Source organism: Lycium barbarum, chromosome 5 (genome assembly GCF_019175385.1).
Source record: "Lycium barbarum isolate Lr01 chromosome 5, ASM1917538v2, whole genome shotgun sequence".
In the NCBI taxonomy this organism is placed as follows: domain Eukaryota; kingdom Viridiplantae; phylum Streptophyta; class Magnoliopsida; order Solanales; family Solanaceae; genus Lycium; species Lycium barbarum.
Window position 1 is genome coordinate 133,911,820 of NC_083341.1, and position 72,089 is coordinate 133,983,908.

The 72,089-nt window shown below is 35.5% G+C and overlaps 4 protein-coding genes across 5 annotated transcripts; 3 read left to right on the plus strand and 1 right to left on the minus strand.

Moving 5' to 3' along the window:
- The first annotated feature begins 7,871 nt into the window (after nucleotides 1-7,871).
- LOC132639848 (uncharacterized) lies at nucleotides 7,872-10,643 on the plus strand. Its single transcript, XM_060356245.1, has 4 exons — nucleotides 7,872-8,742; nucleotides 8,828-10,182; nucleotides 10,338-10,541; nucleotides 10,629-10,643. The coding sequence occupies exons 1-4, from the start codon at nucleotides 7,872-7,874 to the stop codon at nucleotides 10,641-10,643; spliced, it is 2,445 nt and encodes an 814-aa protein (XP_060212228.1).
- Nucleotides 10,644-25,701: 15,058 nt separating this feature from the next.
- Nucleotides 25,702-31,540, plus strand: LOC132641664 (uncharacterized). Of its 2 annotated transcripts, XM_060358721.1 has the most exons (5): nucleotides 25,873-25,895; nucleotides 26,003-26,096; nucleotides 26,269-27,547; nucleotides 28,426-28,635; nucleotides 30,665-31,540. In XM_060358721.1, the coding sequence occupies exons 3-5, from the start codon at nucleotides 27,541-27,543 to the stop codon at nucleotides 31,360-31,362; spliced, it is 915 nt and encodes a 304-aa protein (XP_060214704.1). In that variant the 5' UTR covers nucleotides 25,873-25,895; nucleotides 26,003-26,096; nucleotides 26,269-27,540; the 3' UTR covers nucleotides 31,363-31,540. The 2 variants fall into 2 exon arrangements, with proteins under 2 accessions (XP_060214703.1, XP_060214704.1); XM_060358720.1 differs by lacking the exon at nucleotides 26,269-27,547 and having other exon boundaries at nucleotides 25,702-25,895.
- A 321-nt stretch (nucleotides 31,541-31,861) lies between these two features.
- LOC132641665 (sec-independent protein translocase protein TATC, chloroplastic) lies at nucleotides 31,862-38,464 on the minus strand. Its single transcript, XM_060358722.1, has 4 exons — nucleotides 38,103-38,464; nucleotides 34,474-34,781; nucleotides 33,175-33,465; nucleotides 31,862-32,301 (listed from the first exon to the last, which is right to left on the minus strand). Exons 1-4 carry the CDS (start codon nucleotides 38,347-38,349, stop codon nucleotides 32,092-32,094), a joined length of 1,056 nt encoding a protein of 351 aa, XP_060214705.1. The 5' UTR covers nucleotides 38,350-38,464; the 3' UTR covers nucleotides 31,862-32,091.
- A 1,157-nt stretch (nucleotides 38,465-39,621) lies between these two features.
- LOC132641666 (origin of replication complex subunit 4) lies at nucleotides 39,622-48,640 on the plus strand. Its single transcript, XM_060358723.1, has 16 exons — nucleotides 39,622-39,798; nucleotides 40,671-40,761; nucleotides 40,927-40,983; nucleotides 41,078-41,125; nucleotides 44,600-44,650; nucleotides 44,734-44,777; nucleotides 44,955-45,018; nucleotides 45,096-45,182; nucleotides 45,488-45,579; nucleotides 45,660-45,741; nucleotides 46,322-46,407; nucleotides 46,515-46,624; nucleotides 47,080-47,172; nucleotides 47,251-47,315; nucleotides 47,402-47,545; nucleotides 48,444-48,640. The coding sequence occupies exons 1-16, from the start codon at nucleotides 39,689-39,691 to the stop codon at nucleotides 48,477-48,479; spliced, it is 1,260 nt and encodes a 419-aa protein (XP_060214706.1). The 5' UTR covers nucleotides 39,622-39,688; the 3' UTR covers nucleotides 48,480-48,640.
- The last annotated feature ends 23,449 nt before the right edge of the window (nucleotides 48,641-72,089 follow it).

Here is a 72,089-nt window from a genome sequence, read left to right on the forward strand (position 1 = left end):
ACAAATTTCGTTTGGCATGGAAGTATTAATGGAAAATTGGGATTAAAGTAATCATAATTAGATTATTAAGTGGGATTGGGAGGACCAAAAAAAAAATCAGTCCATTAAATGGACAAAGCTAGCCGTGTAGATTGAGTGCCATGGTCAAAGGTTCTTGACCCAAGTTAGTGGGATACACATGTCCAAAGTATGGGGGAAACATATATACAAAAAAAAATCTGTTTTACTCCACTTTAACAACTCATTTCAACACTTACAAGTTGAAGATACATAGTGAGAGAAAGAGAAGCTCTCGGCTAGAGCTAGCCGAGAGTGGTGAGTGAGATTCAATCCAAAAAAAACATTTTTCTTCCTCAAATCAACTCCTCATCAAGTGCATAGGAACGTGTAGTAGTTGTTGGAAAGAAACAAGGAGGTGTAGCATTTCACTAGGGGTGAAGATTCGGCTAAAGTGAAGAACAAGATTGTAAGGTAAGAATGCTTATTGTTCTTGTGTTGCATGATTAGAATGTATAGTTCATGCATGTTGTTGTTGGATTGTTGTTGTGGTTGAAGTAGAGAGAGTGAGCCGTGAGTGTTGGTGAAGTCATGATTGATTTCATTTTGCATGTATTGTTGATGAATTGAATATGTATCAACATAGGTAAATGAACAAAGATTGTAGAAGTTTGTTTGTGATGTTGCATGTTGGATATTGGACTGTTTCCAAAAAAAATTAAAATGAGCCGTGTGTTGAAGACTCTAATGGACTCATGTTTAATCTTCTTGTACATGTATTGGAAATGGATTGAATGTGTTGTAATTTGGATAAACGGATGAAAATCATGAAGTTGTTGGAATAGTGTTGAAGCCGTGAAAAGGGACTGTTTGAAGGGAGATTATGGACTGTTTTGTGTCACATTTTGATTGTTGTTGTTATGGACATTGTGGTGTATTGTATGCATGTTGAATATGTGAATTGAGGTGTTAAAGAAATGAATTATGTTGAAGCATGCAAGCAGTCCAAAACAGTGGACTGTTTTAGCGCTAGAAGTGAATTTGTATGTGTTGAGTGTTGATTCTTGTTGTGAACGTTTAGTGAAAGTGAAGTGCAATGATTCAGGTCGAAATTGGAATGATTTGTGGGCTGTTGTAAGAATGGAAATGATGCTAAAACAGTTCCAAGAATCATGAAAGTAATGTCATTAAACGTGTTGTTGTTATTGTAAGTTAAAACTGGAAAATTGCTAAGTGAGAATGGAAATGTTATGTGTGTTGTTTAGCCGTGTGTATGGGACAGTTTTGAATGATGTATGGACTTCCCAAGTTCCCTAAGTCATGTTTAAACAAGTTTGGATTAATATATGAAAGAACGATTAGCAATGTTAGCTTGTAGCGCTAGTTGGTTTGAATGCGAACGAAACGTCGTTTAAATGTTAGAAAGGGATTGTGAGCGTCAAAATACGTATTAAATTCCTTTGTAGACTAATTGTAGCTCTTGATATCTTGATATAGAATAAGTGTTTTTGGGCTGCAAGTACAAGTTATAATACGACTAAACGCTAAAGGTATGTAAAGCCTATTCTTTCTTTCTTTTTGCATATCCTAGACGTAAGTATGAAACGATATGAACCTTGGGGTAAATTCTACTCTCTAGTTCCATGCATGACTTATGATTCTATATTTCCTTAATGCTATTGTCACAAGCCTACTATATGATTGACTAATGAATGATGTATAGAAGTTCCTACTCTTAAAGAATTGCACAAATAGAGGCATACTTGACTTTCGAAAGATACACCATGTTAAGTTGATACATGTACACGAAATCTGAAACGTTTCTTGTTATAGTTTGTTATGAGACTTAAAAGAACTGAATATGAATATTATTTCGACACTTTAGAGCTGGTTAGTGCTTGTCCATTGAGTCTCAAAAGATGAATTGCATATATGTGGTTGCTATTTATTCTGCTCGTGCTTACCGCTAGATCCTTCACTGAGTCCCGGGCCAGGACACGTTCTCGTGCGCATATTTACTATATTAATCACCGAGTCCCTTACTAAAGGGCCGGGACACGTTATATATATATATATATATACATGATATGATGATATGATGATGTGATGATATGATGACATGATGATATGGAGATGGAGGCCAGGAGGGCATATTCCCTATTACCGAGTCCCTTATTAAAGGGCCGGGACACGTCTATGTTTATGTTTATGATGCTATGATTTTAATTACCGAGTCCCTCATTAAAGGGTCGGGACACGTTATATATGTTATATACAGAATGATTATGCAGCTTTGATTACAATACTCTATAACGATTTTGATATGAGAATGATACAGATGAAATATGTCCAAAGGCAAGTTTTATGAATTTCTGATTGTTGCATTGGGTCCTACATACTTTGTCTCCTTATGAGTCTATTACTACATTTCATGCTTTACATGCTCAGTACATATTCCGTACTGACCCTCTTTCTTCGGGGGGCTGCGTTCATGCCCGCAGGTACAGGCGCTCGTTTTGGAGATCCACCAGCTTAGGGTACCTATTCATCTATTTTGGACTGCTCCTTTGTTCCGGAGCCTAGCCTGTGGTATAACTCCCTTTTATGGTATATATAAGTGTTTATTCGGGGTACGGCGGGGCCCTGTCCCGTCATATGATATTGTCGTCACTCTTAGAGGTCTGTGGGCATTTGTGTGGGTCTGTATGTAGTTGTTGATGCGTTGTATGACTATGACTTATGTTTGGGGTGTACCCATTCGTAATGGCAGCCTTGTCGGCTTGCATATATATGTATGTTTGGTATGTTGCATATCGTGGCAGCCTTGTCGGCTTGCGTAGAAATATATATGTTGTTGTTTAAAAATTGTAACTCCTCAGGAGACAGGTGCCTACGACATACAAAATTTTGACAGCTTTAAAATAACACCCTACCTTTTTACACAAATAAGTTCATGACATGCTAGTTATAAATGATTACAGTTAACAGGCAATATGAGTGTCCAATTCGGGCACTAGTCACAGCCTACGGGGTTGGGTCGTGACAAAAGTGGTATCAGAGCGGTCCTTCCTCGGAGTGTCTACAGACCGTGTCTAGTAGAGTCTTGTTTATCCATGTGTTGTGCACCACATCTATAAACAGGAAGCTACAGGACATTTAGGGTGTTTCCTTTCTTGAAATCTTAGATCGTGCGATAGAGCTGTGCTATTAGGATGATTCTGTTCTGATCCGTTGTTGTTTTTATTTCAGTGATGCCTCCGAAAAAGGCGACGGCCGCCCAGAATAAAAAGGGCATGGTAGGAGAGACTAGCAGGGCTCGGAAGGGTACTCGGACCCTTGCTCATATGATTCGTGATATTGCGCCCCGGCCAACAGACTCTACTACGTCTTCATCATCGGAGGAGTCTGGAGCACCAGCCGCTGCCACTATGGATCAGGGGGCGGCTTCACTATCAACTCCAGAGGCTCCAGCGGCCGCGCCTCCAGCTCCTTAGCCAGGGGCGGAGGATAGTACATTGAGAGAGGCTGTACAGTTATTGACTACTTTGATAGCGGGACAGGTTCGCAGACGCGGGCAGAGAGATGATGATGATGATGACAGGCGTGATAGCCTGAGGGTTCGTGATTTTCTGACATGCCATCCCCTAGAGTTTTTCGGGTCTAGGCACGAGGAGGACCCCCACGACTTCATTCGGGGAGTGCGGCAATCATTGGATTTGGTCAGGGCTTCAGAGACCGAGTCCGTCGAGTTGGCCTCGCACAGATTACGAGATGTTGCTGCCAATTGGTATGAGTCTTGGGAGCTGTCCAGGGGTGAGAGTGCTTCCCCAGCTACTTGGGATGAGTTTGTGACTGCTTTTCTCCGCCACTTTATGCCCCCGGAGTTACGGCGGGCACGGGTTGACAGATTTTTACAGTTGCGGCAGGGAGGTCGGAGTATTCATGAGTATAATTTGGAGTTCGATTCTTTGGCTCGATATGCGCCTGCTATAGTGGCTGACATGGCTGACCGAATGCACCGGTACGTGATAGGGCTGGACCGTTATTTAGTTGACGGCTGCATGGCGGTGGCATCGCAGACTGATATGGACATCGCCCGGTTACAGGCTTACGCGCAGGGTATGGAGGACCGGCACAGAGAGGATCAGTCGGGCAGAGATCGTGATAGGAGACCGCCCAAGCGGGCCAGGTCAGCGGGGTATTCTGGTGAGTTTCGGGGCGGGCAGCCCCAACAGCAGCATAATAGCTATCCTTCTCAGCCGGCACGGAGTGAACCTCCACGATTCACTGGTAGGAGGTTTGATAGCACAGGGTATTCAGAAGCTGGTCAAAGCTCCATGACTTCAGGTTTCCAGATGCACAGGGACTCAGGCCAGACGAGGCCATCTATACCACAGAGCCCTCGATGTGGCAGGAGCCATCCGGGGGAATGCCGCCGCATTACTGGTGCTTGTTTCTCTTGCGGCCGTCAAGGCCATACTATGAGGGAGTGTCGATTTGGGGGTGGTGCAAGCGGTGCAGCTCAGCCTACGGGATCAGTTGCTGGTTCTTCTTCTTCAGTTGCCATGCGTCCTATGGGACAAGGTATTCCGACACCAGCAGGCCATGGCAGAGGCCGTGGAGGGGCTTCCAGTTCTGGTGGTCCTTCAAACCGCTTATATGCTTTAGCTAGCAGACAGGATCAGGAAGCGTCGCCAAATGTGGTCACAGGTATACTATCGATTTTCTCCCGAGATGTATATGCATTGATAGACCCAGGCTCCACACTGTCATATATTTCTCCCTTTGTTGTTAGGAAAAAAACAATAGGGCTAAATTATGACGAGTTTATAGTAAAAGGAGTAGTAGTATGATTAAGATGAGAGTACAGAGGAAAATGAATTGTGACGGATGCAAATGTATTGGTAAGGCAGGCTGTGAGGTTGTGAAGGATAAGATTGACTAGGAAGGGTGAAAGGTTAAGTATGCTTATACAACACTAATGTAACATTCGAGGACGAATGTTCTAAAGGGGGGAAGGATGTTATATCCCATATTTTCATACATTGGGACGTTTTAAACTAAACGTGACAAGTTAAAGACAAGACTATTTTAAGGTACGAAGTAGAGACTTTAACTTCCGGTTTCGTTTCAAGTCACAATTTAACTACAAATTTCGTTTGGCATGGAAGTATTAATGGAAAATTGGGATTAAAGTAATCATAATTAGATTATTAAGTGGGATTGGGAGGATCAAAAAAAATCAGTCCATTAAATGGACAAAGCTAGCCGTGTAGATTGAGTGCCATGGTCAAAGGTTCTTGACCCAAGTTAGTGGGATACACATGTCCAAAGTATGGGGGAAACATATATACAAAAAAAAATCTGTTTTACTCCACTTTAACAACTCATTTCAACACTTACAAGTTGAAGATACATAGTGAGAGAAAGAGAAGCTCTCGGCTAGAGCTAGCCGAGAGTGGCGAGTGAGATTCAATCCAAAAAAATCAGTTTTCTTCCTCAAATCAACTCCTCATCAAGTGCATAGGAACGTGTAGTAGTTGTTGGAAAGAAACAAGGAGGTGTAGCATTTCACTAGGGGTGAAGATTCGGCTAAAGTGAAGAACAAGATTGTAAGGTAAGAATGCTTATTGTTGTTGTGTTGCATGATGATTTGAATGTATAGTTCATGCATGTTGTTGTTGGATTGTTGTTGTGGTTGAAGTAGAGAGAGTGAGCCGTGAGTCTTGGTGAAGTCATGATTGATTTCATTTTGTATGTATTGTTGATGAATTGAATATGTATCAACATAGGTAAATGAACAAAGATTGTAGAAGTTTGTTTATGATGTTGCATGTTGGATATTGGACTGTTTCCAAAAAAAATTAAAATGAGCCGTGTGTTGAAGACTCTAATGGACTCATGTTTAATCTTCTTGTACATGTATTGGAAATGGATTGAATGTGTTGTAATTTGGATAAACGGATGAAAATCATGAAGTTGTTGGAATAGTGTTGAAGCCGTGAAAAGGGACTGTTTTAAGGGAGATTATGGACTGTTTTGTGTCACATTTTGATTGTTGTTGTTATGGACATTGTGGTGTATTGTATGCATGTTGAATATGTGAATTGAGGTGTTAAAGAAATAAATTATGTTGAAGCATACAAGCAGTCCAAAACAGTGGACTGTTTTAGTGCTAGAAGTGAATTTGTATGTGTTGAGTGTTGATTCTTGTTGTGAACGTTTAGTGAAAGTGAAGTGCAATGATTCAGGTCAAAATTGGAATGATTTGTGGGCTGTTGTAAGAATGGAAATGATGCTAAAACAGTTCCAAGAATCATGAAAGTAATGTCATTAAACGTGTTGTTGTTGTTGTAAGTTAAAACTGGAAAATTGCTAAGTGAGAATGGAAATGTTATGTGTGTTATTTAGCCGTGTGTATGGGACAGTTTTGAATGATGTATGGACTGCCCAAGTTCCCTAAGTCATGTTTAAACAAGTTTGGATTAATATATGAAAGAACGATTAGGAATGTTAGCTTGTAGCGCTAGTTGGTTTGAATGCGAACGAAACGTCGTTTAAATGTTAGAAAGGGATTGTGAGCGTCAAAATACGTATTAAATTCCTTTGTAGACTAATTGTAGCTCTTGATGTCTTGATATAGGATAAGTGTTTTTGGGCAGCAAGTACAAGTTATAATACGACTAAACGCTAAAGGTATGTAAAGCCTATTCTTTCTTTCTTTCGGCATGTCCTAGACGTAAGTATGAAACGATATGAACCTTGGGGTAAATTCTACTCTCTAGTTCCATGCATGACTTATGATTCTATATTTCCTTAATGCTATTGTGACAAGCCTACTATATTATTGACTAATGAATGATGTATAGAAGTTCCTACTCTTAAAGAATTGCACAAATAGAGGCATACTTGACTTTCAAAAGATACACCATGTTCAGGGGCGGACCCACATGGTCTCAAGTGGATTCATATGAACCCACTTGTCAAAAAATTACAGTGTATATATATGTATATTTATTCAGTTTGTGAAAAAATAGAATATTTTTTTTAATATTTGACTCCACTTCAGCCAACTGCAGTGCTCAGCGCAGTGGCAAGTGGGTTCAAAAATTTCTCAATGGTCCCGAGTTCGAAACCCAACTACAACAAATCAGAGACCTTTTTATCTTTTAGTCATTTAAAATTAAAATTCCACCAGTCAAAACCTACTGTGCTAATTTAATCACACAAGTAATAATATTATGTCATCCACTGAGCACAGCAATCGTCCCTTACGGCTTACTCCTTTTCCTTTTATTTTTTTATTTTTTTTCAATTTCTAATATAATATAATAGAATTAAAATACAAAAAGGACCCAAATCTCAATCTAAAAGGATACTGCAAATTGAAACCCCCAAATCTCAAGTTCATCATCTCTCAAGTCTCATCCGAAGCAAATTTGATCATCAAGTTCGGCTCTTGCATCAACACAACACCAAGCATCAGATCAAGTTTGCCTCTTTGTCCTTTACTCTGTACTTCCATATAAATAAAATTATTGTGGCTGTTTTTTATTTCTTCCCTTGAGAAAAACCCTACCACTTAAAATTGAAGAAAATTGATTTTGTGATTTTGGGATTTTGGATGCTAAATATAAGCATGTAATGGAAGGAATAGGTAGAATGAAAACAAGGTTTTCATAATAAAATAGTTCTCAAGCATGATGCCATTTTTTCTACAGTTATAATAAAACTCTATAATAGAATAGAAGAGTTAATGATAATGAACATTTTTCCTATGTCTTAGCTTTTTGTTGTTGCCCTCTCTATTCTGTTATATTATTGTTCTAACTTCGAATTAGAATTTTAATTTTGTAATCCAGTTTCAAAGTCCAATGAAGAGATATTTCTCTACGGTATCGTCCAAGTTTCCACAACCAAGTTCATCCACTCAAAATGTTCCTCGTGTGGAAGAAAACTTGAACCAGTTAGAAGAAAATCATCATTCTGCTAAAAAACAAAAGCAAGGAGTAGATTTGGATTCTCTACCAGCAGATCCAAATAAAAGAATACCCATTTTGGACTATCATCCAGATGAACGTGATGAGATTAGACGAGCATATATCCAAAGGGGTCCTCATCAACCTCGACTTCCTAGGTTTCCTCAAACAGATTTTTACGGATATAAACGTCGTTTTAATCGTAAATGGTATAAAAAATATCATGATTGGTTGGAGTATAGTGTGATAGAAGATGCTGCTTATTGTTTGTGTTGTTATTTATTTAAAGATGAAAGCATTCATCAAGGTGGAGGCGAAGCATTTTCAAGTATAGGGTTCAAGAGTTGGCACAAAAAGAAAAGATTAGATACGCATGTTGGTGAGTTGAACAGTGATCACAACCAAGCAAAGAAGAAGTGTGAAGATCTAATGCGACAAGAACAGTCAATTCAAGTTGTGTTTGTAAAGACGGATAATAAAGCTAAGCTTGAGAACAAAATTCGTTTAAAGGCTTCAATTGAGGTGGTGAGACTCCTCTTGAATCAAGGATTGGCATTTCGTGGACATCGTGAAGATGAATCATCATTAAACAAGGGTAACTTTCTTGAAATTCTTTCATGGTATGCGAAGCGATGTGATAAAATTAGTGATCTTGTGTTGAAGAAGGCTCCAAAAAACAATCAGTTGACTTCTCATAAAATTCAAAAAGATATTATCACCGCATGTAAGTTGGAAACAATTAAAGCTATTATGGAGGACCTAAATGGTGACTATTTCTCATTGCTAGTTGACGAATCTTGTGATGTGTCACGTAAGGAGCAAATGGCAATTGTTTTGCGATATGTTGATAGATGGGGGATCTGTGGTGGAACGATTTATTGGGATTGTTCATGTTCGTAATACTAGTGCTCTATGTTTAAAAGAAGCAATTGTTAACTACCTTGCTCAACATTCTTTGAGTTTATCTAATATACGTGGACAATGCTATGATGGAGCAAGCAATATGCAAGGGCGTCTAAGTGGCCTTAAAATTTTGATTCAACAGGAAAGTAGATCAGCTCATGCGATTCATTGTTTTGCTCATCAACTTCAATTGACTCTTGTCGGGGTATCTAAAAAATGTCTTCCAGTTGGAGAACTTGTATTGTTGGTTTCTAATGTCTTAAATGTAGTAGGAGGTTCTTTTAAACGCATGGATGAACTTCGAGAATCTCAAGCAGAAAAAGTTCAAGAGGCACTAGATATGGGCGAGGTTGAAACTGGTAAGGGCTTGAATCAAGAGCTTGGTCTTGCTAGAGCTGCTGATACTCGTTGGGGTTCACACTACAAATCATTTAAGAACTTCATTAGTATGTTTGGCTCTATTACTGATGTTCTTGATACTATTGTTGTTGATTCCGAATGTGTTGAAGATAGTTGTAAGGCAACAGGATATCTTAGAGTTTGTCAAACATTTGAAATTGCATTCATATTGCACTTAATAAGAGATATTTTGGTGATTACAAATGAGCTTAATGAATCCTTACAAAAGAAGGAACAAGATATTGCAAATGCCATGTTACTTGTTAAAGTGGCGAAGAAACGATTGCAAGATCTGAGAGAGGAAGGATGGGATCCACTTATCGAGAATGTGTCCGCATTTTGTGTCAAGTATGATATCTTGATACCTAATTTTGATGAGTTCTATATTAATTTTGGAAGATCTCGACGCAAAGTTGCGGAGCATACTTTCTCACATCACTATCATGTCGATATATTTTTTAAGATTATTGATTGGCAACTTCAAGAACTCAATGATCGTTTTAATGAGGAGAGAACAGATTTGCTTATTGGAGTTGCTAGCTTGAATCCAGTTGACTCATTTTCTAGTTATGACATCAATAAAATATTGAGAATGGCTGAATTATATCCTGATGATTTTGGTGAAGATATAATGGTTACTCTGAAAAATCAGCTTGAGACTTATATCGTTGATGTCCGTGATGTTGATGAAAGGTTCTCCAACTTGAAAGGTCTTGGTGATCTTTCTAAAGAGCTAGTTAAGGCAAAGAAACATTTAAATTATCCCTTTGTGTTTCGCCTTGTAAAATTTGCATTGCTCCTACCGGTCGCCACCGCTACAGTTGAAAGAGCTTTTTCGGCGATGAAGTTGATAAAGAGTGAATTGCGAAATCGAATGGATGACGACTTCATGAGCGGTTGTATGGTGCCTTATGTAGAAAAAAAATATATTTAAGACTGTTTCTGATGAGAGTATTATGAATAGGTTTCAAAAAATGAAAACTCGTAGAGTACAATTGTAATAATATATTTTAATTAATCAAACTTTATTTTGGTACTACTATCAATCTTATGGTCAAGAATTTGGAATTCTCTGTAACTTTCTATAGCTATCTGTTTGGAAGTGGAGAGCCTGCTAATAATTCTCAGGCTACTTGCAACCAGGAAAAGGCTTCAACTAATGATCGTGCCCCAAAGCCAGCTGCTTCAACTACAATGGAGGCATCCTATTTGATGGACAAACAAGGAAGGAAGAATCTGCTGCTCATAAGCTTTACTAGAATGGTATGTCATTTTTACTTTTTTAGTCCTTGATGGAGTTTGTTACGTGAAAATACAATACAACTTGGTGAACTGCACACATCTTTTTAGATTGATCTATCATGACTTATTCGCTTCCGTTGTTTTTTTTTTTTAGCATTGATTTGAATTGCTTGTCCTTGTGCCGAGGGTCTACCGCAAAATAATATCTCTACCTCCCATTTGAATGTTTTTGTCCACTCTATTTTTTTCATATATTGAACCCGCTTAGTAAAAATCCTGGGTCCGCCACTGACCATGTTAAGTTGATACATGTACACGAAATCTGAAACGTTTCTTGTTATAGTTTGTTATGAGACTTAAAAGAACTGAATATGAATATTATTTCGACACTTTAGAGCTGGTTAGTGCTTGTCCATTGAGTCTCAAAAGATGAATTGCATATATGTGGTTGCTATTTATTCTGCTCGTGCTTACTGCTAGATCCTTCACTGAGTCCCGGGCCAGGACACGTTCTCGTGCGCATATTTACTATATTAATCACCGAGTCCCTTACTGAAGGGCCGGGACACGTTATATATATATATATATACATGATATGATGATATGATGATGTGATGATATGATGACATGATGATATGGAGATGGAGGCCAGGAGGGCATATTCCCTATTACCGAGTCCCTTATTAAAGGGTCGGGACACGTCTATGTTTATGTTTATCATGCTATGATTTTAATTACCGAGTCCCTCATTAAAGAGCCGGGACACGTTATATATGTTATATACAGAATGATTATGCAGCTTTGATTACAAAACTCTATAACGATTTTGATATGAGAATGATATAGATGAAATATGTCCAAAGGCAAGTTTTATGAATTTCTGATTGTTGCATTGGGTCCTACATACTTTGTCTCCTTATGAGTCTATTACTACATTTCATGCTTTACATGCTCAGTACATATTCCGTACTGACCCCCTTTCTTCGGGGGGCTGCGTTCATGCCCGCAGGTACAGGCGCTCGTTTTGGAGATCCACTAGCTTAGGGTACCTATTCAGCTATTTTGGACTGCTCCTTTGTTCCGGAGCCTAGCCTGTGGTATAACTCCCTTTTATGGTATATATAAGTGTTTATTCGGGGTACGGCGGGGCCCTGTCCCGTCATATGATATTGTCGTCACTCTTAGAGGTCTGTGGACATTTGTGTGGGTCTGTATGTAGTTGTTGATGCGTTGTATGACTATGACTTATGTTTGGGGTGTACCCATTCGTAATGGCAGCCTTATCGGCTTGCATATATATGTATGTTTGGTATGTTGCATATCGTGGCAGCCTTATCGGCTTGCGTAGAAATATATATGTTGTTGTTTAAAAATTGTAACTCCTCAGGAGACAGGTGCCTACGACATACAAAATTTTGACAGCTTTAAAATAACACCCTACCTTTTTATACAAATAAGTTCATGACATGCTAGTTATAAATGATTACAGTTAACAGGCAATATGAGTGTCCAATTCGGGCACTAGTCACGGCCTACGGGGTTGGTCGTGACAATGCATGTGTAGGAAATCGGAGATTTGGGATGGAATCCTAGGATGATATTGTTGTGTGACTTGTTTGTTCGGGCTTGTGGCCTGTAGATTCCTTAGGTTGTTTGATGTGGTTTTTCTTGAATATCGGTGGATTTATGTGACTTGGGAGTAGCGGACGGAACTTATTTTTGTGCCTAATGATGAAAATTTCCCGTAATATGTGATCATTGTGTTATGCCATTAATAGTGAATCTAGTAGATAAATGAGAGGATAAAATGTACCAATGATTGTGATTGAGTCCAAAATGAGTTGTGACGAGGGATTTTGAGTATAGGATGATATTCGTGTTCTTAATTTAAGGAAGTGGCAAAAATGTATATCGATTGGTTGACCTGTGGTGTGTGGGACTAGCCACCCTATTGTGTTGTGTTTGACTATTCTATTATGTTGGCTTGATGCCATGTGTAGTCGGTAGATATCGAATTCTGTTTTGTCGTCCAGTTTGGGATAGATTTGACATACCCACTGTTAGTGTTGTGATATGATATATTGTTGGCATACCCACTGTTGGTATTGTGATATAGATACATTGTTGGCATACCCACCGTTGGTATTGTGATATTGATATATTGTCAATGTACCCGTTGCCGGTACTTGTGATATTGATATATTGTTGGCATACCATTGTTGGTATTGTGATGTGATGTGTTGTTGGCGTACCTCGTTGTGGTACTTATGATATTAAACCTGATTGTTGACATATGCATTGCACGCATCTCTCATATTTATCATGCATGGCCAATACCTGGTGATGATCCGGTATCGTTGATTGAGCACAACTGATATTTTGATAAACTCTTTTACTTGAGTGATTATGAAAAGGCCGATGTCCGAAGATTCATTCCGGAATCGTTGATATTATGAAACTGATATTTGATGAACTCTTTTACTTCAGTGATTGTGAGAAGGTCGATGTCCGAGGTTCAATTCCAGAATTATTGATTTGTGAAACTGATATTTGACAGACTATTTTTGAGTGACTGTCAGGAGGCCAATGTCCGATGGTTATATTCAGGCATCATTATTGCATGGCCGATTCTGAGGTTATCTCGGAATAGTTGTTAGTGCATGGACTCCGCGGGTCCCCCAGGGTGGTGCCGGTGAGACTTCCCCTGTGAGTAATTAGCCAGGGTCCCATCTGTCTGTTGGGCAACGATCCAGGACAGGTGGCACTTAGACTTCGAGAGTCACACTAGGTTGTGCTACCGAGACGTTGATATTTCCGTCCAGAGTACATGTGTACACCTCATTTGCATGGCATGTCATTGCATTCATACATCGTGCATTGCATTGCATTGATACATCTTGCATTGCATTGCATTATGGCTTGTTGAGATGATTTGGTATTTACTTGTGATGAATGGATTCGGATTGATTTATTTAGACTTGACACATTTGGGATTAGATGCTTTACTTAGGCAGTGACATGTACTTGGTTCTGGATTCATCGATTGAACTTGTTGAGGTATCCTATAGACCGTCCATAAGATTAGTTATATGTTTGGTCTCTATGTGATGTAGGGAACGGGTGTCTTACTGATGAGTTGACTACTAGACTGAAACGATCGATTTAATGATATGTGAGTTCCAACGCTGTTGTGAGATTGACTGGTGAATTATTAGAGTGAAATTAATGCTTAAAGATATTGATATACAGTGTGTGGTAGATAGACGTATGACTTGATTGGGTTGTTATCATGTTTATCTGTGAATTCTTTTACTGATATGTGTTACTACCCATTGTCGGCCTACGAGACTTCCTCAGTACGCATGGTTTGTACTGATATTGCACTTGCTACACCCTTTTTGGGATGTAGATGGTTTCAGGTGATTGATCGAAGCATATGTGGAAATACGCGGTGCCTACCTGGAAGGCCTTCTCCCATTTCATTCCGGAATGGAGGTTGAGTTTTAGAATATAGTGGTAACCTAAAGTCAGTAGTCGCTCTTGTACTAGTCTAGACCAGGTCATGGGAAGATGGATTGAGTCTGTAATCATGTATTTGTTCTAATCATATGAATACTTGAGTTTATTACATAAATATTATGATATTCCGCTGTTATTTCTAAATATCTATTGGTTTAAAATGAATCGTCCTTATTTAATTGATGTGTATTCAATGAGAGGGTTCGCCTACCGGAGGTGGTAAAGGTAGGTGCCCGCGCGACCCCAAATTGGGTCGTGACACACCTAGATGTCTATTTCCAAACATGGAATGAGCAAATTTTGTGACATGCATGTAGAGAATAAACAGGAATCTACACAATGAGAACAAAAAAAGAACAACGATACCCAAAAGGAATATCAAACTAACATAAAGTCGGAAAACTAAATTACCTACAATGAAAGCGCAACAAAAGAAGAAGGTTGCAGAAAATACTCACGAATAGAGCTCGTAGTTTGATATTGTGAGGATTTTTCAGTACTCCACAGCAACGATTAATATCAAATACCCATTACCAAATCAAACCATCACACTCAAATTTTAACCCAAAAAAAAAAAAGGACCTGCAAAAACAATTCGAAATATATATTTTCCAAAGATAAGCGTGGACAATAATTGACCATAGTTACATTGCATAAATAATCGTAGCAAATAATATTCTTCAAGGAATTGAACCTACTCTACTCCCATTGCCTGTGACTCCCAACCTAATTGCATTCTATAGTTATAATAAGGACTAGATGGCGTCGCTTTGGATTATATAGTGTATTTATGTGTATATAGTTATGTACAATTATAAAGATTTATATATTGGGTAGTAATATATATATATATATATATATATATATATATATATATATATATATATATATATATATATATATATATTATATTGCTAATAAACATACCTAAATTTGGAGTCCGGAACCAAAATGCCCCCAAAAAAACCACTTTGAACCAAAATACCCCAACAAAAAAAATGTTACAAAACTACCTTTAGCGCAATAATTTACTGCGCTAAAGCAGTTCACGGAGACGGAGCCGTTAACTGTTTTAGCGCAGTATTTTACTGCGTTATAGAAGTTGTTAAAAAAAAAAACTATAACGCAGTAAAATAATGCGTTATAGAAACAGTACAAAAAAAAAATGGCCAACTTTATTTTTTTGCAACACTTAGTGTTTTTTTCCATACTTTGACTAATGATTAGTCGTGTGTCAAGACTCCGAAACGTCAATATTTTATATAGAACCTGATATTTTTTTCTGCGTACAATAATGTAGGCTCAATACATCAAGGATACGTAAACGTTCGGATCGTCATTTTAGAGGTTGAAAAGGTGCCCGAAGGAAGTTTTATTTGTAAACTTTAGGTTTAAATGTTCTATATACATAGACGTCCATTTTTGTTTGAAGACTTGTTGTCATTAGCTTAAGGTTTTTTATTTTTAGGGTTTAGATTTAAGTGTGTTATTTTTTAAAGCGTAACTTTATTTCAAATATATGCGGTTTTTTGCGCTCGGACGTCCGATTTATGCGATTTTTTTTTTGCAACATATTCGAAAGAAAGTTACGCATTAAAAAATAACACATTTAAGGAACTTAGTGTTTTTTTCCATAAAAAGATCGCAACATCTTATTTTAATAAATCTTTTCTTTGCAGCGCTTAGTGTTTTTTCCATACTTTGACCAACGATTAGTCGTGTGTCAAGACTCCGAAACGTCAATATTTTATATAGAACCTGATATTTTTTTATGCGTACTATAATGTAGGCTCAATACATCAAGGATACGTAAACGTTCGGATCGTCGTTTTAGTGGTTGAAAAGGTACCCCAAGTAAGTTTTGTTTAAGGTTTAAGTGTTTTATTTTTTAAGGTTTTGATTTAAGTGTGTTATTTTTTAATCAAGACATAACTTTATTTTGAATATAAATATAATTCTAAAAAATATAGGGAGAAAAGCTAGTTATAAAGTGGTCAAACTTTAGATGGTCATAACTTTGCGCTCGGACGTCCGATTTACGTGTTTTTTTTTAACTTGCGTATTTTTTTGAGATCCATGCGGACAAACAGCGAAGGTGGTTTGGCCGAGCCGATTTTAAAAAAAAAACACCTTTTATCCCATTCAATTTCAATTTTCCCCCAAATTGGCGTGAAATTTTCAATTTTATTTACTTATAAGATGATGATACGCAATAGATTTCAACGTAAAAATCCTGGGGTAATGTAGCTGTGAATGTCAATTTCACTTCTGCGGTTTCAATTTTTGAAAATAAAGCTGACTAATTTTCTCGACATATAAAGTTGACTAAAATAACCTTACAGTCAAACACTAAGTTTTTAAAAAAAAAACTTACTTCAGACACCTTTTCAACCCCTAAAATGACGATCCGAACGTATACGTATTCTTGATGTATTGAACCTACATTATTGTACGCAGAAAAAAATATCAGGTTCTATATAAAATATTGACGTTTCGGAGTCTTGACACATGACTAATTGTTGGTCAAAGTATGAAAAAACACACTAAGTGTTCCAAAAAAAAAAATCCAATTTTATTTTTAAGTGCTCGCTATTTTACTACGCTATACAAACAAAAAAAAAAAAAAACTTTAGCGCAGTAAAATACTACGCTAAAGCAGTTAAAAACCTTTTGGCAACGGCTTTATTTTCAATAAATCTAAACCCTAAAAATAAAAAACCTTAAGCTAATGGCAACAAGTCTTCAAACAAAAATGGACGTCTATGTATATAGAACACTTAAACCTAAAGTTTACAAATAAAACTTACTTCGGGCACCTTTTCAACCTCTAAAATGACGATCCGAACGTTTACGTATCCTTGATGTATTGAGCCTACATTATTGTACGCAGAAAAAAATATTAGGTTCTATATAAAATATTGACGTTTCGGAGTCTTGACACACGACTAATCATTGGTCAAAGTATGAAAAAAAACACTAAGTGTTGCAAAAAAATAAAGTTGGCCATTTTTTTTTTGTACTGTTTCTATAACGCAGTATTTTACTGCGCTATAGATTTTTTTTTAACAGCTTCTATAACGTAATAAAATACTGCGCTAAAGCAGTTAACGGCTCCGTCTCCGTGAACTGCTTTAGTGCAGTAAATTACTGCGCTAAAGGTAGTTTTGTAACATTTTTTTTTGTTGGGTGTTTTGGTTCAAAGTGATTTTTTTAGGGGCATTTTGATTCCGGACTCCCTAAATTTGCACTGTCGATTCATATATATAGATGAACATTAATACATATACACAAATGCTATTTGTCGATTAAGTGGAATTATGTGAGGATGATAAAATAGTGAAAAGTAAAAGGAGTATAAAAGTGACACGTGGCCAAAAACATAATTAATACCTTCCACTTGAAATGACATCATCTGTTCTGATGCAATTTTTATGAGCGGGGGCAAAATAGGGAAAGTACGAATATATTTAATACTAAGCGACAGTAAGATTCTACTTTTGACTAACGAAATTATTCAATGACAAGTGCTTTGACCAAATTGCCCTTGGTCAACGATCCACTTCTTCAACTCATGCTTTTATATAGTTTAGTTTTAAAAAAAGGAATTTGTTTATTACAAATTAAAAACTAAAAAAATGGAAGAAATTGCACGAATTGTCCTTCAAATGGGATGGTATTTAATTTTTGCCTTTAGAAATTAATTTTAGGAATAATTTCAATAATATACAATTCAGCATAAAATATTATATCCATGTAGTTATATTTTTAATTTACATCTGTATAGCCAACTTTTTTTTACAATAGTGTTTATACACACGATATACAACATTATACACTTACTGTAAATAATGTGTCGATCTTATATAAAAGTGTATAATAATTTATAAAAGGGTTATTTTGGGTAATATTAAAAATATGAGTCATTTCAGGTAAATATTTTTTCCAAATAGATATAGGCTATTATTTTTCCTAAATTTTATGCCTAATGGCCATAAGTTTTTTATGGTGCGGAACATAACTTGTGAGATATTATGATGCAGAAATATAAATTTATACCTCACATTTTTTTTTTAGGGACAAAAATTAAACAGCAACACAAAATAAGGGCATAAGTGACAATGAGCCTAAAAAATGTGGAGAAAGTTTTGGTAGGACCCACAGCACACATGTGGATCCCTACCTTATTTTTTATTTTTAATTTTTTTAATTCTTTACATGAGTAGGAGGTGGACTCACCTTTTTTTTTTTACATGAGTTGGAGATGGACGATGAAACCACCTCCATCAAATTTTGTTTAGGGAAGGAAGGAGTTTTGTATTAAGCTGACATCAGAAGATGTAATACATGTTATCCATAAATTTCTAAAAATAAAACATGAAATATCCAATAAAACCGTTAGAAAAATAACGCAATAAGAGAAAGTGAATACTTTGATCTACCAACGAAGAGGGCCACTTTTTTGGACAGTCATTCAAAAATGTTGCAAATGCAGCGCGTGGTATAAAAATCCAACTGAATGAATCCACCATTATTGACTGAATGGAGATATTTTGAGAATTGCAAGGATATTGCTTGATTTTTTAATATGGGGTACATGATTTATTTATTTTTTGATATTGCTTATTTTTTAATATGGGGTCTACTTTTTTTTTTTTTTTTGCATGAGTTGGAGGTAAAAAAAATAGTACCACATTTTTTTTAAACTGTCTAAAAAAGAATGATACATTTTTATGTTTAGAAATCATTTAACTTGATTTAAATGAAATGATTTAAATTCACACAAATATCTATGACTTGTTTTAGACCACAAGTTTCAAAGATCTTTCTTTTCTTTTTTAAACTTCGTGTCTAGTCAAATTATGTCACATATATTAGGACAGAAAGAGTACCTTTTAGTAATATAATTATGAAATTTTTATTACAGAAAGTATTATAATTTAATTAATTGAAAATATCAATAAATTATTTTACTTAGTCGGCTTCTCCCATATATGACTTTCCTGGCTTGGTTCTCCAATTGAAAGATTTGAAATACGCCTTCTGCTACCGAGTTTCATCCCATTATCTCTTTCTACTTAACTACACTGAAAAATGCTTTTATGTATCAGTATTTGTTGCAGTCTTAAATTTTTAAATATAGACCAACTTCATCATTTTAAGAAAATACGTGTATACATTTCTTGACCGTTTATATTTCGTCTTCTCGATGTTATTCTTCATTATTTGTGTAAGACGCATGTGTCTAAACTTATACCCAAAGGTATAAGTTTTAAATCTTTTGGTTTTTGTTTTCTTCTTCACGTGGACCCCACCTTTATTTATATATATATTTTTAATAATTATCTCCTAATTCTTCACGTGGATCCCACCTTAATTTTTTTTAATCTCTACTATTATGGCAGAGTGGGCCCTACCTTAAATTTGTTTTTTTTATTTGTACTATTATAGAAAAGTGGGCCCACCTTAATTTTTTTTTTTAAAATTACTATTATAGAAGACCGTTTATATTTCGTCTTCTTGATGGTATTCATATTTATTGGTGTGAGACGTATGTGTCTAAACTTACACCCAAAGGTATAAGTTTTAAATCTTTTGGTTTTATGACTTCTTTAGCAGTTTTTGTGTTCAATTTAAATCGTTATTTCTTTTTTCCTAAACTTCTCTTCTTTACATTTTCTCTATGCATATCTTTATCATTTTCTGAACTTATTATTATTATTTAAATATCCTATTTTTTTCTGCTGCAATTATCTCCTACTTCTTCACGTGGACCCCACCTTATTTTTTTTATTTTTTTTGTAATTGTCTCCTAATTCTCCACGCAGGCCCCACCTTAATTTTTTAACCTCTACTATTATAGAAGATTGGGCCCCACCTTAAATTTATTTTTTTATTCCTACTATTATAGAAAATTGGGCCCCACCTTAAATTTTTTTTATTAATATATTTTTTCTACTATTAAAGAAGATTGGGGCTCACCTCTTTTTTTTTTTTTTTTTTTTTTATAAGGGACTGACGGTCTATTTGGAAACTGATGTTTCTATATAGTAGTAGTAAAATAACCCTCTGATTGCTTTATCACCTCCAATATCATTCTTTGGCCGTGCTTTGGTCATTAATGATGCTAACAACCACTAATCTCTCTCTCTCTATATATATATATATAGGTCCGGTGATGTAGCACTCTCTAAGACCAAAATACATTCTTTTTCCTTAAATTTTCATCTTTTTTCTCTATTTAAAAATTAAAACAAAAACTTAAAAGTATGAAAACTCTTCGGAAAGGTTGTGTCCTAATTAGTGACAAATCTCTCCACTAACCGTTGGCTTGTTCTGATTAAAAGAACGTCAAACTCCAAGCACCAAATATGCATGGAAATCAGTCAACTCTAGCTCCTCAATATACCATCACCAAAAAATAATGATAATTTTAAACTTTTGCCATGCAAACGTACCAAAAAAACTAGATAAATTTTGAAAATTAAAATTCTTTTCCTTCTCTTACACATCGCCAAATCGCAAAGGAGTTGAGACTCGGACTATCGGGCATAACTAATAAATTGTCGTAATATTCCCAATCCACTAATTTTTCATCATTCCTTTAGAGGCGCTGCATCTTCTTTAACAAGGTAAATATTTATTTTCTCCCAACTTTTATATCTAAATGGTGCATATAACTAAATAATTAAGTAGTTGTACGAACCGGGACAAAACGGAAAGAAAAGGCAATAGAGTATTGAGGAGGAAGATTGAGAGGGAGTTTGAAAAACAGAAAAAGACGAGAAAAAGAGCATTAAAAGGAAAAAAATGAAAAAGAGTTTTTTTTTTTTTAGGAAAATAAATACATAACAGAAGTCAATGGACAACCTATGCAAATGTTGGTATTGCCACTTATTTCATTTTCTTTTTTGTTTTTTGAATTATTTACTTTTGGTTCCATGCTTTTGTTATTTGAATAAAAAAAGTTTTTTAAAAAAACATCTACTTTACTATCTTATGAAAGAATAAAAATAAATTTGAAGAAAAATTACTTATTTAAATAATGAAATTAATATGATTATGTGTTAAACCCCATCAGACACATATATAAAAGTGAAAATTTTCTCAAAATTATTTCTTATACAAATTTTGATAGTGAAAAATGTAGTTGAATGTATGCTTTAATACTAATGAAGATGGTTTATTTGTGATTTAATTAATATATTACAAAATTTTATACTCATTTGTATGAAAATTTTATCTATACCAAAAGTGTACAAAAATGTTAATTTTAAGTTTATTGGCATTTTTCACACAGCAAAAAGCGCGGGTAATATTATAGGTATGTATATATATATATATATAATCAGAACAAGAAAAAAAATGGAGTGGAACAACAAAAAGTACCTTAAAAATGAACCACTATATAAACGGTAAATCAGAAAAAGTATGAGTATGTTCTGAAATGTGAAGAGAGGAAGAGAGATTGAGAGAGAAGAATAAGGTTGATTTTACGGATAGGCAAAGCAATATATGTGTTCTACATCTACATTGTACCGGGGTCCATAAATGAGTGAATTTACCAATTTAATAATTAAAAAAAAGTAGCATTTACCATAATGCCCTTGGTCGTACCAAGGGACTTTCACTTATTAATAGTTTAAACTAAATTTAAATTAAATAGTTTGAATTTCTTTAGATGCGTAGAGATAGAATTTTTTTTCACTTGTTTCAAGAATTGGTAGTTGACATTTCGTCTGTCTTCCTCCACACTGAAATAATTTGCGTAGAGATAGTTTTTTTTTTTTTTTTACTTGTTTTAAGAATTGATAGTTGACATTTCGTCTGTTTTCCTCCACACTGAAACAACTAAAGATAAGATTTTCATAACTTTAAAAAGATTTAGATAAAAAAAAAAATGCATCACTATAGAAGACTTTAAAAGTAAAAAAAAAAAAAAAAAATGTCGTAACCTTTGCAAGGGCATAGTTGAAGTATTTCCTGGCTCTATCATACCGTCTGTGCTTCGAAACACATTATCCGATGCACCACAAATTTCCACCGTATGGTCAAAATTTAACGCGATGTCATAAAAAAAATTAATAATCTTATGCTCATTTTTCTTTAAGGGTAAAGGGGCAAATATACCCCTCGCCATTACAAATGGTGCATATTTACCTTCGCCATTACACAAATGGGTGTATTTACCTTTCCGTTTGACAACTCACATTTTTTGAATTCAAAACTATTTACCTGTTTTTTTTTTCAATTAAAAATTACCATTTTTATTTTTAAAAAATCAATCCACCCAATATCTTTTTACCCTCACGGCCTGACCCGGCCCGACGTAAGAAATACCCAATCCCTGAGAAAAATCACCGTAAATAGTAACCACTTTTAAATCGAGTTTAAATCGAAACATGAATTCATAATAAAAAGGTAAAAATGAGAATGAATGTATTTAGTGTCGCAACTGACATCTCTTCGTAATATTTATTTACATTGGGTTCTTTCAGGTTAATAAAATGTTAGCCTGTTGCAACTCAATACCTTGGTTGTTGTTGTCAAAAATCTTGTTCACAAATATAAAATTTAAATAATTTAATTCAACCTTCTAAAATAGTGGGCAAAGTTTTAGTGTCAAAAACTTAAAATTTTAACTTAAAAACTAAAAACTTGGAAAGGGGATTTAATTCTTACTATTGTCATGACAATACAAGGAAAGAATGAATCTGTCTAAATATAAATTGTAACTTTTGACACATGAAATAATTTTCTAGTGATTATGAGAAGGCCTTTGGTGGAGAACTAATTTAATTATAACTTGAGATATTGAAATTAAAACATGAAAATTTGGAGGGAAAAAAAAAACTTAATGCACTAGTATGTCACCATATAAGAAAATTATATATTTTATATTAAAAAGACCGAAAACGATGTTTAATGCATTCATACTTTTTTTTTATGATTGGGTATATCGGAAACAGTCTATCAACCCCGTAAAGGTAAAGTCTGCCACTCTGAGTATATCCTACCCTCTCACACTTCACTTATAAGATTACACTAGATATGTTATTGTTGTCGTCGTCTACTCTTCATAATGTTTTAAAATTCTGGAAAATAGAACTTTTGGAAAGTGATTTATTGTATTCCTAATACCGACATACAAGAAAATAATGAAATTCTTCATTAATTTAAAATGTCAAATAGTGAACATATCATCCAATTTTGAAATTTCAATCCTTTTTCATAATACATAAACATGCCATCAAACTTGACCTCAACTGGCAAGTATGATTCCAACTTTAAGCGTGCACAAGTAGGCATCTCAACTTGTATAAAATTGAACATGTAAACAATAATGCTGACGTGACACCTAAATTTTGGAGGTGTCTAGATGACCATTTTGTAAGTTGGAGTGTTCAACTGATAAAGTGGAGACACGTTCTGGTGCCTCCTTGCACACGCCCAAAAATGGAGGGCATACTTACTATCAGAGTCCAAGTTTCAGTTCTTTTTTTTTTTTTTTTTTTTTGCGTGGATTGCCCTTCTTTTGGGGTGGTCTTTAATTTTTGGCCCTCAAATTGGTAGTCTTAAATATTTGCCCTTCGGTTAACACCTAGGGGTCCTAGGTCAAACCCAGGCCCAGGAAAAAAAAAAAAACAAAGCATAAGTTGGACCCTAACTTATGCCTTAAGGCAAATTTTTACTCAAAATTAGGCCTTAAAGCAGAGGTCTGCAAAATTCCAGCAATTTTTTTTTTGGTTGCTTTAAGGCAGAGTTTGAAACCCAACTTATGCCCTACGAATCCCAACTTACGCCTTACGAATCCCAACTTACGCCTTGTGATTTTTTAAAAAAAATTTTGACTGAGCGGGGGTTCGAACCTGGAACCAAGGGGCTTTTAGCGAAGGACAAAAATTTAAGACCACTGATTTAAGGGGCAAAAATTAAAGACACCCCCCAGCGAAGGGCAATCCTGTAAATTGCCCGTTTGAGTTCAAAAAATTGCGCAGATTGCCCTTCTTTTGGGGTGGTCTTTAAATATTACCCCTCATATTTGTGGTCTTTAAGTTTTGTCCTTCGCTTGAAAAATGGCCTTATACATGAGGTTCTGGGTTTGAATCCCCGCTCGGGTATAAATTAAAAATAAATCGCAAGGCAAGGCTTGGGTCGCATGTATGCCGGACCTGGCATACACTTGTTAAAGAATAACCAAAGATATGTCGGACCCAGCATACTTATTTATGCCTTATATGTAGACTTTTTGTTAAGCCTTAACTAAAAGTCTGCCCATAAGACAAAACTTTTCCTTAAGGCATAGTTTAGTTATGCCTTATGGGGCAAACTTTTAGTTATGGCATAACTAAACTATGTCTTAAGGAAAAGTTCTGCCTTATGGGTAGACTTTTAGTTAAGGCTTAACAAAAAGTCTGCCCGGAAGGCATAAGTATGTCGGGTCCAGCATAACTTTGGTTATTATTTAACAAGTGTATGCCAGGTCTAGCATACACGCGATCCAAGCCTTGCCTTGCGATATTTTTTTTAATTTATGCATGAGTGGGGTTCAAACCCAGAACTTCATGATTTCTACACAAAGCTCAGGATTGCAACGCGAATGGCAAAAATTAAAGACCAACATTTTGAGGGGCAAAAACTAAAGACCATCCCAAAGGAAGGGCAATCCTGTGAATTGCCCATTTGAGTTTCTGTATTATGAGCCCCTTTAGATGGGTTTATGGCTTTTGACTGAAGGCAATTCGCACGAATGCCCTTATTTTGGTGTGGTCTTTAATTTTTGCCCCTCAAATTGGTGGTCTTTAATTTTTTTCCCTTCGCCTAATACTATGAGGTTTGGGGTTTGAACCCTAGCTTCGTATAAAAAAAAAAAATCGTAAGGCAGAGTTTCTAACAAATTTAGGCCTATTCGAGCCAAAGTTAGGCCTGCAGGCAGAAGTTTGCCTGCTTCAGGTAGAGTTTCAAACTCTAGCTTAAGGTAGAGTTTTGGGCAAAAGGCAGAGTTTCGCAGGCAAAACTCTACCTTGTGAATCCAAGTTCTACCTGGCGAATTTTTTTAAAATTTTTGACTGAGGGGGGGGGGGGGGGGGGTTCGAACCCGGAACCTAGAAGTTTTTGGTGAAGGGCAAAAATTTAGACCAACAATTTGAGGGGCAAAAATTAAAGATCAGTGCATTTGAAGAGCACTCCGCACAAAAAATATTTGACTTATAAGCCAAAAGTCATAAATTAAAAATTCTAGCTTATGATTTTTGACTTATTTTTACATTTTAACTTAAAAAACAAGTGCCTTAGAGCCTGTTTGGATGGGCTTATGCCTATAAGCTGCAAACAGCTTATAAGCTAAAAAAAATAAGTTGGGGTAGTCTAAATTTTTTTTTTTTTGACTTATAAGCTGTTTTCAGCTTATAAGCTGCTTTAGATAAGCTAAGTCAAATGGGCCCAATTATTTTTTTGAGCTTATTTTAAGCACAAAATGACTTTAAGCTGGCCAGCCAAACAGTCAAAAAAACTAAAAATAACTTATAAGCAACTTATAAGTCAATCCAAACGGGCTCTTAGAATATTTTTTATTTTACCCAAACATTACAAATACCTTTAAAAACCAGCGGCTGCAGTCCCCCGTCATAAAAAAAAAAAAAAAAGGGTTAAAGCATACAGCAAGTTTTCTTTATTTCAATTGGTCAAGAAACTAAACCAAACGATGCCGTTTCAAGGTCCATACTGTTGTTCATCTCCATTATTCTGTGATTGTGTGAGGGGTTTTAGGAGAGGGAAAAAAAAATGGGAAAAGCAGAGAAAGAGCAATTGAATAGAGCTCTCAATGAGCATCTCAACACCATTCATGAAACTCTTCAGGTTAATTGATAAATCCATTCTTTTGGCTTGCATTTCAATTGTTTTTATTTTATATGGTGTGATTTATGGAATGTTGTTGTTTTTTTAAAAAAAAAAATGTTTTGTAGGTGTTGAATCAGACACCATCTTCTTCTCTTGAAAAAGTGAACTGGAAAGAGGTTATTCAAATGGGTGAACAGCTTTATAAACAAGCCACTATGGGTTAATTTCTTTTTCTTTCTTTTATTATTTAGTTTTACCTCTCAAAGTTCCAATTTTTATGATCTGTGGTTGCCATTTTTGTACTTATATTTGGTTTTGCTGAAATGGTTTTTTTTTTTTTTTTTTTTGCATACTTATATATATATATTTTTGATGACATGGGAACCCGCAGCCGCTACTCTTTGGGTGCGCACAGGGCGCACCCAGCTCCTGTGTAATAGCTCGCAAATCACACAGGAGAGACAACTCGCACTAGACAAGCCCCATGCGACGAGCTCGACACAGAAGGCAAATCCCCTGCTGTCGTAGGCAGGGGGTTTCGAACCTGAGACCGGCAGGGGGTTTCGAACCTGAGACCTCCATTATGAAAGCCCCATACTCAACCAACTGAGCCACCCTTGCGGGTTTTTGCATACTTATATTTCTACACTCAATTTATGGTTCTCTGTGTTTCTCTCTTATATATTTAGTTTTACCTCTCAAAATTCCAATTTTTATACCTTATGTAGGCCATTTTTTTGCTTATATTTGGTTTTGGTGAAATGTGGTTGCCTCAAAATTTATAGTTCTATACAATTTATGTTGTTTTTAATAAAATACTGCACTTTACAACTACAGCAACATACCCGGTGTAGTCCCACAAGTGGGGTCTGGAGTCTGGGGCAGTGGCGGAGCCAAGATTTTCACTAAGAGGGTTCAAAATATGAAAAAGTAAACACACGAGAAGCCAAAGGGGGTTCAACGTCTACTATATATAGATAAAAAATAACTTTTACCATGTATAAACAGTGTAATTTATCACCGAAGGGGGTTCAAATGAACTCCTTGGCCCTTCCTCTCTCCGCCCCTAGTTTGAGGAGGGTAGGATGTAGACCTTACCTCTACCTTTATGGGGTAGAGAGGTTGTTTCTGAGAGACTCTTGGCTTGAAAGAAAAGAAAAGGATTTGGAGCATGGTATCAAGAAAAATATGACAATAAAATATCAAGATAAAAAGCAAATGAGGCAACAAGAAAAGAAAAGAAACTAGGTGATTACTAACTAATAGTACTAATAAGGAGAACACTCGGCTACCTACTAACCTTCTATCCTAATCCTCGACCTCCGCACCTTTCTATCAGGATCATGTCCTCAGTAAGCTGAAGATGTGCTTTATGGTTAGATATTATATTTGTAAAGATGATGGTTGATACTGGAAGTTCTATTTACTCCTTGAGCATTTAGTACCCTCTTGTAATGCTGTGGTGAGCTTTCTTTTACCTAATATCCTTTTGATTATAGATGATATTATAGTTGCAGTGTAAGGTTGGTTCTTATTGTATATGTTTTGGGTGTGCGCACGATAGAGAGATATTTCAAAGCTCAAAACTCCAGGCATAATGCAAGGGACTTTGATTGAAACTTAGAACTTCAGAATAAAGCGGGATGAAAATGGATGGTACAAAATGCAAAGTAAGTTCTAAATGAGTGGTATTCTATTTACAAAATAAGGTAAGTGTTACACCAAGGTTATACTCCAACTCACCCGGCTTCTTTATCCACATCTATGATTTTTCACCAAGGTTATATTCCAACTCACCCGCCTTCCCTATCCACATCTATGATTTTGCACCAAGCTGTTGACAACATTTATATAAATGATCGTATTCTCATTTGAAACAAATCTTACATTCTTATTTCCTAATATCCATTAATTAAGTAATAGTGTGCATGTTTTACAATAAACTGGATTCATATTTTAATAAACTGTGTCGTTTTTGTCCGCCTTGTAAAATCTCCCAAATAAATTAATCCTAACTGTAATAAGGCAGAGACACAAGAGTAAATTACTTTTAAGGAAGCCTAAAGATGTTTAAATGTCGAGATTGTCCTACTTTAATAATATGAAATCAAGGGTAAATTATTAGAATCCCATAATTTCTTGAATGAAAAAAGCGACTGGTTTATATATAACACCTCATTTTCTGGAGATACTTTTGGTATCCAGATTTTGCATTTGAAAACTGAGATGATTCATATTGCTTTTGTATTGTTCAATTATCTATCTGCAATTCCAAATATTGATATCTAGAGGTCCAGAGCAAAATACAAACAGAAGGAGCTGTCTCTTTTGCATTGAATGTTTAGAAATATACATGTTATACTAGTTAAAAAATTGAACTTTGAAAGCTGTTTTGCTTTGTTTGACTCCCTGTTCTGTTCTTTTTTTGTTTTCCTTTTGTTTTTTTGGGAGGATTGAGGGGTCCAATTGTTGACTAACCGCGAGGGCATGGTTAGTTCTGGGCATTTATAGTGTTGGTAATTGACAGTTACTTTTCATTCTGGTGCAGTTGGAATGCTTTGGACTGGAGAAACTCCAGAGGTTAAAGCACTCGAGGAGAACATGGCTTCATATTTTAATACGCTGCAAGGGCTCCTTTTGCTCTCCCACTCTAGTACAGTTGGCGCGGGCCCTACCCTGTCTTCTTGCATTCATGCGTCCATCAAACAAGTTGTTGATAGCAGTTTCATGTTGATGAAAGAGTCCGTGTCTTCATATGGTACTCTCTCTCTCTATTTATCTCAGCTCAGCCCAAATCCATGAACATATGAACAGCTTACAAATACATAATGTTAGGAAGTAGGGGTGTCAAATAGGCGGGTCAAAATAGGCTGAGTTAATGACCCGCCCAAAAGTTACGTAGGCTAAAATGAGTTGGGCTGAAATGGGCTAAAATACGGGTCATAACTAGGGGTTGAGCCACATAGGCCCGGAGGGTTCATCCGAACCCCCTTCGACGGGAAAAAACGTTGTTTATACATGGTTAAAATTATTTTTTTATGAATATATAGTAGATGTTGAACCCCCTTTGGCTTTTTTGAATGTTTACATTTTTATATTTTGAACCCCCTTAGTGAAAATCCTGGCTCCGCCACTGGTCATAACCCAACCCACCCAATTCTTACTAAGTTATAATTTCTTTATTTGTTCTTTGATAATTTTTTCGAGTACCTAATTAAACTTTTTTTTTTAATTATGGCTATATATAACATATCAAATAAAAAAATGTCTTTTTGAAAATATTTTGACAAGGTTTCTCATGAGTTAATTTGAGCTACATATCAGCCCAATTTTTAGATGGCTGAAATGGGTTGGGCTAAAATGGGCTGAGCTAGTAAATGGGTGGGTCATTGACCAGCCCAATCTTGGACGGGTTGCGCACGTCATGTTTTCATGGACTAATTTTGCCACCCCTATTAGGAAGTATTAATGTATCAGGAAGTATTAATGTATCTGAAATGAAAAAAGGTGCAGTCCTCATATTGCTTTACAATAGTGTTTATCTTTTCTAAATTTATCCATATCTACCCATCAATATTTACTCACTTCAACATATCTCAAATCCTTTCTTGAGCATACGGGGATTCACCAGTATAATCCCCCCTTTCTGTCGCATATTATTGTTTCATCATGAAAATAGAGAGAGTATAAAAGCCAGGACTTGTTTACCTGATTAAAAAAAAAAAAAAAAGAAGTATACAAGGCAGGACTTAGAGCCTTTTTGGATGAGCTTAAAAAAAGTAGCTTATAAGCTGCTTTAGATAAGCTAAGCCAAATGGGCCCAATTATTTTTTTGGGCTTATAAGTTGTTTTCAGCAACTTATAAGCCAATCCAAACGGGCTCTTAGCTAGTTTTACCCAATAACTGGCTGAAAGGAAAGTTCCAAAAGAGAGAAAAGTTCCATAATGGCACAAAACCGATTAAAAGAGGTAGATAGCATTTGATTTACTAGGGTGAAAAATCCTGATGAAAATCGAAATTTCTACCACACTTACTTTCTTGGGGAACGGTGGGGAGTGGGGAGAAAGGTAACGGTGTGCCAGGTGCAGAACACAGTAGTAAAACAGAAATTTTAAGCGTTAACTTAGAGGCTAAGTATAGGTCTACAGCCTTGAGGATGGAAATTATTTTTGTCAGCCCAAGATGTTTTCCTCCAAATATTCTAGTTTGAGTTTATTTTTGAAATGGTATCATCTTTATGTCTTTCACTCTCTGTTTTATGATTATTACCAAGTACTACCTCTCCCCGCTCACATGCCCCGCCCCTACTCTCCATCTCTCCCAGATACAGTAAAACAATTTAGGCTATGATTCTTTTAGAAAACACCTTCCGATGAAAATATTTTTGTGAACATTTTTGCTCTACCAAGTGGGCCCTATTCCTTCATTGCTGAGAAAGTATGACTCACTTTCTGAAACGAGCATTTGACTTGTATACCTGCCAGTTAGTCAACGACATCAAATGCATTGTAAAAGAAAAAGTACCATTTTTAGGTATCAAAAACCCGAGCGATATTTATCCTCAATGTTAAAAAAAACTGATTAGTTATTAGTCATGGAGCAAATGAAAGTGAACATAAGAGAGCACTAAAGAGTAAAGACAGCAGCAGCAGCGTTGGACTTCCTCTCTTTCTGCATCCTATTTAAAGTTGAGCTTTTTTTTTGGTACTTCCTGCTGTTCATTTTTTTCATCTCACTTCACTTATCAAAAAAATAAAAAATCATTCATCTCACTTATCATTTGCAGGATCTGACAACAAAAAACAGAAATTATCAATCCCACAGTTGGTGGGCACTGTCTGGGAAGCTTGTTCTGCTCTTAAGAAGACTCCAGCCACAAATATTACTGCTATAGGTCGAGCAATGACACAACTTGCTGTTTCCGTGAAGGATGTACTTCGTGAAATGAATGAACTGAAGCCAGCAGATGAATCTTCTGTTCAAGATACCGCCGAAGGAGAAAGCAAATCCCAGGATAGCGATGATTCATTTGCAGGTGATCTAGGCAATGATCTTTCTCCGGAGGAGATGAAGATTGCTCGGTTAACTACTGATGTTGTGTCTGCAACACTTGTGGTCATTAAAGAACTAATTCGCTCCATTACAAGCTTGCTTAAGCAGGAAAGTTCTGCGGATACGGCTACTTTTGTTGCCTCTCTAGAGAGACTATTAAAACTTTCTCAAGAAATCGGGCTGCAAATTGACGAACTTGGAGCTTCTCTTTATCCTCCACAAGAAATTTCTGCATTGAAGGCTGCTATGGAGAAGATATCATCTACTACTGATGAAATACAGGAGGAGCTGGAAAAACTTAAAGGGTGTTCTGAAGATTTTGTTAAAGTGTGCAATGGTTTGCGGAGTTCATTGAAACAACTGGAAGCTGAATTAGATCAATCAGATGCAACTGATATTACGCCCAAGATAGAAAACCTCGTTATCGAATAATTCTAGTAAAGGAGAAAGGGGAGGAGAAATATAAATGCTTCTGAATGAACTTCTTAGTTTTGTAGCTATGAGCATTGAGTAAAAGTTCTTACAATATTTGGATGTGTTTTTGGGTTTTTGTGACCTTATGCCATTAAATGAATATAGAGTTATCAAGCCAACTGCTTATTTAATTCTACTGTCAGACTTTTCTATAACAATCATCCTATATAACAACATTTTTACTGTAACAACCGACTTTTCTTTGGAGCCAATTTTCATGTTATGTATTACATATTTTCTACAACAACATTTCATTATAGCATTCCAAAAATATTCGAACAAACAAAATGCTTTTATAGTGAGGTTTGACTACTGGTTTTTCGATATTCACAGCTGAATTTTACAGAACTATTCATCCACAGTATTTGAAAGATAAGTTACATCAACCTAAATAAGATTATGACATTCACAAATTGTTTTCGTTTCTTTTACTCTACATCATTTCTAAGTCCATAAATAAAATGCAAACCCATGACTATCTTTCATATATTAGTGAAAAGATCCAATAAAATGACATTGGGAATGGAGTGTCAGCTAAGCTCCTAATTATACACATTGGACAGTGACAATAGTAAATGATAGGATTCAAAAAACAGATCACATATCCTCCACTCAAGTCCTTTTATGCTACATGAATTTTGGATCCCTATCTTGGTATATTGATGCAAAGAACAGAACTGCACTCGCTTATCGCCCAGTAAGCTTAACCGCCCATGCTCCACCCAAGTAAAGACCCAAAAGGGGGCCAGCTAGAAGCATTTGAGTAAGGGGATCGGTTGATGGTGTGAGCACCGCAGCAGCAATCACAGCACCTACCACCACGTACCTCCAAATCGACAGCATTTGATCTCCCGACACAAGACCAGTTTGTCCCAGAAGCAGTTGAATTACAGGAACCTGTAAAAGAGATGCATTGTAGAATTGTTCATTGGATTGAAGCAATTCGGATATCATGAGGATGCTGATCAACATCATACAATATTCCCTCCATATCAAGTTGTTTTCTTAGTTTGACTGGGCACAGATTTAAGAAAGTAAAGAAGACTTTTGAATCTTGTGGTCTTAAACTAAAGATATGTATAACGTATCAAAACACCCTTTAATCTTGTGCTCTTAAAATGCCATGTGGGATATTGGAATTAGAGAGTTGCCAAATTAGGAAAGAATCATTCTTTTTTAAACAAACTAAAAGAAAGTAAGACAAACAAATTGAAACAGAGGAAGTAGTATTTAAAGAGTGAATTCACAAATATTTTCAGAACTAGCCTACGTTGGAGACCAGTGCAATAATCTTGACTGTTTCACCACTAAAAAACATCATACTCACTCTTTTTTATTTATAACAGTGGTGTTTGGGCCGGGTTATGCGCACCTCTATTCAATTGGGTACCCATTACCTCCCACCAGCACATGTACTACGTAACTTTGTACATCAAAGCTTAGATAGATGGGAAGAAATCGCCTAACGTTTTTGGTCTCTATTGGATTTGAACCAAGATATCACATAGTTTTCACTCACTTCACTGACCGCTATGCTCCAACCTTGGGGGCTTTGAATTTCGAATACTATTTTCAACCCAAAAAATTGTTCAATTATGGACAAGGTGCTTTTAAGCAAGCATTAGTTGTAATTCAAGCCAGCCAAGAACACAAAAGTGAAGTATATGGCCAAAGGTTTGAGAAGAACAACTAAATTTCCTTCCACTAAACTGTTCGGCGTGTTCTTATATACTCATGCAGAAAAGAAAATAGCACAAGCAAAAGATCTACCTGGAAAGACAGTCCTGTGCTGAACATGAGTACGAGTACAAATTCGAAGTATTGATCAATGGACCAAAAAGATTCCACTGCCCCTTCTGCATAATTAACAAAGAAATTCAAGGCTGCTGGAGTGAGAACCAAGTGTGAGAAAACAATTCCGGCGTAGAAAAGCACCGATGATCCAAGGACAATTGGTGCCAGGAATCTTCTTTCTGACATTGTTAAACCAGGAAGGACAAATGCTATGATCTCGTAGAGAATCACAGGAGCTCCTAAGAGAAGCCCACTATATCCCGAGACCTACATCAAAAGTGTGAACAGTAAAAGTTACTAAAGTGAACATGCCATAGTAGTAAGAATTCCAACGTTAAAGTTGATCCCAACAACAAAAACATCATGACGGTTTGACCAAACTCTAATCTCAGGTTTGAAATTTTTTAGTTGATCCTCAGTTTCCTTGATATATTAAGAGAAATAATTTTTTTATAACAGTGGTGTCCCGGCCAACTTGCGCGCACCTCGACTAATTCCATGAAATACCTGCCATCTCCCACCAGTAACAGCTACCAGGTAACTCTGTCCACCAAGGATAGGACATATGGGAAGAATTCCCTAGTGTTTTGTCCCTGCTGGGTTTTGAACCTGATTCCTCATGGTTTTCAACCCACTTCATTGACCACTAGGCTCACTCCCATGGGTACTATATTAGAGAAATTATTTTAGTTAAGCTTTTACAATTACATAGTCAAGTGAACATTAGAAGACTAGAAGTTCCATGAATGGATATAGCTCATTAGTTTGTAAGCAATTATTTTAGGAGAAGTCCCCTGCAAACTATTTTTTTTGAGACTGAAGAAGTCCCTTGCGAACTATTTTTTTGAGACTGAAGAAGTCCCTTGCAAACTATTACAAGCACATTTTTAGGCTAAGCCAATAATAAGCACATTATAGAGTTAAGAATCAGAAGATGACAACTTAATACTTCAGTAGTGGAAGATTAATGTGTGTGTGTGTGTGTGTGAGTGAGAGAGAGAGAGAGAGAGAGAGAGAGAGAGAGAGAGAGCAACACAAAAATTGTAATTATTTTAATAATGGCCCAAATAGAAATTGACATTCAATCAAAAGGAAGTACATATTTCAGCATATAATCAAAGATACAAGCCAGATACAGGCACAAAAACAAACTTTTAACCCTTAAAGGACTTGAACACAAGAAATCTCCACCTAGTTCACGAAATATATTTCATCCTAATTAAATGGTTACAGGAATGAGTGGTAAAGGAGATTTAATTAAAGATGCATTCTTACCTTTAAAGTAGTGAAAAAGAACTCTCCTGGACCTAGTTGCAAAAACCGAACACCTTGTGCTAGAACGGGGGCTTCAAGAATCAAGATAAGTTCTTTTGAGAAGGCAAAACATCCCACTATAGCAGCACCAACGGCCAAAACAGATACGAAGAGTCTCTGACGCAGCTCCTCCAAATGATCAAATAGAGTCATTTCTTTATCATCTGGTAGGAGCTCTTTATTAGGGTAAAGGAAATCATAAACAATACCCCCTTCGCTATCCGATTCATCATTCTTAAATACACTCTCGCTTGAGCCATCACTGACATCTGAATTTAAAATATAAATGCATTATTACTATCTTCTTGATTAAAAGAAAAGCATTATTACAATCTAATTACAGGAAATTTTTTTGCAGTCATGGACAATCGCCAATCCAGTAAAATGAAGAGAGAGAATAAATGAAGGGAAAAGGGCCAAATTTACCCCTCTACCTTACTAAATTGTTCTACGTTATCCTCTTCGTTACACTATCTGGTCAATATTATCATTGCCGTTATAAAACTTATCGGATTTACCCTCAATTAACGTTTTCCCCCAATCTGGCCAAAATTACCCACTTTGACTTTCAATTACCCAATTCAAACGGATTGCCCATTTAAACGCGCACTGCGACCCACCACACCCAAACCAAAACCAAATAAAATGAAGTTTCATAACGGCGAGGGTAATTTCTTTTTTTGGATCAAGTAAAATTATTTTCATTCATAAACATGGCAAACGGACCGTATACAAAGTGTATACCAAAGGTAAGGAATCTACAAAATATGATTCTCTACAAACAACAAACTCCACCCAATCATCTATACAACATGGAACTTTCTGTTTACACTAAAAGAAAATAAGGGAGCGAAGACTAATCCTCAATTGAGAGAAACTCAACTCTACTCCTTCAAAAGCTCTCCTATTTTTCTCTCTCCAAACCTGTAGTCTAAAGCAAGCCACAGGTATTTGTGTGGCTATAAATCATTTCATTAAAGGTAAAATAGGAAGTTTAAAGTTAAATTGTTACTAGACATAGAAAGGTGTCATTCTTTTTGGGATTGACTAGAAAGGAAAAAGTGTAACATAAATTTGGACGGAGAGAGTAGTTTATATAAAATGACAAAGAAGTGAAGAACATGTGCATTGTCTCACATTTTCATAGAAAAAAATAAGCATACTCACATTATTGAACTTAGGCAAGGGGATTAATTTCAATATTTTACAAGGTGCATCATATTCCAGTCAACATCAAACAGAAATGTGTATTATTATCAGCAATCTAGTCAACCCTAATAATACAGCGGAATGACCCCTCAGGAAGGAAAGAAACAGAAGAACTGTTGAAGGAACTCTTACAAAGAGCTATTACAATGCTGGCGTACAGTACGGTCAAGCCTCTCTATAACGGTGTCATTTGTCTGGATATATTTTGGCTGCTATAGCGAAATGTTGTTCTAGAGAACATATAATACAGTCAGACCTCCCTATAACAACCATCCTTTATAATAACATTTCACTATAACAACCATGTTTTTGAGGAACCGATCTTTCATTATAACAGCATTTCGCTACAACAGCCAAAAATATCGGAACAAAAGACACTGCCATAAAGAGGTTTGACTGTATGACATAATAAGAAAGTCGTTCCAAAAAAAAAAAACTTGACCATTATAGTGAAATGTTGTTATAGAGAAGCCTGGCTGTATATGGATGACTATCCCTGGAGTTATTCGCACTGTATGGACAGAAAGAAATAAGGGCTTTTGGGGAAAGGAAAATATTATTAGACAGAAGTAGAAATGCCTTCTTTTATCATTTTGGTTTAACACAACTAACATAGATGAAGCACAAACCTTGTCAGACTACCTCAGCTCATTAAAAACACTGTAGTGAATTGAAAAAAGTACAGTTGAAGGAACTCTTAGAATCACTAGAGAGTTGAGACAGAAAATCCCCTTTCTCCTTTCCAGTTAATAGTGATGGAAGCATTAAAGCAGGATGCTGAAATTCTCCATAGACATGGAAGGGATTGAAGGGTTTAAGGTTAATAAAGTTAACAGGGAAGTTGTGGAGATCTCCATATATTATATGCAAATGACACCTTGGTGTTATATGATACGCAAAATATCTAGCTGAAGTTTCCTCAAAGGTCCTCTAATACAACTTACAAGTTGCAACTAACAATCACAGATAACTAGTGAAATTATAGGTAGGACAACAAATCCGAAGTTCAACAGCTGTAAATCTTAATTCATACAACTACTTAACTCCATTCCTATAACCTAGCTCTCCTCAATTAATTTTGAAAGAAAACACAAGCATATGCCAAATTCTATTCTTTCTCATAATACCTCCCTAAAACCCAATTCTCTCCAAGATCTCCATGTAATAGTCTTACCAATCCGAGCAATCATTTCTATGATATATAAGAATGATTAGATATGACAATGGAAAACAAAAAAAAAATAAGCCCTTTCTGAACACTTGCAGCAATAAAGAAACATAATTAGCTACAAGGAACAACCCAATTAACTGTTAAACTTTTATAACAAATACCCACATCAGTAACTCAAGAAAACCAGCAATAAAGAAACATAATTAGCTAAAGTAACAACCCAATTAGCTGTTACACCTTAATATAAAATACCCATATCAGAAAGCTCAAGAAAACCATAAAAAGTTCAATCTTTTACATAATAGTCATAGGGCTATTTCTCTTTTATTCATTTTTGCATACCCAATTAACTATTACACCTTTATACAAAATACCCATATCAGAAAATTCAAGAAAACCATTAAAAGCTCAATCTTTTACATAATAAATTAATAATTATCTGGGTATTTCTCTTTTACTCAATTTGGATACCCAATTACCTATAACACCGTTATACAAAATATCCATATCGGAAAACTCAAGAAAACCAGCAATAAAGAAACATAATTAGTAAAGGAACAACCCAATTAACTGTTACACTTTATACAAAATACCCATATCAGAAACTCAAGAAAACCAGCAATAAAGAAACATAATTAGCTAAAGTAACAACCTAATTAACTGTACACCTTTATACAGAATACCCATATCAGAAAACTCAAGAAAACAAGTAAAAGCTCAATCTTTTACATCATAAACATCTGGGTATTTCTCTTTTATTCATTTTTGGATACCCAATTAACTGTTACACCTTCATACAAAATACAGATACCAGAAACTCAAGAAAACCAGCAATAAAGAAACATAATTAGCTAAAGTAACAACCTAATTAACTGTTACACCTTTATACAGAATACCCCTATCAGAAACTCAAGAAAACCATTAAAAACTCAATCTTTTACATGATAATCATCTAGGTATTTATCTTTTACTCGTATTGGATACCCAATTACCTGTAACACCTTTATACAAAATACCCATATCATAAGATCAAGAAAACCAGCAATAAAGAAACATAATTAGCTAAAGGACCAACCCAATTAACAATTACACCTTTATAAAAAAAAATACCCATACCAGAAAATTCAAGAAAACCAGTAAAAATTCAATCTTTTACATAATAATCATCATTTATTCATTTTGGATAAAGATATATGTGGGTATTTATTACCTGGCCTGTCTTCAACAGCAGAACCAAGACTACTAGCATTTGTACCATTAATTTCTCTCTGTTTTTCAATGGAATCTTCAACAGCAGAACAAACAAGTCTACTGAACTTTTTGATGTATTTTCTACTAGAAAGATTCAATTTTGGCCTTGTTGTGTTGATATTTAGAGAAGTTCTTGAATTTAAACATTTGAAACAGTGAGTTTGAGTCATGTGAAGATTTGAGATGAGAGCACTTGAACTTCCCATCTCTCTTTTTTTTTTTTTTTTGGTTTTGTTTTGTGGTGTTATTTTTCAGAAGAAAATGGTGGATGGGATGATTGGTCCTCACTAGTCTTTGACAAAAGATATCTTCAGACCCTGGCGTACCCCAACAACCATCCAAACAAGGTTTAAATGTAAATTAAGTAAAACACTTGCTGAAAACTGTAGTAGTATTTTTTATTTTAAGAAAAATAGTGTTCACGTGTTTTTGGTATAAAAATAAAAAATATTTTCAGTGGTTAGCTAGGAAATGAAAAAATATTTTGTTACAAAAATACTACTGTCGTAACAATGTTAACAAAGAAAGATAATGCTTTATTGATTTCTAAATATCTATAATTTATGCTCCCTATCCCAAAGTACTTTGTCATGTTTCACTTCTTGAGATATTTGACTAATTTTATTTGATATTTTAAGAATAAAATTTGGATATTTGAAACTATATAATTACATTTCTTCTTATATTAATATGATGAAAAAATGCATCTTAAAATATTAATCAAAATTTATGTTGTTTGATTATCAAGAAGCAAAATACAACAAATATTTTGGGACGGAGAAAGTAATAAATATTTTGTGTTGGTTGGAGCTAGAGAGGGCAACCTCAACTTCAAATACTTTTTTTTTTCCCAATTTTAACTTCAATTTAAATATTATTTTTTAATTTCAATTAAAATATTATTCAAGTGCCTATTATAAGATTTAGAATTTAGCCAAGAAGTCTTTAGTTCGAGCACCCTTGAGTACAGAGTCACTTTTGTTAGGGAGTGTTTTGCCCCCCAACGTAGGACTACCCGACACGAATCCGGATTAGCCTGAGCCCAATGCGGATACCGGATGAGAAACCGAAAAAAAAAAGATTTAGAATTTAGCTAATCATTGTCTAAATTTCTATAAGTTAAATCTAATATTTTATCTATAAAATTAAAAAATATATGAATAAATATTGTATTCGATCTAACTTTGTCTAGAAAGTTAGTTTCTTAATAGATAATGATCAAAAACACACTTCAACTATAACATTTTTTTGAATTTTTTACCTAAACTATTATCACTGGTTTGCAAAACACACTTCAACTATCAAAATAGAGAGTCGAGTAAATAGAGATAAAATCTAGATGAGAGCCTAAAAAGGGGAAATTTGAGTAAATCAGCCCAAAACCCATTTTGAGTAACAGGCCTTCTCTTCAGAAAAAGGCCCAGGCCCAGGCCCAGTCTAAGAGGCCACAAAAAAGTTCCTTCACTCTCAGTCCCTTTATTCCCGCCAAATTTTCTTCTCCACCATTTTCTCTCCCAAAATTCCCTCTGTAAAATATCCAGCAAAATGGGTGTTGAAAATCCAGGAGAGCAAGCTCAAGTCCTTCTAAGAACAAGGCTTTGCAATCCCAATTTTATTTTCACCATTTTTTCTGACTCCCCTGATAGCAATTACAGGTAACAAAAAAAAAAAACTCCCATTTTTATTCACATCTTTCTTGATTTTTTTTTCCACTCCAAATTGAATAATTATTCCATTTTCAAAGTGGGGTTTCAAGAATTTTATTCAATACCCTTTATGTGTAATTGCATTTAGCTTTTCTTTCTTTCAGCAAATTACAGGTAAAAAAAAAAGTTCCCTTTTTTATTCACATCTTTCTTGATTTTTTTCACTCCAAATTGAAAAATTATTCTATTTTCAAAGTGGGGTTCAAGAATTCAATACCCTTTATGTGTATTTGCGTTTAGCTCTTATTTCTTTCAGCAAAAATTAGAGGCAAAAAAAAAAAAAAACTCCTTTTTTATTCACATCTTTCTTGATTTTTTTTCACTCCAAATTGAACATCTATTCTATTTTGAAAGTGAGTTTTCAAGAATTACATTCAATACCTCTTTATGTATATTTGCGTTTAGCTCTTCTTTCTTTCAGCAAATTGAAGCATATAATGTCAAGTTCAGTGACTGAAGCATGTAAAAAAAAAATCCCATCTTTATTCTCATCTTTCTTGATTTTCCACTCCAATTGAGTGTTATTTCATTATTTTGTATCCCCAAATGGCCAAAGTAATATTTGGAGAATTTATTCAAGACCCTTTATTGGTAACTATATTTAGCATCTTCACCATTTTCTCTGATTCCCCATATAGCAATTGCAAAGTAAAAAGGAGAGGAAAAAAAAAAACTCCTATTTTTATTCACATGTTTCTTGATTTTCCACTCCAATTGAGTGTTATTTCATTATTTTGTATCCCCAAATGGCCAAAATAATTTTTCTGAGAATTTATGGAAGACCCTCTATTTGTAATTGTGTTTACTCTTCTTTTTTTCAGCAAATTGAAGTATATAATGTCAAGTTCAGTAACTGAAGCATGTAACAACTCAGCTCTACTTCTTGGCCCTCGTGGTTGCGGAAAAGTTGCGGTCAGTTAGACTTTTTATATGCTTTATTTTGTTGAGCTTGAGCTTTCGCACGAATTTAATTTTTGTTTGCCCTCTTTTTCTTGTCTGTTTATTTTATTATTAGGCTAAGTAAGTAAGTAAGCTTGAGTTGGTAATTGATTTTGTAATCTGTTGTTTTTTTCCCAGATTTTAGAGATGGTTATCAAGGATTTACTGCAAGAATATCCAGACATGATCTGTGTGGTATTGATTTCAGTATATGATTTGGCAGTGACATAATTCTGTACCAAAATGAATGTCACTTTTTTATTGACTTTAATTGCTATGTTGATTACAGATTAAACTGAATGGACTCTTGCACAGCGAGGACAATTGTGCTTTAAAGGTAGGAATACAATTTCCCTTCTTTTAGGTTGGATTTTTGTTCGTTATAAGAGTTTATACTAATGATCCTGTGTGGATTCATATGATTTCCGGCACTTCTGTTCAATATCTAAAGTGTTTACGCCTTTTTCATATGTTCTTTCCGTGATCCAATAAGTTAATTTCGGAATCACATTACTCATACTTATCCACTTTCAAGGGTGTACCTCAATAATGCGCTCGGACAATTGGCTGACACCTAAATGATTTCTCAGTGGACCATCCGACATTAGGAATAGGTGATGGCTATTCTAGTTGGCTTGTTGTTACCATATAAGAAGGAAAGAGATCAACTAAAGAAATACTGGTTTTTCTTTGGTTGATAAATTGGCAGATTTTTAAAAATCAAGATAGATTATGCAAGTGTAGTGTGAAATCCTGAATAATTTGCGACTTCCTCGACGTGCCAATAAACATTCATGATGTAACTGGTGTTTATTTTGGAAGTGATATCTACCGCTGGGAGAAGAATTTGAAATATATGAAATTTGCTGTAAAAGCTTCTGAGGAATCTAAATCACACTCTAAACAAATGTGGAAGGTGCAAATTGTTGGATACATCAAGTGCACAACTAATAGTCCCTTACTTGTTAATTTAACGACATATCTGATATTTGCTTAGGGGGCCTGGATCTTTATGTGCATGCAGTAACCAATCAACTTTGTTGCAATCCCGGAATAGTTGGGGTCACCTATATGAATCCTCTATATCCATTTTGCACTTTTCGTGCCTATTTCATTACAAATAGTTAATTTGTCTTCTAAGAGAAACTGATTCTCTAAAACTAAATTTTTCTATTTTTCACTCTCGCCGACGTACAAGTGTCCAATTAGCTTAAAAGTACCCTTCGCGATCAACATAACTATTGTAAGTAATCCTATTTTGGTTCCATATTTCACGTTTTTACGTCCTTTTTTGGATGAGTAGTTCCTTATATTTTTTGTGATAAGTGTGGTAAACTGATAAAAGTGAAACTAACAACAAGAGTATGTTGGTAGTATCTAACATGAATCACATTAAAAGCAAAAGTTAGTCATCACATACAGTGTAATGAGTTAATAAAGTCAACCATGGGCTCTACATCATATATATCATGTACATCTGACATGTTTCCCCGAAAAGAACGCAGAAGAATATGTTTAAATTTAACTTATTACATTTCCTCTTTGTATTTAAAAATTCTCGAGTTCCTCTCTCATAATCCATATGGTCCACCAAATGGAGCCAGGATTAAAATTTGGACAGCTGTTTGGATTGGGACTACAGATTTGAAGAGCAATTATTCTGATTTATTCAGATGCTTTGTGCTTAAGGATGTATATGTTTCAGAGTCTTTTTCCATCTCTGTTCGGAATCTTGAATTCAGAAGGAATCTAAATGTTCGGAAGAGGAAGCTTTCTGTCATCTCACTCAACAGTTGAACACTATTTTGATTGATCAAAACAAGGAGGATAAATTGATTTGGGTGAACAGCAAGGATAAAATGTTCTCTGCTGGTGATTGTCATAAACTGTTATTACAGCAGAATGGTCAGGGAACATCCAATTGGCCCTGGAAGATCATCCGGAAATCAAGCTTCTGCTAAAGTTGCCTGGTTTGGATGGATTGTCACTTGGGAGGCATGTTTGACTCAGAATAATTTACAGAAGAGGGGTTTTGCTTGAATCAACAGAAGTTATTTGTGTGAAGAAGGTTTGGAAACAGTAGAACATCTATTTTTGCATTGCAGAATTGCCAGAGAATGCTGGGAGTTGTTTGTTAATCAAACTGGTGTTTCTTGGGTTATTCCTTTGAAGATTAAGAGTTTAATGGAGTGCTGGCAAACTCAATGGATGTCAAGAAACCTGAAATAAATCTGGACATTCCCATATGCATCTTTTGGACTAAATGGCTGGAAAGAAATAAGGCTTGCTTTGAAGGAAGAAGGATGTATGTTTCTAGAATTAAAAAATCTTGTATTTGTCTGGTGTTATAGCAGTAGGGTAGATAACGGATCAGTACATGGATTTCCTTAGCTTGCTTGGGGGGATTACCTGATGTGCTGAGGTTTTTCTTATCCTGTTGGTTTTGTACTTTTTTGTACCATCTTGGTACCCTTTTTTAATAAAACTCGACCGTATAAAAAAAATGGCTGCCGGAATGGCATTCCGTACTTGTAATCTTGCAGTGTAGAAATTCCGTGTTACAACATCATTTATCATATTAATCTCATGAAATGCTGAATTTTGATATTTGGATTCTTTGCATTTAGACGCCAGGATCCCCTTTAATCTCACTTTAACTTCATTCTTCTTATGCATGCTAAACCTCCGGTGCATATTTTATGTCTTACTCTACTTATTCTAGAACCTTATTATTTAGGGTGATTTTGATATTTCTAGCTTTTATGCATTGTATGTTGATAGTAATAATTCCATCGACAATAGTCGTTTAATATCTGTTTAGATAATTTGTGAATGTACCGTTTCATCATTCATTGGTCTATAATGGCAGTAACTTGCCTTTTACCTTTTTACTATGGCTTCATGTATGATGAATCCAATGTTTGGAAAGAAGAAAAAAAGAGAAAGTGCCAAATCACTCCAATTTCTTCTTTAATTAAAATAAACGCATATGTTTACCCATTAGGCTTAGATACTTGCCTATATTATCCTATGTTATTTTGCAAGTGTATATAAAAAACATAATGGAGTATGGAGATCAGAACATTTTTGTTGTCCAATGGAGGTATGGAAACTATAAGATTTCTTAACTTCTCCAAATTTAAAGCAGAAATGTAACAGAATAGTTGCCCTCAGGGCTTAGTTCAAGTAGCAAAGGTTGAGGGAGTTGTGACTTGGTAACAGGTTCGAGCCCTGCGTCATGCGAACTAAGCCTGGTATTTAAGTGGTGAAGGATAGAGGGACAAACCCATTATCCCGAGTTTCGAAGTTTGTGGTTGGGCCTAAGGGTTGGCCCAGACGGATTTCTCAGTTATCAAAAAGAAAAAGTTGCAGCAGAATAGTTTAGCAGAGTGCAGATGGCAGAGTTTACAAGACAACTATTTAGAAGGTTTCAATTGAAACGGTCAGCCATCAAGAAGAGTACCATAGTCAATTGAAACTTTTGTGCTTAAATTATCATTTCCTTTGCTTTTCTGACAGATTGATAGCCAGGAATTGATTAAGCAAGAGTTCACTTTCCAATAGGATATGTAGGGAATTCAAGCAATTTTGTTAATATTATCAAAATATTCAAATATGAATACACTTAATACCAGATTCACCTGCATCTTCTTCTACTTTTGGTTTTACTATTTTATATTCCTCGGAAAGGTTCAATAATGTACCTCTTCAAACAAAGGGTGGTACATATTTGTTCTTGTTAGATATTTTGTCCATAATGTGGTCCTTGACCTCTGTATCCATTGTTTGATATAGTTTTTTCATCTTGCAGGAGATTGCAAGGCAATTATGTATAGAAAATCAATTGGTTTTCTCAAAGATGGTACTGTGTCCATTCTGATTATAATTTCAAATTTACATTTTAACCAAAGGCATCAACCAGTCATGATATATTTCCTTTAACAGGCATCATTTGATGATAACTCTCAGTTTGTGATAGCCATGTTAAGGTGAGTCTATATGGCTTGTAATCTCCATCTTTTGTTTATTGCCAACATCTCACCAAAAAAGAAGAGACTCTTTCCAAAATGCCTGAGAATGTTCAAATTAGATGATCTTCATAGAGAGCATGTACTCGTTTTTTCTTCTCCTGGTGCGTATGCTCATTATACTGAATTTCTCATCAGGGAGTGTGGATTGGCACATAAAACTATTATCTTTGTGTTGGATGAGTTTGACCTTTTTACACAGGTAGGATTCTCATATAGTGAAGAAAAATATGAGAAAGTATGCCAAATTTCACGATTGGATGTATCTGCATATTGCAGGGTAAACAACGATTACTCTATAGCTTGCTAGATGCAATGCAGTCTGTAACTTCGCAAGCTGTTGTCGTTGGTGTGAGCTGCAGATTGGTATGTTCCTTATTATCAGCATTAATATTTTTGTCTCGTGCTCTATTTCTCTATGAGCTATGGATTCTTCAGCATCATTATGTCCAGACTGTTTTTTGTATCGGTACTTGAAAATCAAATGAGCATGCTTGTTTTCTTTTTTATTTCTTCCTTTCAACAAAAAAATATTATATCATCTTGAGTTGCTTATGAACTAGATTAACTAAAGGAGATTCTCTAATTTCTGAAATAGTTGCTTTGTCATTAATGCACATTGACTACATATAGCAAGCCACAATGGAGAAGCTGAAACTTGTGTTGTGCAGGACGCTGACCAACTTTTAGAGAAGAGAGTAAGGTCTCGTTTCTCGCATAGAAAGCTGTTGTTTCTACCCCCTTCGCAGGAAGACTTGCAAAAGTAACTTCTCATTGCATCCTTTGGTTCCTGATTTACTGTCTGCAAGATATTCTTAGCTATACTGATGATCTGTGTATCAGAATTTTGCAGCACGCTTTACTACTGCCAACGGAGTCAGGTCTTGCTCCCCAATACGTAGCTGCTTATAACAAAAAGCTTCTTGTATCCTTTTCGCTCGTTACTCTTCTCATTGTTAATGAATGAATAAAAGTGAAATGGTCCCAGAAGACCAGGAAAAGTTGAAGAGAGAGAGAGAGAGAGAGAGAGAGAGAGGAATCCACAAGAATAATTAGAGTGTGGCTTAATGGTCAATAAAGTGGGTTCAAACCCGAGCCGAGGGAAAAACACCAGGTTATTTCGTCCCATATGTCTAAACCTTGGGGGGCAAAGTTACCTGGTAATTGTGCTTGTAGGAGGTAGCCGGTAGGCATGGAATTAGTCAAGTTGTGTGCAAGATGGCCTGGACACCATGATTTAAAAAAATTAAAAAAAAAAAAAAAAAAAAAAAAAACAGTATAGAGTATCTCTTATGACGGTAGTAGCCACTCATTTGTGCTAAGCTCAAATGAGGTACGCCAAATACTTGTCCTACACTTGTAAGCCAAGGTTTAAAATAGTTTGTTTCCTTTTGGAAACCTCTCTTTTAGTTAGACATAAGAACAAGCATCGAATTTTCTATAATTTGATGAATTGTGATCATTTTTTTGCTAGCAGATATTAGGTTATCCTTAACATGTACTAGAATACTTTGTCAGATGACAAATTCAAAGACATCATTGAGTCATTGTGCCATTCTGATTCAACTTATAACCATCTATTGAGATTTCTGTAAGTCTACCTATCCCTGAATTACGTAATTGCTGTATTCGCATTGCAATATCAAACATCTATTCATTTTCTTCAATGAAAACTCATCGTATGATAATTTCCATTAGGTTTGCTGCTGTGTGCCATATGGATACAAAATCTGGATTTTTATCACTTGATAACTTTAAAACAGCACTCTCAAGTATTCAGCGGCAACCCAAGTTGGAAGCCTTGCAAGGTATGACATTTTCTATTCTGTGATGACTAGTTTTTCTGGAAATTTTTTGATCTAAAATGAGACGGATATATTTACCAGCCCAAAGTCGATTCACTTGACCTCTCTCCTCCCAGTCCAGTGCCTCTGTCCACTGATCGTCATGGTTCCATCCCCTCATCTACTTTTGCCATCCTTTTCCACAGATCACTTCCACTTAATTTTTTTCTCTTCGACTCTCAGTCTCTTCAGCTATTCCATATCGTCTCTCACTCTTCTTCTCTTCTGTGACACAATAGCTCAGACAGTGTGAGTCGTAAAATTGCTAGGAAATTTGTTTAGGCCCCAATAGTACATACTGTTCGAGATGTGGTGTGAGTCACTCACAAACCATTTTATAATATGGAGACCCTCCACAGCTAGGTCACCGCCAAGATGAATCAAACTGAAAACAGCATGATTTTAAATTGTTGATGCAGATTGCTCCATTTTAGAGCTATATATACTTGTTTGCTTGAGGAGGTTGGAAGTCAAAGAGCAAGAGACTACTAACTTCAATTCAGTAATGAAAGGTTTGACTACTTACATGATCCCTTCTTATGTTAATAGTGTGAATCCTGTGTGACTGACCATGTTATCATGTCTCCCAGAGTACAAAAGTGTACATGATTCGTTCCAAACAACCGACTATTATGCACGGACTGTATGCCTCAGGGTATGTATAACACATATAAATTATCCATCTAACATTCGACTTTGGATCTTTAAAGGCATACTGACAAATATTTACTGTCCTTTCAGGCATTTGAACATCTTTTACAACGCCAATTGATCTCCTTGGTTGACAACAGAGGGCACAGCCAATCCGTTGAATTCCGTCCAGTGAGGCTTTTGATCTCATCACATGAACTACATCAGGGACTGAAATCATACCGTTCCTGTCCAGTAAGTTACTTTCAGGAACAACTATATTCTTTTGGTCTGAAATATACTCGGGTGGTTGCGGATGTCAATTTCATGATAGAAATAGCAAATTTCAGTCAGTCCATATAAGCAAGTAGAGAAAATTTTCCTTAATATCTAATTGAAAAAAATAAAAAAAATCCCCTAATATCCATCTTCATTATCTAGTACTGCATAAATCTTATTCAACTTTTTAATGCATATGCATAAAAAATATCTAATGGTTCATGTCTTGTTGATTAAAACATTGGAAAGTCATTTATTTCTCTTTTTACTTGTTCATTTCTTCAAGTTATTCTTATAATTCCGAAAAAGAAGATTGTAAAATATATATAGCCAAAACCTACTCCTAACAAGTTGCTGGATCGAAGTACCGTCAAATCTCTCAATAATAGCGTCGTTTGTCTGGATACTTTTTGGTTGCTATAGCGAAATATTGCTAGAGAGAACATATAATATGACATAACATGAAAAATCGGTTCCAAAAAACTTGACCGTTATAGTAAAATGTCGTTATAGAGAGGGGGATTGACTCCCGTTATATTGTGAGTAGGGGACCAAGGCTCCTACAGGACCTGTAGCCGGAATAAATTTTTGATGAGGAGTTTGAGGGGCCAGGAAGAGGAAGTCCTTGCCCTATGTCTTTTTACAACAAACTTTCCATGGGGCAACAATGTTCAAATAAGAAGGGAGTGCTTCCCTCTTCAATGAGCCCTACGTACTGCGTATTTGGATTAGTCGGTCCAGTGGGTTCCAAATACTATATAGTCATACCAAAAGAATTAAATAATAATAATAATAATAAGCCACTTATAAAACAAAAGTCTGGCGTTTTTTGACAACCAATACTAATTAGCATGCTGATTTTGCTAATTTGCAGGCAATTCTTCATAAACTACTTGACCGTGGAGTGTGAAGTCAAACCCCCATATGCTGTGCCTGTTAGTCTATCAGAGAAATGTTGTAAAATTTTACAGAATAGTTTTAATTATGAGAGAATTATACAACTTCGTAATTATGCCACATTTTTTCTGTTCTTTTTTTCTCCTGACTTTCAATCTAACAATGTTTGTTGCCCATCTTTCCTTTTTGTTTTGTTGTTTTTTAATTTATTTTTTTTGGTTATTATCAGGGAAGAGAAACTTAGTGTGCAACAATTATTAGGAGGCTATTGGAACAGAACCAGTAACATTACACTTTGAACTGTGACATGATCTTGTCGATATTTCAATGTCAAGTTAGTGAAATTGTCTCAATGAATTAGAGAAAGGTGAACGATAACAAAAATTAAATAAACAAATAAGAAAACATAAGATAAGATTACATAGATAAATATGGCAAAAGTATAATGAATAATACAAGCACTAAAAAATTAGCCAAATAACCCTTGTAGTCAAATCCCTTTTTTATTCACCAACAGAGAAAGTCATCATCTTGACTTTTTTTATTTTCGTACAAAGAGACAAGAAAAGTACATTGGGTTTCTATTGAAATCCCTTTTTTTTTTCATGAACAAAGAAAGCCATTCTCTTGACTTGACTTTATTTTCTTAGTACAAATAGAAAACCCTACTCGGCTGAGTGTCATACTACCATTCTATTCATAAGTCACAACTTTCTCTGAACCTTTAAACTATAAAATGACGCCTCCGTCAAGTAAAACATGAAAACTTTTTAATAGAAGTCTTTCATCATGTCAGGGACTTCTCCCTTATCGTTAAGTCAAAGAAAACCTTTAGCCACAATAAAATCTTTAAATCAATGCATATGAACACATCGACCTATGTGGCCGCCTTACACATCTGTCGACATCTCGACGCACTATCCACAGGACGCTGTCTGCAAAAGCCTCTAACAAGGACTAAGTTACCATAACATAAGTTGAGACAGGGCCCCAACATACCTGTAATGCATCTAACTCGAGGACATACATAAGTACTCTGACTCGGCAACACTCTGAATAGAAATGGAGTTCACCAATCCAGTTGATAGCCCGAGAACATCCTATGGAAAGTGTGCTCTACTCAACTGTCTTCACCTGTGTGGCATGAAACACAGCGCTCCTAGGCAAAGGGACGTCTGTACGAATAATGTACCGAGTATGTAAGGCAGAATTGAAACAATATATCTTGACTCGAATGATAGAAAAGAGTAACACACTCAATTTGTACCTGTAACCAACACTGCGAATCATGTACGTGCATATGAACTTTTAATGCATCATGAGTATATATATATATGTATAATGCATGCCTTCACCCACTTCGCCCTGCTCGCAGCCCCTTCGGGCATAATAGCATAATGGCCCTTTCGGGCAGCCCCTTCAGGTATCATAATCATCGTGGACCAACTGATCAGGTGGTTTGCGTATATAACGCCTTAGCCCTCTTCCCCCTTTCCCATGAAATGATGTCGTGCATGTATATAAGTATGCAAATGCATGTTAATCTTTGTAAAATATCAAAAGACTCCCTTCGGAGCAACTTTTAGTTCAAAATGGGAACTTCTTCGCCTTTTCACTTGTCTCCTTTGAGACTTAAAAATCAAATATGAAATGCATATGAATAAAGGAACCTCATGAATGTCCCCTTCGCGATTTAGACACCATTATGGAAACATACGACCTATGGATGCCCCTTCGGGACTTAAGAATTCAAGGAATAATCATAAAGCTACAGGAACATCAAAGATTGAAGTACCCCTAGTGCTTCTAAGAGTAGAGTAATATGGAAGCTCGCTTACTCGTTTGTTCGTTCATATCATAGGATCATGCCAAAATGAAAGAAATGATAGCCTCAACATACCTGAAAGCTTATTTCTCGACTTTCCAACTTACTTCCCGTGTTGCAATCTACATAAGATCATTTGTGGTCTCGTAATCTACATATAAAACCAGTCATACTATTGTTAGACTTATCGTCATATGCTTGTCTTAAGCCTTCAAATTAAATCCCCTTAAAATCTGCCGAAATTCGGGCAGCATCTCCCCTGTTTATATTCTTAGCCTGAAATTACCAACAACCAACACAACAACAACAACACTAACACCAACAACATCATCATCAATACCAAAATATTCCATAAAACATCCCACACGATGTTTATCAACATACAATAACAATATACACTCCCTTTCTTCCCAACCAAGGAGTATAGTCTCATCAACACACCAACAACATTAGATACCATCCATATACATGGAAACTAGCTCAACAACACAGCCACAACATGCTCAAAACAGTCCATAAACTCAACAACTACAACACAACACTTTATGACCTTTCCTCCATAACTATTTTCACTTTTAAGACTTGCTAAACCTTCAAATCAACTTAACATAAGAGATAGGATGAAGAACGTACCTTATACTTGAAGAACTTTAGCCACACCATCTTTCTTCAAGACCAAACTCACCACAACATCAAGTAGAAGCAAGAACAATCACTTTTCATGAACTAGTTTGGTGTTATCTTGTTGGATTCTTGATTTAAGGGGTTATAAGTGTTTAAGAGAAGTGTGTGGATGTGTCTAGAACTCCCAAGAAGTGTAAATGATGAAATAGGGTATTTATACCCCTTAAGAGTCAGTTCCACAGACTTTTCAAGTGGGCCCGCGGGGAGCCATTTGGCAGCTTAGAAAGTGCGAGGTGTAACATCTAATCTCTATCAACTCAATGGTTGGATATATAAGGTTTTCAATCTATTGAAGAGAACTACGTTTTCATCTAAAACCTTAATCAGATATTCCATCTAAATAGGCATGGTTCCGTCTAAATTGGCCGTAAGTGATTTGGATCAGTGCCATTATGAGGAATTGATGGAGTGCTATGGTTGAGCATTATAGTTCCTGATTTCTTGTAAACTTTCAGAGTGCTCTACTATCTTTTGGCATTGTATATGAATACTCCTTTTAATTTAACAATTCTTTGTAGTGCAGTAATTTTCTAAGCACTTGGTTTACATGTATGTCACCATCGAAACAAAAAATGTGCGACAACAAGTAGAGGTAACTTCTCTTTTCATTATTTTGGAAAATCTAAATCAGTATGTTTTGGTGTATTTGATTAGTGAAAAGTCGTACCTGAATTGTTGCCCGTCCTTTTCTGTTTGAAAATGGATGGCCATGACGAGTGTGTGAATAATTTAGCATTTGTTTATCCAAATAAACAGTTCTGTGCAGTCACTAAAAAGTCATTTGTTAAACTAAGTTATAATTTTGATATCCCCCAATTGTTGCTGCTTACTATTCCATAATATAAGAGTACATCATTCAACATGCTATGTCATCTTCTCAGTTACCAAATAATTAATATGTGACTAAGAACAGTGATTTTACTGATATTGGAGTTTCTTGGTCACCTCAATGTTTTAGATTTACAGGTAAAGTAATGCGTCCTTTCATTCATGTGTCTGTATGTTTATTACTAGAATAGAAAAGGAATAAAAGATAGCTTCTTTTAATGACTGATCTTAGTTTCCTTTTAATGACTGATCTGATTAATAGAATAAAGTTAGTTTCCTTTTAATGACTGATTTGATTAATAGAATAAAGTTAGCTTCTTTTTAATGGCTGATTTGATTAAGTGACCCAATTTCCTTAAAAGCAGATAGCCAGTGTTAAAATGCATATGATTAATTTTCCAAAGCTAAGTTGTATATGTTGCATTGATTTCTGATTGACTTAGCTTAGTATCTTGATTGTGCTTCAGAAACTATCGACCTTCAAATCAACTATGTAAAGAATGTCTTTTCCTGTGATCCTCTCAAGTACAAAAATTACCATCTGAAAAGATTTTATTCGTTATAATTGCATAAACGTCCATTAATTGTGTATTCTATTCTCCATAATCTGGCTATACGAAGTAACACATCTTTGTTTTGTCGTGCACAAACAACAGGATTTCTCATACTCAATTAAATAATCTGTTGCAATCTCAGGGAAGTAGAAGAGTGGAGAATCTCAGACGTTGTACTTTTCAGTATTAGTGAATTCGCTGGTAATCTTAATCACTTTGTCTATTCTTTGAATTGTATGATTATTTTTTGTTCAACCCTCAATAGATAAGTAACATTAGTCGCGGATATGACAAAAATATTCCTGGGCCCGAGGATTTGTCAGTGGACTTAAAAAGTCACCTACAAACATAATACGTCCGATCATTTAGGATAAAGCCTGCATCCTTTGATTGGCACATTATGCTTCTCAATTATTTTTTCTCAAGGTTGCGAGGTTCACTCTTTTACCTAATAGTCCCTCGGGATAAAAAAAAAAAAAAGTCTACTTAGCCATTTGCAAACCCCTTAAAAAATACTAACTCCTAGACTGTAGAAACTATACAATCTTGACTTATTCCATTCATTCACCAAGAGAGAATATATATAGGATACAATCTTGAACCCTAGTGAAACAAGGAAACTAAGATTCTAGTGAAACAAGGAAACTAACTAATATATGGTAATTAGTGAAACAAGAAAACTAACTAATATATGGTAATTATCTCCCTACAAATATGCTACCAAATAATATAAAGATATTATACCGCAATACCCCCCTCAAGTTGGAGCATGGGAATAAAAAATGCCCAACTTGGAAAGCAAGAAGTCAAACTGAGTTTTGCCCAGAGCTTTGGTAAAAATGTCTGCCAATTGTGAAGATGTTGAAACGTGTGACAGAGAAATCAAATCTTCATTAATTGTATCACGAACAAAGTGACAATCTACCTCAATGTGCTTTGTTCGTTCATGGAAAACCGGATTTTTTGCGATGTGCAAAGCGGACTGACTATCACAAAACAATTTGATCGCCTTGGGATGTTGTATACCTAAACTCAACAACAAACCTCTCAGCCACTTCAACTCACAAGTGACTGCAGCCATGGACCTATATTCAGCCTCTGCAGAAGATCTAGAAACTGTGTGTTGCTTCTTTGTCTTCCAAGAGATGGGAGATTGACCTAGAAATACTAGCCAACCTGTCAACGAACGACGAGTAAGCGGACAAGCCGCCCAATCAGAATCACACCATCCCTGCAAAGTCAACTCACTGTCGGCACGTAACAAAATACCCTGTCTTGGTGTGCCTTTCAAATAACGGACCACTCGTAAGGCCGCTTCCCAATGTTCAATCCGGGGTTCTTGCATGAATTGAGACAAAATATGAACAGAATATGCCAAGTGTTGACACCCAATTTTGTCCCGTCTCTCTTCCAAAATACCTATTTATGTTTCTAACATTTTTATGGAAAATTAAAAAAAATATATATTATATTTTAACTATTAGCCTTTTATCAAAGCTGGTGTTTCATTATTATATTACAGTTACTAATAATAATAATAATAATAATTATTATTATTATTATTATTATTATTATTATTATAGTTCACAATTTTTATCATTTCAGTATTTTACCAGCTTACGCACACGCATCGCATTTATCTTTGCATAATTAAATAATAGTATTTATTTTACTGTGGATTTTTCGCAATATTATTGCACTGCTGTTACAACGCCATTTTTTATCTAAGCATTAATGACGACATATTCCATATTGAGCAATATTTTAACAGAAGTTATTTAAACAAGTCTTTTATCCAAATTTAGAAGCCAAACTATTTTTTGCACTCAGTCCGTATTTTGATTATTCGGATTTCAAATCAAAGTCCAATCAACTCATAAATATTTTTTGACCAGCCTATATTTTTTTACCCTAATTTGTAGACCAGTCCGTGTTTAATTCGCTAGCTATTCTTTTAATACCTGGTCTAAAAATTGACCCAGTCCGCAAATGGACTGGGTCCGACTCGTTTTACTCAAAATAAGGGGAACCCTTTTAGGGTTTCCCCTCATTTTCTTCTTCCGCCTCATCACCTCCTCTGCTCCGCCTCCTTCACACCTCCATCTCCTCCATCACTCCGACGCCCCATACCCCATGTTACCTCACCTACACCCATACCTCCGTCTTCACCACGTGATCCCCATCACCAACACCTCTGACACACCCCACGCCGCACCACACCTGTCTCCACCATCATCATCTCCACTTGCTACTGTCACTCCCACCCATACCTCTGACACACCACGCCTCCACCACACCCTGTCCCCACGTTCCTTTGTCCGCTCCTCTCAAACACAAAACCCTAATCCATCTTATAAATAATCCCATCTTTAGTCGTCTAGAAGGGGGGGGGGGGGGGCCTGGAAAAAACGAGAGGTGAACCCGAAATCCCCTTTCAAAAAATGAGTTCTTGAATCCCCATAAATCCCCTACAAAAATAGGGATTTCGAGTCGCAAAAAAATGTTCTGAAAATCAAAGTTCTGAAACGAGTTTTGAAACCCCAAAAAAGCTCTAAAATATGAGTCTTTTAATCACCTAAATTCCGAGTTCTATTAGCACTTTGATCTTGTTTATTTATCAAATCAGAATACTACATCAATTTTATTCTATTTTCATTGGTTTTGGTATCACTGTGAATCCGAGCATCGCAAGCTCGGATTCGATAGTGTTCGAGTGGATATCGAGACCTTCGCCTCACTTCGCTGCACCCGAAGAAGGTAATTCTTCATTTTTTTTCTTAGCTGCTCTGTGTTATTTTAGTTTGTTATTATGTGATTAAAGCATGTTAATTTAGTTAAATTAATTTAGTTGGATAGATAAGTCTGTTTGCATGTTTCAGTGTCAGTCTATTTATGTGGTTAAGCATGTTCAGGTATGGTAACTTAGTTTAGTTTATTTAAACAGATAACAACTTCTCTCTAGTTAGTTTGATTACAATTCTTAGCAGTTTGATAAAGGTTTATGTGTTAAGTAAGTATGGTCATTTGTTGTTTATAGTGGTTCATGCTAGTTTAATTGAGTTAAAGCTAATCCAATATGACCTAGTCAATCTGTTATGAATCAGTTAAACAATCGTGTAGTTAGCTTAAGGGTATGAACGACCCATTTATTAATCTGCCCTTGTGTTAGTTAATTCAAATTAGTTAGTTATTGTAAATAACATGCCAAGTAGTCTTCTTCCATGATTATAAGGTGTGACTGGAAAATATGGTCTAAATCTTGTTTGCAGTACACTTGATGATTCACAAGTAGGATTAAAGTATATTATGTCTGATTGCGTCTATGCTTATAAATGTGATAATATGAAAATGAGTCTGTTTGCAGTCCAGGCCTATGCTTAGAGATTCATTTCCCTAGGAAGATGATTAAATATATTATTACAATAGTGATGTTTGGTCTAAGTTGTGTGCGAAGGTTTGTTTTTCTTGAAACTGAAATTGGAATTGTCCAGTTTTATTCTTTCTGAATCAGTGTGTGTGTGTCAACTTTTTTCCTCTTTTCTCAATCATGACTGTAAAACACTTGTGTTTCCTGGAATCTGAATCTGTATGAATCTGTCCTGTTTGAAAGTGTTCTGTTCATTGTATTCATTGCTATTCACTTACTAATCCTGCTGAGTTTAATCTGCTTGAGTTCACTTATGAACATTGTGTGAATCATATGAGTAAACATCCTTAGGAGATATTCGTTTAAAATCTGTATGAATTGTGAATCTGTTGCATCTGGTTTATATGTGGAAATCAGGCTAGAAGTTATTTATGGGTTCATTCTAGGTTTTACATTCCTAGTTAACTTGGCTAAGGATCAGAAGCATGTATAATCATTTGTTGTTTCCCAATTGTCTATGTTTGTTTAATTGAGTCCAACTTAAACCAATATGAACCTGTCTAGGTCATTCAGGTTTATTAAAAGCTTGTTTTGGATGTTTTCAGTCTAGCCAGTATCAGTAGTCTGTATTGTTAATTCACTATTGGGTTTAGTATCTGAATATCTCGGAATATGTTTCTTTAAAGGGATACAAGTATTTAAACTCAGTTCTGTCCCTTTTGTCTGGATTCTATATTTAAAAGAAAGAAGTTCCAAATTGTTGAGGTTGTTGTCTTCTTACCATGATTTTTGTCACTCCTCTGATTCGAATGAAACTTACTTGTCATGGTTTTCATGCATGATGTTGCCTTCATGTTGTATGAAATCAGTTAACTATTTCAATTCCTAAGGAAGATTGCTGCTTGTAGTTTTTCATGCTAACAGGTGGTCTAAACTTAGACTTTGCCCATATCTTGCTAATTTGAACTTCTTTGGTTGAATAAGAGCTGATACTATACCTATAAGTTTCGATTCTGTGGAATAAGGTTATGTTAGTTTTGCCTATTATCTAAATATGAGTCAGTATACTACCATGCTATTTGATGAATCTTAAATGTGTTTGATGTGGGAGCCTGCCAAGCATATGGTTGTAATGAAGTTCCATGTATTTGTTTATCTTGTTGATTGTCGGTTCGTATTCATTGCATTCCAATCTAAAAAATATTAAGCATACCCAATAATGGTGGAATTATCTCAAATATCTTGGTCTATGTCCTATGTTGTTTGTGTTTCTGTTGAAGTATCCCCATGACATATTTGTTCCTATATTCTCGAATGAAGCACTTTATTGGTTGAATTAGGACTGAACATAATTGGGCCTGAAATCTGTCTCTTAAAATTGAGAAGGACAGTTTTCCCTTTTGTTTCCAAAAGTTAAATCGAGTGCAGTCTAGTTTAAGTATGAAGTTCGTTGTTCGACACTATACTGGAGCTTAAAATCAGTCGGAGGATTTTTGAAATGAAATAGTGTATGGTCGTTAAACGATGTTTCTTTAATGCACAGTTGAATTCATGCGGTTAGATTTCATAATTTCCTTTTTCTTTTATTCGTTAATGATTGATAAGTATCCTGCTCAAGTGTTTCTGAGAGGTTCGTTTGAGTTTATATTTTATATGTTCAATACAGTTCATTGACCGCTTACTAATCCTTTTTCCTTTCATTTTTATGCATGACCATCACATACGAGTCCGAGGGATTCGTTCCTCTTCCACATTCGGTGTCGGGCTAAGAGCCCAACGAAATCTCCTCCGTGTCCAGCCCATTCGCAGCAAAGAAAATAGAAAAACATAAAATTTTCTGGGCCAAAGCCCACACAGCAGCAGTCCGAAAATGGGCTGAGCCCATTTAAAATATCTACTCCTCTATTTATTTTGTGCATTTAATTTGTATTATGTAACTAACTCTTTGTTTGTTTTGTTTTTATTAGTTTAGATAAATCATAATTAATCAGTAGGTTTAGTTCTAGTAATGGGTAGTTAGTTTAAGGAAGATTAACAATTAATCCCATAAGATTATTCTCTTCTTTTCTGGTTTCATTTCTTTGATTTGCAAAATGGCATGATTTTATATTTCGAGTTAAGAGAATCGTATTTTATTCTTACTATCCTAGAAATTTCAAAACATCATTAATATGCAAACATAAATTCAAACACATTTTTTATAACTCTTCAAGTTTTTGAGTCAAAATCACGCATATTCTTCATTAAGCATAGTTGATAAAGATAATAAAAAATGGATAAAAGAAATATATTAGCTATTTTGTATTTTTTTTCACACTTCTAAAACTCAAAGTCAATTAATACCTCATTGCTTAGTCTTTTAAGTATTTATTAAAACATTGCATAAATCTGCATCTTCTTCTACTTATATGTAAGTTATCATACTTTGTAAACTTCATTTTTATTATGCTACTTCCTTTAAAACTATTAGCAACTATTATAAATTTTATTCAAATAGTATTTTAAGATTTTCTTTTATACAAAGTATTAGTCTTATTTTAATAACCTTCTTATTTAAAGCCTTAGCAATATGTATAAGTCTTATTTTAAGCAGTTCATATTTTTCTTTTTGCAACATTAGCAGCATTACAAGTCCACTTCTTAAAATTTAAATGCTACATCTTTAACTTCAATTAATTAACCTAAGTTTGGCCGGATAATCGTAAGTTAACGGATTCTAAAGGATGCCTAACCCCTTCCCTTTAGGATAATATAGAGCCCTTACCTAGAATCACACTGGTTAAGCAGACTATTAATTGAGGTTTAGTTTTACCTTTCCCTTAGTTAATATTTAGGTGTCCTAATTCACCGTTAAATTAATTAGGTGGCGACTCCTTAAAACAAAATAAATAGGAATCACCAATACGTCATACTCTTAAATCTACCCGGTTAAAATGGGGTGTGACAGCTTGGCGACTCTGCTGGGGACTTTAGGCTCTAACCATAACAACTTAGGTTAATAAATAATTTGTGAGATATTTTGTTTGTTTTATTTTATTTTGCCTGTATTGTAGTTTTATATGATTTCAAGTATTATTGTTCCATTCCTTATATGCATTTTTTTTTGTTCTATGTAATATGTATATTACTGCTTTCCTTAAATTGGCATTCCGTTCATATTTCCTCCACTCCTGGAAAATTCACACATATTCACACACTTAAAGCGGCTTCGCAGTTTGCGCCCGTGCACTACTAAATTACCCCTTTAGTTGGATTGGTCTTGTGGATTTAGTCGATCGGCGGTGCAGTCGACGGCCACGGACTTTCCACTTCCAAGTTGTCCGCTTGGGGGAGCCTTGTGTCATAGGAAAACCATTCTTAGTCTACCTAGGTAGAGCGAAAACCAAAACCTTGTAAGGACATGCATCATTTTAAACCTAGGAAGCTTAATACCCTTGGTGTATTAAGTTCATTAGTCAACCTTACCTAGAATCACACTGGTTAAGCAGACTATTAATTGAGGTTTAGTTTTACCTTTCCCATAGTTAATATTTAGGTGTCCTAATTCTCCGTTAAATTAATTAGGTGGCGACTCCTTAAAACAAAATAAATAGGAATCACCAATACGTCATACTCTTAAATCTACCCGGTTAAAATGGGGTGTGACACCAAGTCCGATCGAGTGACCCCCAAATAAATCAAACGCCCGACTAATCTACGGTAGACCTCCGGATCCGACAACAAATCTCCATTTGCAAGACCAAGTTTATGATTTTGCTCAATAGGGAACCCACTTGGCTTTGCACCTAACAATCCTACTTCAGAGATAATATCAAGAGTATACTTGCGTTGACACAAAAACAACCCTGATGAACTACGAGCTACTTCAATACCCAAAAAATATTTGATTGACCCAAGGTCTTTCATTTTGAAACAATCACTCAAATAGGCTTTGAAAGTTGCAAGTGCAGCGGAATCATTCCCAGAAATAATAAGATCATCAACATAAACCAAGATATTAATCTGAATATTCCCTCTAGTAAATGTAAAAAGAGAATAATCAGAATAAGATTGAAGGAAACCGTACCCTTTCAAAGCAGTCACCAATTTTGCAAACCAACATCTAGGGGCCTGTTTCAACCCATACAGCAATTTGCGCAAACGACACACCAACGTAGGATCTGGACTTTCAAACCCGGGAGGGAGCTTCATATACACCTCCCCATCAAGGTCACCATGTAAAAAGGCATTATGAACATCCATTTGGTGAAGTTCCCAATTTTTGGATGCTGCAATGGCTAGGAAGGCTCGAACAGTAGTCATCTTGGCGACCGGAGCAAAAGTTTCATTGTAATCAATCCCCGCTTGTTGATGATTTCCCAACACAACCAAGCGCGATTTGAGCCGTTCCACATCTCCATTTAACAAAAACTTGGTCTTGTACACCCACTGATTACCAAGTGCTTTCTTACCCGGAGGAAGATGTTCCAAAGTCCATGTACCATTGATTTCCAATGCACGTATCTCTTCTTTCATTGAATGTCTCCAACCTTCGTGTTTCATGGCTTCTTTGAAGGTCTTAGGATCCTTACCCGAAATAATAGCTGCAAGAAACTTACGATAATTTACAGAAAAATTGTCACAATTAATATAGTGTGCCAAAGGAGAGTACCTGAGGATTGATTGTTAACAGGAGTTGTAGGGGATGGACTATTAGCAAAAACTGAGTGTGTCACATAATCACGAAGCACAACAGAGGGAAATTTCTCCCGAAAACCACGCCCCAAGCCACCTTCCACATTCGTGACTGGGGTATGATGTTGCTGCCCCCCCCCCCCCCTCGCTACCAGCGGGCTGTGCAGTGGCTGTTGGCAGCCGCTCAGCCTCGCTGCCAGCTGGCGCTGGGTTCCCAGCGGGCTGGACAGTGGCCGCTGGCTGCAGCTCGGCTTGGCTGCCAGCAGGCGCTGGTTGGGCAGTGGTTTGCGGCTGCTACTCGGCAGCCTCCGAACTATCAACTTCGCCCCCTAATTCATCCCCGTACACCATAAAATCACGATCAATTTCAGCACCCTCATCAAAAAAACTAGACGAAATATTAACATCTTCCGGACAAGCAAAAGGAAACACATCCTCCACAAACTTTACATCACAAGAGACAAAAAATTCCTTCGTATCAAGATCAAACAACCGCCACCCCTTCTTACCAAATGGATATCCCACAAACAAACACTTTCTGCTCCGACTAGCAAATTTGTCACCCTGAGTTTTTTGATTATGAGCAAAGCATAAACACCCAAAAGTACGAATAGCATCAAAAGAAGGAGGTTTATTGAATAAAATTTCAAAAGGTGTTTTATTTTTCAATTTGGGTGTGGGGGTACGATTTATGAGATGAGATGCAGCAAGAACACATTCACCCCAGAAAAAAATAGGCAAATTGGCCTGAAATCTGAGAACCCTCGCAACATTCAACACATGTTTATGCTTCCTCTCTACCCTCCCATTCTGTTGCGGAGTACCCACACAAGAGGTTTGAAACAAAATACCAGTGGCGGAAAAATAAGCGATCAAACAATTAAATTCTGTACCATTATCACTTTGTACAACTTTAATTGTTTGATTAAATTGTTGATCAACCATAACAACAAAAGCCATAAACATCGGAAACACTTTTGTTTTATCAACCAACAAGTAAATCCAAACAGCTCGGGAAAAATCATCAACAATTGTTAAAAAATAACGAGCTCCACACGACGAAACATGGCGATATGGGCCCCACAAATCACAATGTATTTTCTCAAATATTCTAGATGCATTATTATCACTTAAAGGAAATTTGTCTCTAGGATGCTTAGCACGTAAACACACTTCACAATCCTTTGCTAAACTACTCTTATCACTACTGACATGAGGAAGCAACTTAACTACTCTCTCGGAAGGATGCCCTAATCGTCGATGCCACAATTCCAATGCGGACGTTGCCACGACAGTAGACACATGTTGCACCACGTCCGGTTTGCTAAAATAGTATAGTCCATCCGGTTTGCTAAAATAGTATAGTCCGTCCCTCCTAACTCCCGTTCCAATCAGCTCTTTCAGTGGGTCATGAATAGCACACATATAAGAGTTAAAAGAGACAACAGTATGTAAATTCTGAGTAAGTTGGGGGACGGAGAGTAAGTTGCAACGTAAATAAGGCACATAAAGGACATGATGTAAGGTGATTTTATCTGACAGTCGAACAGAACCTTCCAAAGAAGCAAACACCTTTTCATCATTAGGCAAACCAATAGAACAATCAACAGTATGGACATCAAACAACCAAGATTTCTCACCGGTAACATGATGAGTAGCACCAGTGTCAATAATCCAAGAAAAAACATCAAACTTACCATTCAAGCGATTTTCGGGAATTGTAGCATTACCAAAAAATCAGGTAATAGCCTTCCATTGATCGGAAGTAAAGTGCTGACCGATGGCTGCGTTATTTGATGCACCCTTGAAACGAGTAGGCGTGATATAGTCCCCGGGTCAGTCTTGAGGACCGAGAAAATAGGGAGAATTAGACTCAATTTTGGGTGGTGGTGGAGGAGGTACGGCGTCACCGGCCATGAAAATTTACGATGAAGAGAAGAAAAAAAACGTGTGGCCTGATACCATGTGATACCATGTAGAAACTATACAATCTTGACTTGTTCCATTCATTTACCAAGAGAGAATATATATAGGATACAATCTTGAACCCTAGTGAAACAAGGAAACTAAGATCCTAGTGAAACAAGGAAACTAACTAATATATGGTAATTAGTGAAACAAGGAAACTAACTAATATATGGTAATTATCTCCCTACAAATATGCTACCAAATAATATCAAATAATATAAAGATATTATACCGCAATATAGACAAAAATAGGTAATTTGACTAAACTACCCCTAATTAAATAGGCATTGGGATTTGATCATACAACACTTAATAAGGGCAAATATGAAAAAACAAGATTAATTTTTTCTTGATTTGCTAAGTGGACTCTTTTTTTGATCCAAGAAAAAAAAGGCTAAGTGGACTCTTTTTTTGATCCGGAGGGAGTATCAATTTTCTCTTTGGTGATAATAATTGGAATCTTTAAAAAAAAAAAATCATTGGTCATTTAAGTTTTATTCTGCCAAAGATGGATGGTACATATTGTTTTCCCAAGTTAATTAGCATTTATCTTGAAATAGCTTTGGCACATGTGATTCTGTTATCCGTGGCTCTACTTTTCCAATATAAGGATTTTCTCCAACTAATGTTAACATTTTCTAATATAGGAAAATCAGTTGCAAAGCTTTACTGAAATTTGGAAGAGAATCATGATATTGGATTTGTGGTAACATGAATGTAGTAGCATCTGCCTACAATTTTATTTGGTTTCTCCCACTATTGCTTCTAATTGTCTTTATTAATTGATAAAAGTATGATGTTCATTTGTAAGATAATTGTGCCTTCAGATGGTTAAGAAGTGGAATTAACAGCCATTTAGACCAAAATTATTATCACTATTTAAGACAGTTCATTAGAAATCTCCTATTCTGCAGCAAAGTGCTTCAGATTCATTTACAAGTGGAGTGTATCTTTGTGTGAGCATATATGTGTATTAATGTAAATTCTGGTTGTGCAGGTCCGGGATACTTGGGATAACGGCGCACAATAACTGTAGATAAGAACTCTTGCAGCTGAAAAGCAAAAACAACTTGCTTTACAGATATCAATATGAAGTTGGTCAGCAAGCCCTGCTCCTATTCTTGCTAATGGAGAGCTAAGATATTAGAAAGAATAACAAAGGGAGGGGGGAGAGGAGAGCAGTTGTTTTGTGGATAATTGAACCTGAAATGACACAAATTGAGAGGAAATATTGTAAGAACTAATCAAAGACTAAGCAAAATTATAGTGTTGAATTGATGAGAGAATTCCTGGTATGACATTTTCTACAAAGAAGGGCCTCGCAAAAGAAGTATGGGCCTTACATGCACTCATCCATTTTTTTTTTGTGCGGAATGCCCTTCAAAGGCACTGTTCTTTAATTTTTGCCCCTCAAATTTAAAATCTTTAATTTTTGTCTTTCGCCTAAAATTCATGGGTTCTGAGTTTGAACTCCCGCTCAGTCAAATATTAAAAAAAAAAAAACTCAAGGCAGAAGTTTGTAGCAAATTTTGGCCTATTTCGGCAAAGTTTGGCCTATTCCGGCAAAGTTAGACCTATTCAGGCAGAAGTCTTCTGCCTGAATAGGCCTAACTTTTGCCCAAAATTAGGCCTATACGGGCAAAAGTTAGGCCTTAAGGCAAAGGTTTGTAACATTCCAACGAAGTTAAAAAAAAAAAAAAAAAAGGTTGCTCACCAGAAGGCAAAATTTTGTCTTAAGGTAGAGTTTGAAACTCTGCCTGACTTCGCTGGTCTTTAATTATTACCGACCTCGTGAGATCGGAAAGTTCAAAAATATAATAACATTTATTTAACTTACCGACCTCATGAGGTCAGAAATATTTAAAAATATAAAATATAAAATTAATTTATTTTGCGATTAAATATTATACCGACATCATGAGGTCCGTTAAATTTCAGACCCACTCTTTACCGACCTGGTCTTGAGGTCGAAAAAACTATTTTTTTATTAGTGAATCATTGCACTCGATGTTTGATTTACAAGATCGAAACAAGTACTATTCAATTGTGGGAGTAATCTCCACTCGACTTCTCAGAGATCGTGGTCAACATTCCGTGCAACCATAAAATACGTGTTAGAGAACCAAACGGCCACACCATATTAATTGAAATTATTCACCATCATAATTATTAGTAAAAACAAAATATTATTGGTATAACGCATGCAAAAACACACCTTGAGTTATCATGGAGAGACATGCATTACTACTATATTTTACTATATATAATAAGTGGCAATGTAATGAATTTTATAGGCCTTAGTTAGTTCTCAACTTTCTTATTGGAGAGTTTGCTAATCAAATGGTTTGCAATTTCAATTTTGCCCTTGTATTTGATTTTTATTGCATATATATTAAAGTATATTTTCAATAAATCTAGACACTTTCAAACTTATTTTGGTAATGCATGATCCCTTAAATTAACTTTTTGTTACTATTATATATAAGAGCAAATGTGGGGATTTTTGTAGTCCTCACAATAATTTTCAAAATTTTAAAAAACTTTTTAATTAACTACTTTTAGGTCCTAATCTTATTTATTTAAGTCAATTTTTTTGCTTTTTATTTTTAAGGTCTACTTTTCAAAAGCTATCGAACCTGGGGACTTTTGTAGTCCTCACTATAATTTTCAAAATTTTTAAAACTTTTTAGTTAATTACTTTTAGGTCCTAATCTTATTTATGTAAGTCAATTTTTTTATTTTTTTTATTTTTAAGGTCTACTTTTCAAAAACTATCGAACCTCCTACCTCATTTTTCATGTTCTTTGGTTTTCTGGTTGGTGCTTGATATCTGCATTTGAGCCCAATTAATCTAAATAATTCGCACTGTATCGCGCTTATCGGGAGAAGCCTTCCTCCAAAGATTTTTTCCATATCCATGTTCGAACCCCTAATCCCTAATTAAGAGAGAAGCAGCTCCATCCGCTGCACAAGTTAAAGTATGTATTTGTCTTAAAAGTTCATTAACTATGTATAGATTATTTATTTGGAACTAAATAACTTCAGAAAATTAGGATACATAAGTTATAAATGTCAAATTCTGGCTCCACATTTGATTTGAAGTAAATAATTTCATCAAAATGGAAGTTAAAATATTAAAGGAGTGGAATGAAAATTTTGCTTTCATATAACTACCCACTTGCGGGACTACAATGGGTATATGATTGTTGTTGTTGTTGTACACTTGTACTAACACAAATTATATTTTCTTTAGGTAAAATATCTACTTTTATATCTTGAGTTTGGGCCCGGGCTCAGCACGGGCCTCACATAACTAGTATATATATAAGGGACAAGGTAGTGAGTTTTGTAGTACTTAGTTATATTGAAACTATTTAGTTGGCCCAACCAAAATGGTTTAATCTTTCAAATTATCCTTAGATTTGCTATTTATTACTTTATGTACCAAAATATATTCCAATAAATCAAGATATTTTCAAATTCTTTTTGATAGCATATGTTTTTTCTATGTTTTATTTTTGCCCCTACTTTATTTCATTTTTACTTAGGTTGACACAATCAATTTGGTAAATATAATCAATTTTTAGCCTTTTAAAATGCCAAAAAAGTTGTGAATAATTATGATGTCATCTAATAAAAATAATTATGCACAAAGATAATCTAAAATGGTGATGATAATGACTTGGAAGAACATATTGGTATTGGAAGAGTACTCTGGGATATGCATGCACCATTGTCTTCATATAATATTGTGGGTATTTTGGTATCACACTTCAGACCACGTCTTCCTCTAATGAGATTTATCACTGATCTCAACCACACACATTCTCTACTTGCTTCATGAATAGCTATTATCTCAGCATGATTTGAAAAAGTAGCAACAATGGATTGTTTTGTACATCGTCATGATATAGCAGTACCTCAGCATATAATCAAATAGAGTGTTTGAGATCGAGCTTTATGTGGATCGGATAAATAACCTGCATCTGCATAACCAACAAGATCTGTACTACCTTTATTATCATAAAACAAACTTATATCAATAGTACTTTTTAGATATCACAGTCTATGCTTAATTCCGTTCCAGTGTCTCCGTGTAGGAGAAGAGCTATATCTTGCTAGCAAATTAACAGAAAATGCTATATCAGGTCTTGTAGTATTAGCAAGAGACATAAGTGCACCAATGGCACTAAAATATGGTACTTCAGGACCAAGTAGCTCTTCATTCTCTTCTTGATGTTGGAATGGATCTTTACTCACTTCAAGTGAGAGAACAACCATAGGAGTACTTAATGGATTTGCATTGTCTATGTAAAATCGTTTTAAAATTTAAAACTTTCTCAATATAGGCAGATTGATAGATAAAGACTCCGCCTGCTAAATGTTCAATTTGCAGACCAAGATAAAGTTTTGTCTTTCCAAGATCTTTCATCTCAAATTCTTTCTTTAAATATTCAATTTCCTTTTGAAGCTCTTCTGGAGTTCCAATGAGATTTATGTCATCAACATAAATAGAAAGTATAACAAACTCTGATTTTGTTTTCTTAATAAAAACAAATGGACAAATGGCATCATTTATATAACCTTCATTTATCAAGTACTTACTAAGGCGATTGTACCACATGCGCCCTGATTGTGTTAAATCATATAATGATCTTTGTAATCTAATTGAATACATCTCCCGACACTTTGAACTAAATGTTTCAGGCATTTTAAACCCTTCTGGAATTTTCATATAAATTTCATTATCAAGTGAGTCAAAAATTTAAACTGTAACCATATCCATTAGATGTATTTCAAGATTTTCATGTACAGCTAAACTGATGAGATATCGAAATGTTATGCCATCCATAACATGTGAATATGTTTCTTCATAATCAATACCGGGTCTTTGAGAGAATCCTTGTGCAACAAGGCATGCCTTGTATCTCACAATTTCATTTTTCTCATTTCTTTTTCACACAAAGACCCATTTGTGGCCAACTGGTTTTACACCACCAGGTGTTTGGACCACCGGTCCAAAAACCTCACGTTTAGCAAAGTGAGTTCAATTCTGATTGAACTGCCTCTTGCCATTTTGACCAATCACATCTTCGTCGACACTCTTCGATAGATTGAGGTTCCTGATCTTCATTGTCTTTTATAATGTTCAATGCAACCTTATATGCAAAAACATTATCCACCATAGTTTCCGATCGATTCAAATCTATCTCATCACTAGTAGAACTTAATGATAGTTCTTTGTTCACGTGAGTCTCGGGTTTACTGATCTCTTCAGGAATATCAGGACTAATTAGATCTTGAATCTCACCATGAGATCCTTTTCCGTTTTTTCAATGACTAGTTGCATCATTGAAAATTCTGTTAATTGACAGCTTAAGCGCCCAAAAAGAACGGAAAGAAGGGAGACGAGCGAGAGAGTCTTGCGGACCCATGAGTTTTAAGTTGCGGGTTCTCAACTGCCTTTGATCTATCGGAAGCTGCTAAACTACCACACTAGTTTGGCCCAAATTCGGCCATACCTATAAAAGACTACAATAACCTTTACTTGTAGAATTTTTGCTATCACCAATTTCCCACCAATAATTTTTCCTCCAAAACACACTATTAAATACACTAACTTATGCTTATTCAAGTCAAAATATTTAGTAAATTTCAAGTTGAAAATGTAACACCTCGTGCATTCGCGCTAATATTTGACTCGTAAGACGGGGGTATAATGAACCCAATTTGAGTAGTGTATAAATGGTGATTGAAACCCAATCAATACATGAGAAGAGCCCTTGAGCAAAAGAAAGTCGGAAGCTACCCTACGGAGCGTGTTTTCAAGTGAGTTTGCACCATATCTCAATTAAAATGAGTATACGGACAAATTTGTAAGGAATTTGGGAAAATTTCCTTCTTGAAAGTTGTAGATATTTGAAATACCTTTCCAACGGTATATTATGGAGGTCAAACAAACATCTGTACAAGAAGTTATGCCCGTTTTACTAAAACAGTGTTCTGTCGATTTACGGTGGAATCTACGGGCCGTAAAAATTATACGGCCGTAGATTTGGGCCGTAAAACTGGTCCAGAAAGCTCAAATCATTGTAATTGATTTACGGTGGGATCTAAGGTCCGTAAAACTTTTACGCGACGTAAAATAGGGCGTAAAATGGGTCCGACAGCAATTATAAAACTTCGTTTTAAGGCTTTTTCACTTCATTCTTCACACCCCCAAGCCCTAGAACGACCTTCTATTCTCTCCCATCATCAAGAACACCAAGGTAAGCCTATTCTAATCATTCCAAGTCAATTCTAATACATATTCTTGTAATCTAAACAAGAAATCATTATTCCAAAACTAGGGTTTTCAAGAAAACCCATCTCAAGGTTCAAGAATTCAAGAATTTGGAAATCTTCTTCAAAGCTCAAGTCTTTAATTCAAGTTTTGGAGCGACTAAGGTATGTAGAGTTGCTATCTACATGTGGGAACATCATTGTTCTTCCCCACGCCTCTTAATCCTTAAAGTATGAATCTTTATGAAAACTAGGGTTTCTATACCATGCTCATGATAACCCTAGGTCCATATCCATGATTATGTTATGTATGAATTGCTATTATTCTATCATTGTGTTCTTAATAACTCCATATGATTATTGAGAATCAGTCTGTAATCCATGAAAACCCATATCTAGTATTCCATGGGTTCTTGCATGCATGTTTTTAAATAAAAATGATTATTTCATGAATATCCTACATGTCTACAAGTTTTCATGCAACTATATTATATAATTACTTTCATGCTATGATACAAGATACATACATACTAAATACAAGTTATTTCATGAACCCATATTTACAAGTTATTTCATTAAACCATGTTTACAAGTTATTTCGCGAAATCATGATTACAAAACAAATACAAGTTAATTCACGAAAATCATGGGCTTCTTAGCCAACTATATTATGTTCATGTTTTTGGGAGTTGCACGAATTACCAAGAAGGCTCAGATAGCCTCAAACTACGTAGCCACCGTAGGACAAGGATCGCTCCGCCCATATAGGACGATACCTTAATTTTACACTGAATGGATCCATCAGGCACGTTACCACCTTATACCTTGGCAAGGTATGAGGGCTCTGCTGGTCCGGCGATGTACCAGACTCCACGTACCCACGTGGTGATATCACATGTCGGTTTATGAAATGCTCTCCCTACTTATCATGTTTTACTTATGTTATATATATATATATATATATATATATATATATATATATATATATATATATATATATATATATATATATATATATATATATATATATATATATATATACCCATGCTCATGCTCATTGATAACGTCCAAATACACTCCTCAAAGATAAAGTGTACACGGTCGTATGCAATATATTTACCCAACTATGAGTCGGGGTCGATCCCACATGGAGCAATATGCTAGACGATTAAGAAAGTAAGGAGCTTTCACCAACTACGCTAAAGCCAAACGATGGATAATATTTTGGGTTTTTGAGAGAATTATAACTAATGCGGAAATGTAAACTAACCTAGAAAGCGAGTAAAATGATCAATGGCCACAAGCATGGATAACGGGAGATTACACTCAAGTAACGATCCAACGTATTTTACGATTTTACAACTAAGAGCGGGTTTGTGTTGATAGATAATGATATCTAAAATCTCATTGAAAGTCTTCCAACCAAATCAATGAATTTCACTCTAAGCTTTTCCAAGCCTTAGAGTGTGATATTAGGCACAATTAATTTAACCTCAAGTAACTATCCTCTTCCGAGCTCAAGTTATTAGATGAGTTTAATGACCCAAATTCTTGTTAATTAATCTTTCCCAACCTAGATTTCCTCTTCCGAGCTCAATCTAAGTAAATGGGTGAGTCCTAGGGTTAGCTAATCCCTTTGGAAACATTCAAGAACGAGATTAATTAAATCAACAAAGACCCACTTCAATAGCAATAAGAATCATTCAATACATAAGCATAACAAGAGTTTCAAACCAAACTTTAATCAAGAATACTTTCATAAACGAGATTCAAGTTATGGAATAAAAAGCTACACACTTATATAATCAATACAAAGCAAGGAATTGAAGAAATGAATTAAAGGTTTAAGAAATACTCAACCAAATCTTCAAATCTTTAACCCCCAAAGTGTGGTGTAAAAACTAGTCTCCAAACTTGATGAAAAACTGCCAAAGATGTCTATTACAAACCCTAAAAGAGTATTTATATTATTCCAAAAATGGAAACAAAATCTGGACCATAATACCCTCTTGCACAACATGCTGCACAACATGCTATTCACATGTTCAACATGTTAATCGCATGTTGTGCCAAAGCCGTAGCATGTGGTGCAAATTTCTCTGTCACCACATGCTGCACAACATGCTGCTCGCATGTTGCACATGCTGCGCCATGTGCTACTCGCACATGGTGCCATTTTCACTGGCAGCAGATGCTGCACCACATGCTAATAGCATGTGGTGCCAGAAACATTGATTTGTTCTATTTTTGCTCTATTTTGGTCCGTTTTGCTCCGTTATGCTCTCCGAGCATCTTTTCCTACAAAACAACATAAAAACACAAAAAGTAACAACAAAAGTGCTTAAAGAGTCACAAAAACTTAAGGAATTAGCATCGAATATCGCGTAATTTCACGACTCATCACTCATGTCCAGGTTTTCAGTTTCAGTTCTTATCATGTTATTCCATGTCCCATTTTCTTTCAGTTGCTTTACATGCCAGTACATTCAATGTGCTGACGTCCCCTTTTATTGCCCGAGGGCCTGCATTTCACGATGCAGGTACTGATTTACAGGACGACACATCTGCTTAGTAGGACAACATTCGTATCTGCTTATTGGTGTGCCCCATCTCATTCGGGGTTTAGTCAACTCTTTATTTAATGATTAGCTATGCATCTAAGGTATGCTGGGGGCCTTGTCCCAGCGAGTATGTTTTCCATGTTCAGACTTATGTTAGAGGTTTCATAGACTAGACAAGTCAGTTATGTTATGTCAGACATTCGGAGTCGTATAGTCATTTTGGCTCATTCATGTTATTTTCGCACTCATGTTTAAACAAGTATTTTTATTAAGTATTATGACTTGCTACGTTTTATAAAGGCTCATCATGCATTCACATTATATTTCACTCATGTTATGCCTCATGATGATTCAGCAAGTCTTGTGGTTCGCTAGGTCACATGCAGTAAGGCACCGAGTGCCGTGTTTCGCCTAGGCCATGGTTCGGGGCGTGACAAAAAATTTCAAGGAGAAATAAATAGAAAAATTTCAAATAACATAATGTTTAGAATGTTCTTCTTGCTTAATCCTTTTTACCAACTTTAATTTCAAAAAAACAATCATCACTATTAAAATACATAGCTCATTTTATAATTATTGTCTCCTGGCACTTAAAATAATTGGAGGTAATATGAAAGCATGAATAGGTCCGAAATTTTATATAATTGTATAAAAGAAATCAGATACTTTATAAACATTCTAGGAACTTTTACTAGATTTTTTTTGGCATACATAATGAAAGAAAAAAAAAGTATACTTTAAATTTTAAATCCCAATATTTGTTTGCAATTTATTTTATTTCCTTTATTAATTATGACGGTAATAATTATCATGTAAGACTAACTAATATTAAAAGAATTATATTAAAAACCAATGAAGGAATGATTAATTATATTATTAA

Bases quoted from the DNA above. Each gene is read 5' to 3' on its own strand.
- LOC132641664 (XM_060358720.1), top strand. From the start codon at position 25,821: ATGGGAAAAGCAGAGAAAGAGCAATTGAATAGAGCTCTCAATGAGCAT. The intron at 25,896-26,002 runs GTTAATTGATAA...AATGTTTTGTAG, and splicing joins CCATTCATGAAACTCTTCAG to GTGTTGAATCAGACACCATC. The intron at 28,636-30,664 runs GTACTCTCTCTC...TATCATTTGCAG, and splicing joins AGAGTCCGTGTCTTCATATG to GATCTGACAACAAAAAACAG.
- LOC132641665 (XM_060358722.1), bottom strand. From the start codon at position 38,349: ATGGGAAGTTCAAGTGCTCTCATCTCAAATCTTCACATGACTCAAACT. The intron at 34,782-38,102 runs GTAATAAATACC...TTTTAAATTCAG, and splicing joins TGCTGTTGAAGACAGGCCAG to ATGTCAGTGATGGCTCAAGC. The intron at 33,466-34,473 runs GTAAGAATGCAT...CTTTTGATGTAG, and splicing joins TCTTTTTCACTACTTTAAAG to GTCTCGGGATATAGTGGGCT.
- LOC132639848 (XM_060356245.1), top strand. From the start codon at position 7,872: ATGAAGAGATATTTCTCTACGGTATCGTCCAAGTTTCCACAACCAAGT. The intron at 8,743-8,827 runs GTGACTATTTCT...ATATGTTGATAG, and splicing joins TATTATGGAGGACCTAAATG to ATGGGGGATCTGTGGTGGAA. The intron at 10,183-10,337 runs GTGCCTTATGTA...CTTATGGTCAAG, and splicing joins ACTTCATGAGCGGTTGTATG to AATTTGGAATTCTCTGTAAC.
- LOC132641666 (XM_060358723.1), top strand. From the start codon at position 39,689: ATGGGTGTTGAAAATCCAGGAGAGCAAGCTCAAGTCCTTCTAAGAACA. The intron at 44,651-44,733 runs GTACTGTGTCCA...TTCCTTTAACAG, and splicing joins AATTGGTTTTCTCAAAGATG to GCATCATTTGATGATAACTC. The intron at 45,019-45,095 runs GTAGGATTCTCA...TGCATATTGCAG, and splicing joins AGTTTGACCTTTTTACACAG to GGTAAACAACGATTACTCTA.